Consider the following 72,089-nt stretch of genomic DNA (forward strand, 5'->3'; position numbering starts at 1 on the left):
ACCAAAATCGATTGAGGGCTGATTACCTTGATCACCTCACCCTTGCTGAACCTTGTGGTACATCGATTTTGCGGTCTTTTGACCCACACGCGATCTCCAACCTGGTAAAAGCTGTCCTTGGGATCTGCGGACGCAGTTGCGAGATTGGTCTCCTTTACTCGAACTTTGTATCGATAAATCCTGTTGGCAAGCGCAGTGAAGGGAGATGTGTCGTCTCTTGGTATGATGTTATACCAGTAGACAGCTTCCTTTATGGGACAGCGCATTCTAGCCACTATTCATTTCACTGTACAGTGACATCGCTCCGCTATGCCATTCCTGGCTGGAGCGTACGCACAACGGAATCGCAAGTGAACTCCCCATTTATGTGCAAATGCTTGGAATGCGTTGCTGCAGAAAGCCATGTCATTGTCTAAAAGGATTTCATGCGGCAAGCCACGCTCGAGGAACACTGTTTCCAACTGATGGATCACGCTTGCCGAGTCCTGCCTTGCCAATTTCCTCCAAATGGAGAAACGCGATGGACCACAGTGTGCTAGAGTTAAAAAATGGAAGGTGCCATAATGCGTGATATCCATTCCAATTCTCTGCCAATTCTCGTTAACTTCCAGCTTTCCGTTTTCCCACCTGACTGGCGCTGGGTCAATGGACTGACATTCCTCACATTTCCGTATGACCGTTTTAACGGTTGCTTTTGTTGTGGTTGGGCAACTTCTCCTGACAAAGTAGGTAGTGCGTCGCACCCCCGGATGTCCACTACCTTTGTGAATAGCCATGATTTGACTCTCATCCAGCTCGTCTGTGTGAACCGCGCCTATCACCGGGTCAAGCCCGTTTTTCTTTTTCATTGCCTCAAACCATGTATGTGGTACTCGTGTCAATCGGTCAGCAATGTTTCGTGCTGATGGAACCAGCGTCACGTCCACTGTCAGCCTGTACTCTTTCACGAGCTCCTTTAGAGTGCTTAGCCCCCTCCTAATAAGCATCTCACTTGCTGCTTTGGTGCGCACTCACGCCTTTCCAGTTAGCGTGTCCGAGACCCAATGGTATACGCAGACAGAATCTGTCTTTATGTGTAGCACTTTACTCTGCCACTGTAGAGCCAAATTGATACCTTTCAATACGGCATCCAGCTCGGCTAAGTTGATATGTTGAGAGTCACCTTCAGGTCGCAGCCAACATGCATCCTCCAACAGAGTTTCGTGCATCTCCAAGGCTGCACCAATTGCTAGGGAGCTAGCATCGACCCATACATTCAGCTCTTTGCCATCCACACACCAATTTCCCCGGACCGGATTGTTCCGCTGAACAGATTCCAAGGTTTTGAACATTATACGATGCAGTACGGCGTCCCTTGCTTCATCATCCCAGCCCTTTGTTACTAAACTTACTCTCTTTCTAAGTATTCCACAAGCCACACGAAGCCAACCACACACCGGAAAGTGCCCGACAAGTCGACCACACAGGGAAAAAAATGTTCATCGCGTAACAATGCTGGGAGCCTCTGGAATTGCATTTCCTTGCTTCCACCGTAGTTCACTGTGTTCCATCCAGACCGCCAATCCCAGCACCCGTGCACCGTCCTTCAACCGCTCTGGGTTCTTGCATTCCAACCCGAACTGCGCTAGGTGTTCTCTTACATGGGTCGCGGGCACCACGTCCTCGTTGACAAAAATGTCATCGATGTAAGCAGATGCTGCGCGGCTTACAACTTCTTCCTGAGACAATACTTTGCTGACAATTGCTCTCATGTTCAGGGGAGCCACATTCAAACCGAACTCCAGACGGGTCAGGCAATATTTCTTCCCATCGATTTCCACAGTCTGGTATGGCCACAGTGTCTCATGGACCCCGACTTGTAGGTATGCTCTCCTGAGGTCCAGTAGAGACACGTTAGCACCTTTTTGTCTCCATTCGCGGAGCTTAGCCGCACAAACATAAACGCGTCTACGTAATCATTTAGCTCCCGGTAGACCATTACTGGGCGCACTTTGGCTTTGTTCTGCTGCATCACAGCCATCAGGGGAATTAGGCCTTTGGGAGGTCCCAATTTATCCTCTGGGTACGGCACGAGCCAATCATTATCTATCCAGGTGTGGAGCTCCTGCGTGTATTCTTCACGGATTTCTGCCGGCACTGTGTATTCTGACACTCGATTGTGTAGTCTTCCAGGGGGGTGGTCCTCAGACCACTTCCACGATGCATGCGGTCCACGTTCGGTTTTGATGATCAAAGGTGGCAGTGAAATCTGGTTCATTAATAGAAATAGCTGTTCCTTTCTTTTATTTGAGTTGTTTTTGTGAATATATTCATTTTCGCAATTTTTTTTCTGTGACGATTGTTTGGATTATTCGGACTTTGGATGTCAACGGTAGTTCGACTAATTCAAATATTAATGAAATGTTCAATCTTAAAAAATAAACCTGATTTTTATATTTTTATATATTTTAGTTTTGAATGATAATACATGCAAAATATAAATTTAATAAAGAAATCCAAACAAGCCTTAAACATTCACAAAAATAAGTTGATAGGAAAACAATTCGATACAAATGAAATAATGAACGGACATTTTTACACGAGGAACGAAATAATGCTTACACCGGGTTACGATGACTTGCAATTGATTTTCTTTCTTAAATTATTTCACGTTTAAATCGTGTTTTTCATTTTTTAATTTTGATTGTTTTATATTTTCATATATTTTATTCCTTAATGAATTGGACACTCAAAAGAAAAGTTGTATCAATTTACTAAAGAAATTCTAACAAACAAAACAAATTTTCGGTTTTGAACACAAAAGAAAAATGAATTCATGCCGATTTTTTGTTAATGAAAGGTAAGACTTCTTTCTTTTTTTTACGTTAAAAATTTTAAAAAATCATTCGATCATTTTAGCATTTTAAAAATAAATTTATTTATTAACGTTTAAAAATAATTTTAAACATTAAAAAACATTTTTATTGCAATCCAATAAAATATTAATTCTGCAATGTTTTATAGCAGATTAACATATTCAAAAATTACGAAAACTCATTGAACTGAACAACTGCTATTGTATTTTAGTAAAAAAAAAAAAAAAAAAAAAAAGAAGTCGTTCACTATATTGGTTTAATCTAAAATTGGCGTTCCGACTGTGTTAAATCTTCATTGTTTACTCTATGACATCTAAGAAAAATGCAATTTTACCCAATTTTCTGAAGAAGTTACTGTTACCTATACATAACTTACTACCTGATGAATTTTCGTAATTTTTTAAAATATTAATATTTTCGAAATTAAACTTAAGTATATACTAATGTTTTTGCTTAAAACGACATGTTTAAAAACAAAAACAATAAACTATCGACTCTATTTTAAATATGAGAAAATAAAAAAATAAAAATAAAAAAAAGAATATTGCTTACGTGGTGGCGCTGGCCTCGAGGGTGGAATTCTAATCTGAGTGATTAAGAGGACGAGTCTCTTATAGACTTGGAGGAGTAGTGGGAGGCACAATTCTTCTGTTATAAAAGAATTGTGTCTCTGACTGGTACCAGTAGTGTTAATGACTTACTGGTGAACGGTTGGCACAACTTAGTTACTCACTGCTCGCCGTACTACAATACTTGTTACTCGACCCAGTAGGGGGGATCGCATAGGGCATCCTTTGCAACCCTTCGGAGCTTACGCTATCACTGGGTAATCTACTTTACCCTCTAAATAGTTTTTTTTTTCAACATCTTGCAAAGGTTTTGCTGCTTTAGTCTTTCGTTGGTTAACTACTGTCATGAACGTCACGAAAGAGCAGCTCCTACGCAGAAGGGTGACATTGACTCAGAAGATTCAGGGACGACTGAAGATGTGTCGTTATGGAGTTAGGCCATCGGCGTACTCATTCTTAAGGACGGAGATTCAACAATTCACACAGTTGGAGTTGGGCTCCTTTGATGAGAGTACACCTGCCAAGATTGAGGGTACTTGGCTGCCTGAACTAAAGGATTATTATGAAGACTTGGGCGATTTGGATCAAGCATACCGACAGCCAGAGCCCAGACCTTACTCGGAATCTGCCTTTGAGTTCTCAAGGGCTTCTGCAACTACCGGGAGAGGTTCTTCCTTCATTGTTAAACCCCCACGTATACAGATCACAGGGCCTACATTTAGCGGACAGGAAATGGAGTCCGACCGCATGAGTTTCAGAATTTTCTTGACTAGTTTTGAGGACTGCGTGATTGGCATGGCCAATGATACCGAGAGGTTGAACTTCTTGAAGTGTTCACTCTCAGACCGAGCCTTTAGGCTGATAAATCACCTGAGTTGCACTGACACCAATTACTAGCGAGCCATGGCTATATTGAAGAGGGAGTATCTGGACCTGGATGAAATCATTGACCAAATATTCCAGGATATTCTGGACTATGTTCCAAAGAAAGGTGAAGCCCGTTTTGAGCTGGGGGACTTCGTTTCCAGGACAGCATCGCTGTTGGAAGAGCTGGGGAATTCCTTTTCCTGTGACTTTTCTGTGACGATTCTGGCGGAGCCAGACTGATGGCTAAGATTCTCTTTAGGAAATTTCCTCTCGAATTGAAAGGGGAGATAATAGCACTAACAGATAGAGGGTGCCGCCTTTGTCCTCCATATTGAGACTAACTGGAGAAGCAATAAAGAGATTACAGATTAAGGGCAGTGCCTCCACTGCATTTCCATCGACAGTAAGACAGAATACGTCTCAAAAGTTTGGTAGGGGGAACGCTATTACTCCTTCTTTTCATGTGGATGTGAACAATGCAACTTCAACCGGGTATTCCCACACGTTGCACCCATTATCTCAGTTACATTCTCTTGTGGAACAAAGACAGTGTCAGTGAATTGCCTACTGGACACGGGTAGCGGGCGGACATATCTGGCGGCAGATGTACTGAGAACTTTGTGCCCAATCGAAACCCTTGGTGTCAATTGTCAGCTGAGATTGTCTACCTTTCTAAATGAGTGTCATCGTGGGTTCACAGAGGTAGTTCTGGGAGTTGGCTTGGGTTCTGGAAGGACTGTGACATCTCCTGTCTTGGTAGCCGATGGTATGGACTTGTCGGTTCGAGTGGCCAACTTGAATCTCTATTGCGTGTCATTCAGGATGCAAAATATGCTTTGGCCGGCCAGTTTGAGATCGGATTGAATTTAATACCGATCAAGGTAATAATTGGGTTAGACCGATTTCAGAATCCCCTATCAACACACTGGGATTGATTTTACTGGCCATCTTTGGGTGAGTGACGGGAAACGAGATAGGAAAATGTACTTGCTCCTATTCACTGGCTTGAATATCAGAGCAATACACATTGAAGTAGTTCCCGACATGAGCGTACTCTCTTTCTTCCAGGCCCTGGTTCGATTTACTAAGCGATATGGCGTTCCCGAAACCCTTTATAGTGACAACGCGAAAACGTTTATAGGAAGTGGAAAGATTTTCGACCGTCTCTCTCTTTTTATGGACTATCAAAGAAAATGCGGCCCTTGTAAGTTAAAACTTAAAACCATTCCCTTGTTCTCTCCTTGGTATGGGGGAACATGGGAGCGATGTATCAAAACCATGGAGAACTGCCTATTTAAGATTCTTGGCAGGGGTAGAATGGATTACTTTACCCTTCTGACAGTGTTATCTGATATTCAGAGGTCTGTTAATAACCGACCTCTTACTTACCAGGTGTCAGCTGACAAAAATGCTACTCTAATTACCCCTAATATGTTCTTTAAGCCCAATCAGAGCCCCGGGCTATTGATACAACTGAATAGAGAGGATAGAACTACCTTGTTGCCACCAAGCAGGGAGAGGCTAATTCAAACCTTGGAACTTTACCCTCTAAATAGTTTTTTTTTCCACATAAACAAGCACCAAAAATCTCTTACCATTATATTATTTAATCTGACATTTAGATTTTTGTCAAACATATTTTTTCTGTGCATATTACCTATCATGTCTCTGAAGAATTTCTTTTGATTTTTTTACGTTTTCTCCAATATTTAAATTTTAGAATGGAAACCTTTTTTCATTTACAAATTTACATAAAATGAACACATTTGTTTGTCGTCACCAATTAGCAAAAGCTTAATATAGAAAAAACTAGTTGTAAAACTTTATAATCTAACCAAATATAGTTTACTCTAAAAAAAAAATAAAAAAATAGAAATTGACTTTATTTTGACTAGTACGTTTCAACAACATTAAAATATCTGCATAAAGAAAAAACTATTTAAGTTTTTATGGTTGGTAATCACTTTCCTAAATAAATTTAATGTAAAAAAGCACACACTTAATGGCCAAGTAAGCAGTCAATAATGTCTGCAATCACAATTTTCATTTTTATTTGAGTTCATATTAGGTTTTCTTTTCTTACATTTTTCGAATGGGGATTAGATCCTATGTGCTGTTCACTATTTAATAATTCAAAGATACAGTAAAAAAATCGTTGGATATAGAAAAATTTTACAAGTGTTATTGTGACATTTATTTTGTGTTTTTTGTTTTCTACCAGTATTTTGTTTAATTATCGATGTTTTAATCAAATAATAAAAGTTGGGTGACTTTTATATAAGCCAATTTTTCTCTAATTCTAACCCAAGACTCAGTACAAACTTTTTAAAGTTAGTAAATGCTTCAAAATTGATTAAAACACAAAACAAACCTATCCAAGTCAAGAAAAGAGTTATGTTGCATTTGTTAACAATCATTGGTTCCTATTTACAATGCCTCCCCACAGGACAGAGTTAGACACCAGGGTTGTGTTTTTAACGTGGAGAAACGGAACAAAAATAAAAATTGTCTCAGTCGTGAAGGATTTCTCCTCCACTGACAGAGAACAATAAATTGAAGTGCAGCATCTATAGAACAGATACTACACTTTGATCTTGTCCCGAAGGCCAATCTAGGTAACAATCATTGTTTTTTTATTTGATTTTTGACTACTTTTTCGTTTTTTGTCTAAAATGGCCATTTAATTTATTAAATTGTTAGGTGAAAGTACATATTAGTTAGCAAGAATACCCCTTTCTCGCATTAAGAATAACTTTCAAAATAATACCATAATTATTAATGAGCGGAGATGTTCTAGTTTTTTTTATTTAAAACAGAAAAAAAACATAAAGTATGAGTAAAAAAAATGTTCCAAATTTAAAATTTAAATGTAATCTCTTCATTTTTATAGAATGTAAAACAAAAATAAATAGGATAGCACTTTTTTAAATATCAAACATGATTTTGAATATTAACATTTAAGAAAGCCAACAGTAATAATATTTTACAGTATCTTTTGTTTATTAAATAAGTTGCTGAAAATGTCGAATAGTTAACACCTGGGCTCTTAAGAACGTAATAAAGTCAAAATATATATTAGCCCTCTCCTCTTCCGTCTATTTATTGGATACTTCTACTAATTACATGGTTCTTTGACAACTAGCTAGCCATTAAATAGGTGCTCATTTTATGTTTAATTTATATAATAATTTATATATTATCTAAATATTTATTAGTTTTAATTACTTCAGTGCGTATATTTTCAGGGGTGCTGAAATAACCCACCCCTCACAAATTATACATTTTGAACATTTAGAGGGTAAACTATGTTGGGGCTAAACTATGATGGATCTCAAAATATAGGGATATCATATGATAATATGATCAGGTTAAAAATTAATTATCTGTTGACAATAATGTAAATATTTAGTCACTAATATTTAAAAATCAACATTCAACACGGGGATAAGTTACACACCTGTTATTAAAAATATTTTGATGTTCATATCAATTAGGATGAACAGATATTTAAAGATAAAACATTCAACATGGGGATAATTTACAAACCTGTTATTAAAAATATTTTGATGTTCATATCAATTAGGGATGAACAGATATTTAAAGATAAAACATTCAACACGGAGATTAGTTACAAACCTGTTATTAAAATATTTTGATGTTCATGTCAATTAGGAATGAACAGATATTTAAAGATAAAACATTCAACATGGGGATAAGGTACAAACCTGTTATTAAAAATATTTTGATGTTCATATCAATTAGGATGAACAGATATTTAAAGATAAAACATTCAAGACATTTTTGCTACTCTTTTTCATCCTAAATAATTTGTATTTCCACCTGGATGTAAAGGACAACTATTTGGGATTATTATTAAAAGCAGAGTAACTAGATGTCTGTTCGCATTACATTTAAACAACTGAATTTCAGTACATTCAAGAAATCAGAAAACAGAGAGGGAATTCTAGGGTTTAGCAGACCTAGAGAGAGAGAGCGAGAGAGAGAGAGCGAGAAAGTGAGAGAGAGCAGTAAGTAAAGGTTTTCAGTATATAGAGACATCAACAGGGCGGAACCTATTAGATTAAAAATTATTTTTTAACCCTTTATCTAAGAAGATTGTTATGGTATTTGAAGCCGTCTCTATGTTGCAACAATGCTCAATGCATATGAAAATGTAGGCGTCCAGGATAGTCCCAGTCCAAAGACATTTTCCAGCAGGGTTACAAAAACCCACATTCTTTTACTAATGCTTTCTAATGTTCTGAAGTTATTTGCTAATGTATTTGACAATTAGTAAACTTAAAATTTGTTCATACCAATATTTAAGGACAGATGAAACATAATCCACTTATAAGTTAAACGCTTATAGTTACAAATAATTTTATATTCAGATGAATTAGATGTGATTAGATATATTCCCTCAAACAAATGTAGATGGAATAATAGGATTGATAAATATGAGAAAAACATATGAATGAATAAAATAGAAATATAGAATATCACTGTAGCTTTTTCAAACAAATTATTGTCTTTTGGGTAAAAACAACCAAACATTAAGAAAATGTTTCAATATTTTTAATAGTTTTGCATATTTATATATCAGTTATACATACGTGCTTGAAGAAAGCAAAAACGTGTATGCAATGAATACTATTTTAATGGACATATGGTAATTTACTTTCATTGTTACATTAACATACATGAATATATATTGTAGTATTGTATATATAAATGTAAATATATCTCTTCTCACTATGAGGAAAACCATAAGAACTAACATAACACTAAATATTATTTCAACTAGATAATAACTTAAGCAACACTTGTATCAACTTACTCTGTGTCAAGTTAGAAAATATCCGATCATTTTTGTGATGTGTTTTATATGAATGTTTTAGATGAAATAAATCTAGATGTGGGTTCAATCTAATAATATTGACAACAATAAACAAACAGAATATTAATATGTGAGTGTAAATACTAAGAATATTAAACTTTTTTTTTTTTTACAGATGTTCGTGATTGAACCCTATTTCAATTTTAATGGAGGATCACGATCTTTACACATTGAGCTTAAACAGTTATTACTTTGTTTGGAACACTACTGCAACATCTGTGAGAAAATTTATCATACTGGAAATTTTAATGACTGGCTAAACAGTGGTGAAAACATAACACGAGTGAAGGTAATATGAATTTGTGTGAAAATCTGTGTAATATTCAAATATAAGGTATCAGAAAAGTATTTGACTTTAAAAAATCCATATTTTCTGTAATACCGGGAACTATAGCTCTAAATATGTTTTAGAAAAGTAGAAGCTTATAAATGCTAAATACTTTGAAATATCATTTAAAAAGATATCTCTTTTGAAATATATGAAGTAGTAGATATATGTTTGGCATCTCTATAGTGTCGCAACCACAGCTTGAACAAATAATAAGATAACTGAGATAAAAATAATGTGTGTGTGGATATAATACTTTTGCCAGATAAAAGATTGAGTAAAAGATATTGGAACTCACACTCGAAAAAAGACACATTGTTGTAAAGTTTGTTGATATTTTTGTTTTCATAAATTTTGTAACCAATATGAGAACTCATACTGGGGAAAAGCCACATTCTTGTGATGTATGCGGATATTCTTCTTCTGAAAAATCGAATATAGTGAAACATATAAGAACTCATACTGGAGAAAAGCCATATTCTTGTGAAGTGTGTGAATATTCTTGCTCTCAAAAATCGAGTTTAGTGAGCCATATGAAAACTCATTCTGGGGAAAAGCCACATTCTTGTGAAGTTTGTGGACATTCTTTTTCTCACAAATCAAACTTAGTGAAACATATGAGAACTCATACTGGAGAAAAGCCATATTCTTGTCAACGTTGTAAATATTCTTCCACTTCAAAATCAGACTTAGTGAGACATATCAGAACTCACACTGGGGAGAAGCCACATTCTTGCCAAGTATGTGGATATTCTTTTTCTCAGAAGTCAGGTTTAGTAAAACATAGGAAGACTCATACAGGGGAAAAACCATATTCCTGTCAAGTCTGTGAATATTCTTGCATTACAAAATCAAGTTTAGAGATCCATATGAGAACTCACACGGGGGAGAAGCCATATTCTTGTGAAGTGTGTGGATATTCTTGTTCTATGAAGTCACATTTAATGAGCCATATGAGAACTCACACTGGGGAGAAGCCACATTCCTGTCAAGTGTGTGGATATTCTTTTTCTCAAACATCAAATTTAGTGAAACATATGAGAACTCACACTGGGGAGAAGCCACATTCTTGCCAAGTGTGTGAATATTCTTTTTCTCAAAAATCAAATTTAGTGAAACATATGAAAACTCACACTGGGGAGAAGCCACATTCTTGTAAAGTGTGTGGATTTTCTTTTTCTCAAAAATCTGTTTTAGTTACGCATATGAGAACTCATACTGAGGAAAAGCCAAGTCAAAACAGGAAAACGGAGTGCAAAAGTGAAATATGAAAATGGTTTCTCAGTTGAAATGTATAAAATAGCACAGGAATGTTTGATATCTGGTAGGATTCCTCACCCTGACTTAAACAAAAGGATAAGAAAAAGAGAAAAAAAAAGCCCACATTCTTATCAATGTCTTTGGAGAGATTCAATTTGACAGCTCGTTGAACATCTGGGAACATGAACCACATTAACAGGAAAATGGCAAAAAAAAAAGTGTTCTATGACAAAAAATACATCTGTGCAGATACATAAAAGAAAGGGCCATCAAGTCATGTAATATGGAAGAAGCCTAAACAGGAAATGATAAAATATCAGGAGCTAAAAATGATCTAAAACAAAATATACCGATTGGAATAGGAGCAACTGGCCAAATAAAAAAGAATCAAAATACAGATAGCAGCCTGATTGTTGAAACTATTCTTAATTAATAATGTCATAATAGAGTGAAAAGGAAGAATATCATCCAATATTATAAAGTATAAAATCATTTAAAACTATGCTTAATGTTTTCTCAATCATTAAATCATTTCTCTCCGATAGGCTCATAAGAGTAGTGGTCAATGGACAAAAATCAGAGGCCTGCAGTATTAATGCTGGAGTCTCTCAAGGGTCAATCCTGGGCCCAACTCTCTTCCTGATCTACATCAATGACCTCCCTAAACACACTTAAATCATTCGTTGGCATCTATGCTGATGATATGACCATGTACGGCAACACATTAAAGGCTGTAAATGACAAAGTTCTCTCTGATTCTCTCTCCTCTCATCTCGAGCGCGTGGTTCAGTGGGGAAAGACTTGGCTGGTTACATTTAGTGCATCTAAAACCAAAGTCCTATCTTTACATCATCAACGCTCTGATCCCCATCTGGCATCACTTGAAATGGATGGCTCTCGTCTAGGAGAAGCCCCGTGTTTTGACAAGCTTCGGGGATGATCTTTACTCCTGATCTGAAATGGAACACGTACATCAAGTCTGTTGCTAAGGTCGCTGGAAAGATGGTGGGATCCTTCTACTGCTCCAGAAGATATCTCACTACTGATGCAATTCTCTATCTGAAATCAAGTGTAAGCTCCATAAGTAAACCCCTTAATCTTGTAAATTGAAGTAAATTTAAAAAAAAAACTATCTGGTAAATATATCCGATGATCAAGTTCCAGATATATTTAAACAATTGCGCCTAAAGGAAATGCTAGAATTTTTAAAATGCCTCATCATCACAGCTAGACGAATATGATTAGAAAAAAACAGAAAATAATCAAGAGACCAAGTAGATATGAAATATATCTCAATACAACAAAAACAAATCTAAATGCAAGCACCAGGAATCGCTGCATAGAATACCTACCAAGTTTCTGGTTGAAGAACCTATCATCATTTCATAGAAACTATTACGTTTACATCATCGATTCGCTGATTGATAAGTAGGTTACACAAGCATGTCTTATTGCAGTCCATTCAAACTCTTCCCCAGAACAGTGAGAGGACTATCTAAGAAATAGCGACAAATATTCTTTCTTACTACAATATAAAAGTTCTTTACTACAACTGGTTGCATACAACGTATGTGCAATATTATTGTCTGAAGTATAGATTAAAAAGAACTAGCAAGGTGGAGAATTTTTGCAAGGACAACCAATTGTTGATTAATAAGGTAATCAATTAGGACTAGAAAGTGGCAGATAATTCTAATCTTTGGATTGATTACCAATGATAATTTACACAAGAAAAAATCATTCAACAAACAAGAGATAAAGTAGATATCAAATATATCACAATATACACAAAAACATTCAACAAACAAGAGATAAAGTAGATGTTAAATATATCACAATGTAATGCAAACAAGGTTGAAATGCTAGAGCCAAGAATAATGCCTGGGATGTTAACGTTGGATTGATTTCCAGTATTAAATTAATGGATAGACACCCTACCAAATTTCTGGTTGAAGAAGCTAGCATCACTCCATAGCAACTACTGTTGTTGTTTCACTAATCCTTTGATTTGTAAGGAGGCTTCAAAAATATGGCTAATAAAAGGCGATACAACCCTCATATTTCCATAACAGTCAAGCACTGTGTCTCAGCAAATACAAACGAATATAGAAGCTCTTCAGTCATTACATACAACATTTATGAACAATTATTGTCTCAAATGTAACTTAAAAAAATAAGTCTAAGTTATGAACACAAGGCTGAAATACCAGAGCCAAGAATCACGTCCTGAATGTAAAGGTTGGATCGAGTCTAGTATCGCAAAATTTCGACATAGACTACCTATCAGTCTTCTGACTGAAGTAACTCATATTATTCTATAGCAAAAACGAGTAAGGCACTACACTATTGAACAATACAGATGAATATATTATCTCACTATCAAACATTGTTTCATTTTGTGACTCCTGGGCAGCAGCGATGGAGAAGAATGTTACAAAATAAAATATAACAGTTGAAATATAATTCATAAAAATAAACAAAGGACATGTGAATGCAAGTTCATTAACATAAAATTTTTACAAATATTTATTAAAGCTGGGAATAAAATACAGTTTAATATAAACAATAAGATAACATGACTGGTTGTGTAAGAGAATAAACAAAGAAACGAGTTATGATATATTCACTTAATAGCCAGAGTAAATCAGAGTTGACAGAACCAGAGTGTGGATTAACCAGCAGATACAGATTTTGGCTTTGCGAATCCTTAAAACAGATGGGCCAACTAGAAACAATGTTTAACATAAAGAATTACGTACATCTTCGAAGGAAGTGACAGGCATGAAATAAAGTTATATGAAGATATAACTTGGTGTGATGTTTTTTGGAGGAAGAGTTATCCATTGCAGCAAGAACGAAGTTAAAAAAATGAAATAAAGTTATATGAAAGTAAAATTTGGTGTTTTCTTTTTGAGGAAGATGTATCCCTTGCAGCAGGCAAGCATCGAGACAGTGAGGAACAAAGAGAAAGGTATGTTTCTTTTTTGTTTAATGTGCCACAAAAAATGTCAATTCGTCATATTAAAAGAACTGTCTCATATATGCTATTTGTTGCAGTTGTGAACAGTATTAATATTGAGAAAACGTTACACATACTGTTGCAATATTTATTTTATTATTAATGGGGGTATACTCCCCCACAGTTGGGAGATTCTATTTATAAATGCTGTTGCTATGAACTGACGAATCAAATTAATTCACGTTTTGCTACCAATGAATCAGAAACCAAAATTGCTCCATAAAAATTAAGTTTTTTAGCAGTCTTGAATGTATTTTTTTCATGTCAACTCGGGAAGAATCTTTTGCTCTGTGGCTAAAATTTATAAAGTTAGGAACCTGTACAGAACAACTGTCTATTGAGAACCAGTCATCTCCAGGAGTTGTATAGAACAACTATCAGAAACTGTTCTGAAACAAAACATGGCTTACAACTCAATACATATTTCAGGAGACACATTTACATGAACATGGTTACATAGACGTTACACAACCTAACACACACATATATGCACGTTACATATGTGTATACAGACCAATATACTACAACACATGCTCTTCCCTGTCCTGCTGTAATAAACCATTGTCAGTCCTGTTAAAAGTTTCCATTATTTCGTAAATCTTGTTTTCTTAACTTTTTCAATTAAGTTTTCAGTTGAATAAAGTTAACAGATGAATAATAAAATTATTTTATCTTATTGTGTCTATTTATTCGTTTTAATTTAATAGCTATTAATAATTAATTATTTCTATGTTAGTTTATTAAGCGTTTATATAAAGCAATGCTATAATTTGATGTTCATTTATTAATTTTAATTTAATAGTTATTTGTGACCTATCCTGATCGCAGGTCAGCAAAGTGTGACCCTATGATCGTCCAAGTCACTCAGCCGACAGCAAGTAAATGTAACTTCTTCACGTGGCAGAACCTTATAATCGTTTTCATTGTCCTCAATGATATGTCGTCGCCTCGCCAGTCTGTTGTAGTAGGCAGTAGCATAGCAAGGAGGGCGGTCTGCCCTGGGCGGCACATGCCAGGGGAACAGAATTTTGAGAATGAAAGCTAAGAAAAAAATCTGAAATTTTATGCCAAAAAGGTGGTAAAGCATCGGGACTTTTAGAGATATCGGAATCAGAAAAATGTGTCCCTATTTTATGAGCGGTACACGTCATTGGCGGCTTTTAAGAGGTTAAATACAAAAAATAGAAAAATAAATAAAATCGACATTTTTTTTACCGAAAATGTAAAAAAAAAGTCAGAACTTTTGCAAGTATCGGAATCAGAAAAATGTGCCCCTATTTTACGAACAGCCCATGTCAGAAGCCGGCATTTTGAGAGAGTAAAAATAGAAAAAATAAATAAAAGCTAGCAAAATATCTTAAATTTTATACCGAAATATTGTTTTTAAAGGAACTTTTGGACGTATTGGATTCGAAAAAACTGTGTGCCTAATTTATGAGCAGCATATACCAGGCGGTGGCATTTTGAGAGGGTAAAAATAGAAAAAATAAATGAAAGCTAATCAAAAATTTGGAAATTTTACCCAAAATATAAAAAAAATTGGAACTTTTGGAGGTATAGGAATCGGAAAAATGTGTCCCTATTTTACCAGTGGCCCATGCCAGAGGCCGGTATTTTGAGACAGTAAATATAGAAAATAGAAAAAATAAATAAAATTTAACAAAAGATTTTAAATTTACATTTCCAAACATGTGCATAAAAATTCCGATTTTATTTATTTATCTATTTTTTGTATTTAACCTCTCAAAAGTCGCCCATGACGTGTACCGCTCATAAAATAGGGACACATTTTTCTGATTCCGATATCTCTAAAAGACCCGATGTTTTACCACCTTTTTGGCATACAAAAACGCGAAAAGTATGTTTGCAAATTTTCAACCAACTTGATATTTTGCAATAGTTCTCTGAAAAAAAATAAATTGATAGCCTAATTAAAATACATTTATTTAAAAAAATTAAAACTATTTTAAAAAGATCGAAACATTATTAACAACAAAAGATTTCTTAAATGTTGCGCTTAAACCAAGCGATTATAAACACAGATTTCAAAAAGCACGGATAAAAGATGTTTTACTCTTCAGGAAGCTCAACCTCTTAATAATAACATTATGAAGAATAAGGAAAGGAAACTGCACCTGACTATACTCTCTTTGATACAGCCATGTTTTTTGTGAAAACTCGGAAATAATAACAATAAAAAAGTAAATAAAAATGATATTATCATTTCTTAACCTTTTCATGTTTTCAAATGTTCTCATTTAAATTTATAGAAAATGTTTACTAAAATGTGTGACTTTTTATTTCTTAAATTTCGCGCTTAAACTGAGCAATTACACACAAAGATTTCGAAAACGGCGACACAATGTGTATAATAAAACAAACCCGTCAGGTAAATTATTTACAGTTAAAATCTTATAAAAAGCACAAACCTGAAGTTTTGAATATATTTCTTTGAAATTATCAGGGATAAGAACTACTGGGGTACTATGTAAGGATTTGGACAGCAATATGTCGGTTCAGGTTACACTTGAACTTCTGCATGTCAGTACAGTTGGGGAAGCAGGGACCTGGAATGGAATTCCAGAGTCTAGCGGTTCTGGAGAAGAAACTACTGGAGTAAAAAGATCTTTTACATCTAGGGATCTCTACTGTGTGGGGGTACGTCGTGGGGGCACAAGTGTCTGCAGTTTGCTAGAATATTCCTCACTAAAATACTTGTAGAACAGGCAGAGGGATGCAACATTTCGTCGATGGGACAGGCTGAAACTTAGATGCGAGTTCAGGGCCTATCAGATTGGCGACTCTCTTTTGAATCTTGTCTAGAAGCGACGGACTAGTAGCAGATGCACCAGCCCAAATGTGACAGCAATACTCCATACATGGGAGAATGGTGGCCTTATAGAGGTACAGGATACTTTCGAGTGGTAGTAGTTTTCTAGCACGGTAGAGAGAGCCTACCTTTTTCGCAGTGGCCCTGACAATGCTTTCAATGTAATTGTTCCAACTCATGTTTCCTGTGAACGTTAGGTAAAGCAGTTTGAAAGATGTATTCTCAGATAAAGAGTCACTGGCCATTGCCATTGCTATTTGGTGGCAGAGAAGGTTTCTTGTAATTATTGAAGGAAACCAGTTTAGTCTTGGCAGCATTGAATGTGACCATCCATTTTTGTCCCAATTCCACTACGGACTGGAAGTCATTCTCTAGCGTATTTGCCATCTCTTTAGATGTGTTCATTTGTTTTCCTGTTGTGCCTGTTATAGAGTGTGGTGTCATCAGCATATATACCCATCTCACAGACAATTTTGTCAGTGAGGTCATTTATGAATATTAGGAACAATAGAGGTCCAAAGATAGACTCTTTAGGCACTCCCGCATTTATATCATATTGTTTAGATGTACGACCGTCGAGGACAACCTGGAGTTTTCTGTTATCTAAGAAGGATTTAATTATGTTAAGTATTCTACCAGTGATACCATATGATCTAATTTTCCTGAGGGGACCCTCATGCTATACCCTGTCAAAATCCTTAGATATATCTAGAGCAACCGCTCTGCCCTCCCCCGCTTTGTCCAGTGAATGGTATATACGTTCAGAGATTACAGGGAGGATTCTGCTGTGGAACGGGCTTGCCTAAATCCATATTGTTTGTCAGTCAGAAGTTTAGCATCTGTAAGGTGACGGACTAGAGCATGGTTAATTATGGTCACAAATATGTTGGCGAAAAGTGGGAAGAGGCTAATGGGGCAATAATTTGATGGGTCAGTTCTTTCGCCAGAATTCTTAAATACTGGTACCACAGAAGCAGTTTTCCTACAGTCCGGAAAGCAAAATTCATTTAGGCATTTGTTGTAGAGTTTGGAGAGAACTGGAGCTACTTTGGCTGAGCACATTTTAATAGCACAGCTAGGATGAGATCGGGTTCACATGCATTTGAAGTGTCAAGGTTTTTTCTGATAGTATGCACCTAAGCAGGGGTGATTTTTAGATCGTCTAGCGTGGCGTCTGTCCGCAAAGGGAAGTCAGGTAGGGGGTGGTTGGAAGGGTCCAGTGTGGAGTTTGAGGCAAACCGACTGGCAAACATGTTAGCCTTTTCGGTTGCTGAGCAAACAACCTCGTGATTGTTGGTTAGTGGGGGAATTGTTGATTGCCCATTATTTACTACACTGTTGTAGATTTTCCAGACGTCTACAGTTCCTAATTTTTGTGCTTTGGTTCGTTTTTTGGTGGCTTCAGTAAATTTTTTCTTAGCTGTAACTATTTCTTTCTTAACGTTACTTCTAGCTTCTATATACTTCTGTCTGTTTAAACTGGACTTATGTCGGTTAAATCCGTGGTATGCCTACTGCCTTTGAGCAATGGCAGTTGCGCAAGTAGAAGTAAACCATTGGGGAGAGTGGGGCTTGCTATAAAATTTCTGCATGGGAACATGTGCTTCAATTGCCGTTTTGAACCATTCAGTAGTCTCATTTGCGCACTGTTTTGGCTGTAGAGTTTAGGACGATTTCGACCATTATCACTGGATAATCAGCGTTCCCAAGTGGGCTGTCAGTGGAAAAAGCCACTTCGTGGTTTGTCATCTTGTCGATACAAGAAAGAAAAATGTTCTCACGAGCTCAACAAAGCACACATGCGAGAGCACTACACCATACAACGTCTCGATAATGCAAAAATATTCAGAAAAGTGGACCTCTCATCGGGATATTGACATGTTGAGCCCAATGATGTGTTAAGTGACCTGTTCACTTTTCAGACATACTGTTGGTGTAGGTTACTGTTTGGCCTGAACTCCTAAACAGATATATTCCCTTTCTCGCAAGATAATCTGGTCATATGTTGGAAAGACCAAGAAGAACATGAAGAACTACAGACCAATACAAGCCAGAATTTGTTCTTTTATTGGCATAAATTACCATATGTCACGAGCACCAATGGGTGTGTCAAAAACTGACCTCACGTATGTGTGAAATATATTGAATAATCAGACCCCCTGTCTTTCAAAACTTATAACTACTCGAAAAATGTCATTTAAACCCTAATTTTTTTCAATTAAAGGAGCAAGGACCAAGGTTTCATTTAAAAAACAAAAAAACAACGTGGTTTAAAAAACAGGTTTTAAACTTTTGACATTACAGGAAATTTTCTAAAAAATACTTTTTTGTTTTAAATTTGAATATATTATTTATTGATCTTTTATCTTCAATTTCTGATATATAACACTTTGGTGAGTAAATTAACTTTTTACTTTTTAATAGACATTTCAAAATCGGGGGGGGGGTGCTTGAATTTTAAAAAAACAGTTTGTCTAAAATACTTTATTCGGTTTATTGGAAAGAACATAAAATTTCACATTGACCCTGAAAATATCGTAAAAATTGAATCAATAGAAAAATTTTGATAGATTTTTAAAGTTTAAAAATTGAAAAATACTTAATTGGTAAAATTCAATTCATTTCATTACTGTTTTTTAAAAAAATAAAAAAAAAATATTTCTATTACTTTTTATACAACTTTAATAGTTTATTTTGGAAGTATAATCCATAAAGAAAATAACCAACCCACTTTTAAAAGTGAAATTGCCAATTTTTTATATTTTATTCGCAGTTTCGTGTTAGGGGTGTCAAAAATTTCCCCAAAAGTCTGATACACCTAGAGCACCAACAAACAAGCCAGAGTTTGAAAAAGTAACGTTAGTTAATAATTTGACAAAGAACTGATAAAAGACCACAGGCTCGCAAGGAGGTGTGTCAGAAATTTCGTGACAAATAGTGAATAATTCTACCCCGTCTTTCCAAGCTTATAACTCCTCGAAAAATGTAATTCAAGCCCTAATTTTTTTCAATTAAAGGAGCAAGGACCAAGGTTTCATTAAAAACAAATATCAAACAACCTGTTTTTTTTGTTTTTTTTAAAAAAAGGTTTTAAACTTCGGACGTTACAGCTAAATTTCTAAAAAATGTTCACTTTTTTGTTTTAAATTTGAATATATTTTTTATTGGCCTTTTCTCTTCAATTTGTGATCTATAACACTTTGGTGAGTAAATTAATTATTTACTTTTTAATAGACATTTCAAAATGGGAGGCGTGAATTATTCGACCCCCTGTCTTACCCAGTTTATAACTACTCAAAAAATGTAATTCAAGTCCTAATTTTTTTCAATTAAAGGAGCAAGGACCAAGGTTTCATTTAAAAAAACAAAAGAAAAAAAAACAACGTGGTTAAAAAAAAAAAAAAAGGTTTTAAACTTCGAACATTACAGGTAAATTTCTAAAAAAAAAAAACACTACTTCTTTTGTTTTAAATTTGAATATATTATTTATTGAGCTTTTCTCTTCAATTTGTGATATATAAAACTTTGGTGAGTAAATTAATTATTTACTTTTTAATAGACACTTGAAAATAGGGGGTGGGGCGTGAATAAAAAAACGTTTGTCTAAAATATTATATTCGGTTTATTGGAAAGAGCATAAAATTTCACATTGACTCTGAAAATATCGTAAAAATAGAATCAATAGAAAAATTTTGATAGATTTTTAAAGTTTAAAAATTGAAAAATATTGAGTTCGTAAAATTAATTACTGTTTTTTTTTTTTTTTAAATATGTCTATTACTTTTAAAACAACTTTAACAGTTTGTTTTGGAAGTATAATCAATAAAGAAAATAAACAACCCACTTTTAAAAGAGAAATTACGAGTTTTTTTTATATTTTATTTGCAGGGACCTACAGGGACTGGCCACATGACAGATAAAGACTCCAAGATGACATCACTGGCTGAAGTAATCACTAAAAAAAAAGAAAAAAGAAAAGCTTACTCAATTCTATCAACCTGTTCTTTGATTACAGAAATAAACTCACTGTACAAGATGGACTAATATTGTGAGGACAGAGAATAGTCATACCTCATGCTATTCGGACCAAGATGAATGCTGACTGTGATGTCTATAAGTAAAGGGGCATAACTCTAAGAGTTATCTATCCTAGATGCGCGTTGTCCAATAAAGTAAGCTCGGGCGGCAGTTCTCTATCGACCGATCTGTTGCTAACACTTTATGTCTGTGTTGTCGTTCTTTAATGCTGTTTGATTCCCGCCAGACGGGATCCCACAACATTATACTGACCACATAAGATTAAATACATGCCTATGAAGAGCGAGGGACCTCATATTTTAGTCAAGAATATTGTTGTAAGTAAAACAAATACTGTATACCGTTTAAATAAGGTTTTTATTCGCACAATAGAACGATACGTCGGGTCCGACGTAAACACTATAAAGTAAAATGGCGGACACTACTGGAGTAGTATACAGACCTAGCGCTTCGTCAAGGAGAGTACTATTGGGAAATTTCGTAAGGATATGAAACACAATACAACATTCTCCCCTCCATTAAATTAGAAAGTTCCTGACATGGGTGGAAAGTTCATTCAAGTATTAGTGGATGAAGGTGGGTTGATCACAACCAATGCAAGGAATGTAGTTTAATAGTTCAGGTTCTCAATGTTAAAACTCACTAATTCAGCACAAGGAGTGCAATTTAATAGTTCTGATGCAAAAAATAAATATAATCAAGATTCACTAAACTCTAGAATCACAAATTCAACTTATCTGGTGGTTTTCTACTACGTTCTGACCGTCGCAAAACAGGTGGTTCTACTGGTGGGGGTGAATTTTCCTCTTGCTGATCTGCTGGTGTATCATTCCAGTTTTCCGAGTCATGTGGGTGATCGGTGAATTGGAAGTCTTTCAACGGGGCCAAGTCACGTGTAGGTACAGCCATCTGCCTACCCTCGTTAGATCGAACAAAGGCATAATGAGGGTTAGCATCTAGAAGTTCAACCTTATCACCTAGAGGTTCATATTTAGTTAACGGGTTGTGTCTCCGCATTAAAACAAAACCAGATTCGATCATCCGAGACGGTACCGCTGTCCTCGACACTGACCTTCATGGGTGTTTAAACAGGCGCTCATGAGGTGTCTCATTTGTGGCTGTGGATATTAAAGACCGAGTGGAATGGAGGGAGTCTGTTACAACCTCTTCCCAGTGTTCAGTCGCCAAATCTTTGTCTTCCAATGCTAATGAAATAGTTTTCCACACTGTTCCATTCATTCGCTCTACTTGACCATTCCCCTGTGGGTGATATGGAGTGCTGTAAGTGGTGGAGATCCCTTTGCCGTGCATACAATTCTTGTAGTCAGCACTCTTGAAACAACTCCCGTTATCTGAATGAACTTGGCTGCGCATGCCAAATATAGAAAACAGATAGGAGCAAGATTGCAGTACACTCTGGGTACTTGTGTCTTTACAAGGGTATACAAATGGGAAGCGACTGTATTCATCAACTAATACAACATATACTTATTTGGAGTAGATGAAGGTAGAGGTCCTTTGAAATTGAGGTTCAACTTCTCGAAAGGTTGAGTTGATTTGATTAAATGCCCATCAACAGGGCAGAAAAATCTTGGTTTTCACTTGTTGCAAACAATACAGTCCTTTGTCATCTGCCAAATATCCTCAAGAGAGTAAGGGGTGTTTCTACTCCTTATGAAGGGAGGTTTCTACTCCTTATGAGTATTTTATTTACTGCGGGGCAGCATGTTTTTTTTTTCCCCAAGATGGTGTGGGGGAAACCAGCTCCCCATAAAAAGGGGATTGTCCAAATTGAATAGCAATTGTCTGATATAAGGAGAAACTCCACATTCATCAAAGTTGATTGCTTTTGTACGTTTCTGGCAAAATGCCGCAAGAATTAGTCTCAGTTTTATTATATGAAAAAGCTTAATGCACATGCGGCAATCAAAAAATGTTGAATATATATCTTTTCAAAGTCGAGCAAATTAAATAGACAGGCGACCCCCATTGTTAACTCATAGATATTATCATTTAGACGTGATATAAAAAGTTTTAAGAAGGAATGAGCCGACCGAGAAGTCCAGCGAAAAAAGCCTTTTACAGACATACATACATTTTCACTTTTATATTTATAGACTAGCAGGGGGTACCTGGCATTGCCCAGGTATTTGTAGGTACGTGTGTTGGGGGAGGGGGGTAAATCAGAACAAAAAGGAAACTTAACGATAGCGATTTAAAAAAAAAAAAGATGGGGGGTTGATGGCATGTGAGCTCGAACCCAGAGCCTTGAGGCCTATGGACTGAGCCTTAACACGTGCACTACGGTGACAATGTTAATGTAAGAGCAATTAAAGTGAGTCAAGTCAAGGAGGTTTGATTGACAGGTGCCAGCTTACTGAGGTCATTGCGGAAGGGTTACGATGATGGGGCAGTTTTTTTTGCGTTTGTTTACTTTGTTTCACTGCGGGACCGTTTTTTTCATTTACTGCGGGGTAGTTTGGGCTTCCCCAATATGATGTGGAGGGTGGGTGAAACCAGCTCCCCATTGAAAGGAAACTGTCCAAATTGAATAGCAATTGTCTGATATAAGGAAAAACCCGCATTGATCAAAGCTGATTGCTTTTGCACGTTCCTGGCGATCGCTGCAAAAGAAATGTTGAATATTTAGATTTTGAAAGTCGGGCAAATTAAATACACACGCGACCCCCGTTCGTAACTCGTAGATATTATGATTTCGACGTGACATAAAAAGTTTTTAAAATGAGCAACGGCCTCAAGAAGCTGCCGAAAAAATCCTTTTGCGGAATACACAAAAAGCGAACATACATACATACACACTTTTTTGCTTTAATATATATAGATGGCATGTATTTTTTGTATGAATACGTCTATTTACTTTTATAAATGTATGGCATGTATTTTTTAATAATAATAATAATAATAATAATAATAATAATAATAATAAAATTAATAAAAATAATGACACAGAAAGATCCCTTATTGAGTAACAGTGCTTTATTTATTGACTATTAATTACCCCATTCTGAAAGGAGGTGTTAATTCCTGGGATGATGAAACTCATAAAATTGAGTTGAAGTTATTTCATTTTAACAAGACTTACCTCTGACTCGTAAGAATAAGGATACGGCAAAACATAGCTGGTATGAGAAAAGCTGAGTTTATGTTTAACAGGGTCATTAGCAGGTTTCGGTCTGAAATCATAAGGGAAGTTTTACAAGTTTGTTGTTGTTTTTTTTTAATTATTATAGAATCGAATATTGTAATAATTACAAAGAATAAAATAATATTTCTTTTTTTTAATTGCTACAATCTACGATGCTTTATTTTTTATATAAAAAGCAAAAATAAATTCATGCATTTTCTTACTACTGAAAAACATAACTTTAGTAAATATATTTTTGTTTAAACAAAATAACACATTTCCACTACGATTTAAATAGAAATAATTTGTTCATTATAATCCGTGGTAATTATTTTATAAATACTGAAAATTTCATTAAAATTGGCTAATTTCCTGATTTTTGGTGAATTTTTAAGTAAAGGGAGGGGTCAAAATGTTTACACATTTGAAGCATCGGCATTTATTTTGCACGTACCTAGTAATCATAGTTTATTTCCTTCGTTCAAATCTAATTTTGTCATTTGACTGATTTTGCTGTATGTGCGATTCCTTTCTTTTATTTGAGTTGTTTTTGTGAATATATTCATTTTCGCAATTTTTTTGTGTGACGATTGTTTGGATTATTCGGACTTTGGATGTCAACAGTAGTTCGACTAATTCAAATATTAATGAAATGTTCAATCTTAAAAAATATACCTGATTTTTATATTTTTATATATTTTTAGTTTTGAATGATAATACATGCAAAATATAAATTTAATAAAGAAATCCAAACAAGCCTTAAACATTCACAAAAATAAGCTAAAGTTGATAGGAAAACAATTCGACACTAATGAACTAATAAACGGACATTTTTACACGAGGAACGAAATAATGCTTACACCGGTTTACGATGACTTGCATTTGATTTTCTTAAATTATTTCACGTTTAAATCGTGTTTTTCATTTTTTAATTTTGATTGTTTTATATTTTCATATATTTTATTCCTTAATGAATTGGACACTCAAAAGAAAAGTTGTATTAATTTACTAAAGAAATCCTTACAAACAAAACAAATTTTCGGTTTTGAACACAAAAGAAAAAATGAATTCATGCCGATTTTTTTGTTAATGAAAGGTAAGACTTCTTTCTTTTTTTTTTACGTTACAAATTTAAAAACATCATTCGATCATTTTAGCATTTTAAAAATAAATTTATTTATTAACGTTTAAAAATAATTTTAAACATTAAAAAGCATTTTTATTTTTTATTGCAATCCAATAAAATATTAATTCTGCAATGTTTTATAGCAGATTAACATATTCAAAAATTACGAAAACTCATTGAACTGAACAACTGCTATTGTATTTTAGCAAAAAAAAAAAAAAAAAAAAGAAGTCGTTCACTATATTGGTTTAATCTAAAATTGGCGTTCCGATTGTGTTAAAACTTCATTGTTTACTCTATGACATCTAAGAAAAATGCAATTTTACCCAATTTTCCGAAGAAGTTACTGTTACCTATACATAACTTACTACCTGATGAATTTTCGCAATTTTTAAAAATATTAATATTTTCGAAATTACACTTAAGTATATAATAATGTTTTTGCTTAAAACGACATATTTAAAAACAAAAACATAATAAACTATCGACTCTATTTTAAATATGAGAAAATAAAAAAAAAATAAAAAAAGAAGATTGCTTACATGGTGGCGCCGGCCTCGAGGGCAGAATTCTAATCTGAGTGGTTGAGAGGACAAGTCTCTTATAGACTTGGAGGAGTAGTGGGAGGCACAATTCTTCTGTTATAAAAGAATTGTGTCTCTTACTGGTACCAGTAGTGTTAATGACTTACTGGTGAACGGTTGGCACAACTTAGTTACTCACTGCTCGCCGTACTACAATACTTGTTACTCGACCCAGTAGGGGGGATCGCATAGGGCATCCTTTGCAACCCTTCGGAGCTTACGCTATCACTGGGTAATCTACTTTACCCGCTAAATAGTTTGTTTTTTTCCACATCTTGGAAAGGTTTTGCTGCTGTACTCTTTCGTTGGTTAACTACTGTCATGAACGTCACGAAAGAGCAGCTCCTACGCAGAAGGGGGTCATTGACTCAGAAGATTCAGGGACGACTGAAGATGTGTCGTGATGGAGTTAGGCCATCAGCGTACTTATTCTTAAGGACGGAGATTCAACAATTCATTGTCGAGTTAGAGACTTGTATCACACAGCTGGAGTTAGGCTCCTTTGATGAGAGTACACTGCCAAGATTGAGGGTGCTTGGCTGCCTCAAAAAGGATTATTATGAAGACTTGGGCGATTTGGATCAAGCATACCGACAGCCAGAGCCCAGCCCTTACTCGGAATCTACCTTTGAGTTCTCAAGGGCTTTTGCAACTAATGGGAGAGGTTCTTCCTTCATTGTTAAACCCCCACGTATACAGATCACAGGGCCTACATTTAGCGGACAGGAAATGGAGTCCGACCACATGAGTTTCAGAAACTTCTTGACTACTTTTGAGAACTGCGTGATCGGCATGGCCAATGATACCGAGAGGTTGAACTTCTTGAAGTGTTCACTCTCAGACCGAGCCTTTAGGCTGATAAATCACCTGAGTTGCACTGACACCAATTACCAGCGAGCCATGGCTATATTGAAGAGGGAGTATCTGGACCTGGATGAAATCATTGACCAAATATTCCAGGATATTCTGGACTATGTTCCAAAGAAAGGTGGAGCCCGTTTTGAGCTGGTGGACTTCGTTTCCAGGACAGCATCGGTGTTGGAAGAGCTGGGGAATTCCTTTTCCTGTGACTTTTCTGTGGACGATTCTGGCGGAGCCAGACTGATGGCTAAGATTCTCTTTAGGAAATTTCCTCTCGAATTGAAAGGGGAGATAATAGCGCTTTGTCCTCCATATTGAGACTAACTGGAGAAGCAATAAAGATATTGCAGATTAAGGGCGGTGCCCCCACTGCATTTACATCAACAGTAAGACAGAATACATCTCAAAAGTTTGGTAGGGGGAACGCTATTACTCCTTCTTTTCATGTGGATGTGAACAATGCAACTTCAACCGGGTATTCCCACACGTTGCCACCCATTATCTCAGTTACATTCTCTTGTGGAACAAAGACAGTGTCAGTGAATTGCCTACTGGACACAGGTAGCAGGCGGACATATCTGGCGACAGATGTACTGAGAACTTTGTGCCCAATCGAAACCCTTGGTGTCAATTGTCAGCTGAGATTGTCTACCTTTCTAGGTGAGTGTCAGCGTGGGTTCACAGAGGTAGTTCTGGGAGTTGGCTTGGGTTCTGGAAGGACTGTGATATCTCCTGTCTTGGTAGCCGATGGTATGGATTTGTCGGATCGAGTGGCCAACTTGGAATCTCTATTGCGTGTCTTTCAGGATGCAAAATATGCTTTTGCCGGCCAGTTTGAGATCGGAGTAGATTTAATACCGATCAAGGGAATAATTGGGTTAGACCTGATTGAACACCTGGACTCATTGAAGCTGATCCCGTGTTTGAATGGATGGGCCTTTGCAACCCCGCCTGGATTGGTCCCGTTCGAAGCAGCGGACTCTTTTTTTTGGAGGATAAGCCCCTCTCTGAGGTTATTCACCTCTCGTTTAATTCGGTGATGGAACATACTCCCCAGGTCGATGCATCACATTTATGTTTTGTCTTTGAAACACAATCAACATACCTGGATCCCATGGCGGAGTGCTTTCCTGACAGTATGGTGCAAAGACGACTAGAACAAATGTTTATGTTGGAATCTCTGAGGCTTCCCAGTCAGGAGGACTTCTCTGATTACGATAAAGTGCAGATGAAGCGGTTTGAGGAAACTGTAGAGCTACAGGAGTGAAGCTATTATGTGGAGCTCCCCTGGCATCACGATAGATTAGCCAGAGTCCCCTCTAATCATGCAACTTCCTTGCATGTTTTAGACCGGATGGCAGCAAACTTGACTAAAAGAAAAATATATGATGAATATTTGGAGGTGTTTCGTCAGCAACAGGAGGACGGTATAATTGAAGAGATTTTTGTCTCCCCTCAGGAGTTCGACAAATATGTGTGGATACCACATAGATCAATTTTCAAGTCGGACACTACGTCAACAACCAGGATCAGACCAGTGTTCAACTATAGTTTGAAGACAGGAGATGAATTATCACTGAATGAAGCAGCATATTCTGGCGTTAACTTTACAGGGAACATCTTAAAGTTGTTCTTGGCTCTAAAGGCCAACAACTATGTGCTACTAGCAGACATTCGCCAAGCATTCCTAATGATTCGGCTTAAGCTGGAGGCAAATAGGAACTGGTTTTTCTTTTTTCTTAAGCAAGGAGATTGGTTGCGCTGCTTCTGCTATACCACCTTGATATTCGGATTTACCTCAAGCCCATTTGTGTTGGGGTGCATCTTAAAATTGTATGCAGCAAAATACCCACAGGATGCTTGCCGCAGAATGATGGAGGACCGGTTTTATGTGGATAACCTTGTGGCATCCGTGGCAGATGCAAGTGAGCTTACTACATTGTATTCCCTTGTTAGAGAGCGTTTGCTGGAAGGGGGCTTTGTTATCCAGTCATGCAACTCAAACAGTTAGGCGCTCTGCACTAGGATGAAGGAGGATGGTACTCTAAGTATCCATGAAGAGGAGTGGGAGAGAGTACTGGGCTACCGATACTCCCCACATTCGGAGGAGTTGTATGTCGCTCCAGTAAAATGCAATCCTGACGTGACAACAAAGAGAGGTGTTCTTTGCAAGTCAGCTAAGATCTTCAGTCCATTGTCCCTATGTCTCCCGGTTACTATCCACAGTAGAGTGCTAATCAGATCCATGTGGAAGAATGGTGCAGGTTGGGATGATCCACTCCAGCTGGCAATCTTGAGCGATTGGAGAGAGCTGGCCAGGGACCTTTCAGGAGTGAGTCACTTCCGTTTTTTGCGCAAGGCGCTTATGGCAGGGCTGCCTGGAGATATGTACCTGTTTTGCAGCGCGTCCAAGGAAGCATATGGGTTTGCTGTGTATATCGTGCAAAATGGTCGGTCATCCTTATTATTTGCGAAAGCTAAGGTGGCACCTATGAAGGACAAGACTTTGCCTGTGTTGGAACTAATGGCCGTTTTCCTTGCCTTCAAGTGTCTCCCCACAATCCTGGACAATTGTGAAGGATTTGTCCCTGTGAATTTGTGTATAGCCACGGATGCACAGGTGGTCTTGTGCTGGATTTTATCTCAAAACATGTCTAGCAAAAATGTTTATTGCAAAAAATAGACTTAAAGACATTCTGCAGATGAATGTGGAGTTGGAGTCTCGCTATGGCTTGAAGACTCTCTTCAGATATGTTGATAGTACACCCAACCCAGCGGATTTGTTAACAAGAGGATTAACATTGAGAAAGTTCCAATATAAAATGGAATTTTGGTGTTCAGGCCCTTCCTGGCTATGCAAAAGAATATCTGAATGGCCAGGACAGGATATGCCCTGTTTGAGTGAGATATGCCAGCGAATGACCCGCAGTTCAGCGAATTGTTCTTTAATCCATGATCAGGAGTATGCTTCCGCCATACCTTTTCCTCATTCTCTGGTTTACTGACTGTTACTGCCTTGGTGTTTAAGTTCCTAGCCATCCGATTTGATCGACAATGGGACTACAACTCTAAGGCAGCGATCTATCTTATGAAGACAGTGCAATGGCAAGAATTTCTTGTGGAAGTGGAGTACCTAAAGGAGCCGAGTAGTAAACCCATGCCAGTTAGGGTTCGTGCTCTGGATCTTTTTCTGGACCCTGACGGTTTGATTCGATCTCGGGAAGAATCAACCAATATTCCTACTTTGGTTATGAAGTTAAAAACCCCATTCTGATAGGGAAACATCATCCTGTTACCAGACTCATCATTTTGGATTGTCACGAAAGGTGTTGACACCTTGGAACTGGGTCAACCCTAGCGGAGTTGAGGCGAAGCGGTTATTGGGTCCCGCAGGGTCGGCAAGCTGTGAATAAGGTACTGGCTGTTTGTGCCAGATGTAAACGTTATAATTCAACGCCAGTGACGCTGAATGCTGCTGCTGCCCTGCCATTGCACCGTACCAATTTCAGAATCCCCTATCAACACACTGGGATTGATTTTACTGGCCATCTTTGGGTGAGTGACGGGAAACAAGATACGAAAATGTACTTGCTCCTATTCACTGGCTTGAATATCAGAGCAATACACATTGAAGTAGTTCCCGACATGAGCGTACCCTCTTTCTTCCAGGCACTAGTTCGATTTACTAACCGATATGACGTTCCCGAAACCCTTTATAGTGACAACGCGAAAACGTTTATAGGAAGTGGAAAGATTTTCGACCATCTCTCTCTTTTTACGGACTATCAAAGAAAATACGGTCCTTGTAAGTTAAAACTTAAAACCATTCCCTTGTTCTCTCCTTGGTATGGAGGAACATGGGAGTGATGTATCAAAACCATGGAGAACTGCCTATTTAAGATTCTTTACAGGGGTAGATTGAAATTCTTTACCCTTCTGACAGTGTTATCTGATATTCAGAGGTCTGTTAATAACCGGCCTCTTACTTACCAGGTGTCAGCCGACAAAAATGCTACTCCAATTACCCCCAATATGTTCTTTAAGCCCAATCAGAGCCCCATGCTATTGATACCACTGAATAGAGAGGATAGAACTACCTTGTTGCCACCCAGCAAGGAGAGGCTAATTCAAACCTTGGAACTTAGGGACCAATGTCTGACAAATTTCCACAAACTATGTTATGAGGAGTACCTGCTAGAGCTGGGAAGGAAGATTCCTGGTCGATCCGGACTCAGTACAAGAAACCGCCTCCAGAAGGATGATGTTGTTCTGATTAAGAGTCCTTTGAAACCCAGACCGTTTTGGGTCTTAGGAACTATTACTGAACTGATTCCAGGCCATGATGGTGTCGTTAGAGCAGCACGTGTTCAAAAAGGGGAGGGCTTGGAGGAAGTACATTTCCTGAAACACCTTAGAGCTTTCTAGGACTCCTGATTGACCTCCTGTTGTGGAGGGAGGCGAGACGTTGGGTTCACCCCCTAGTGTTGAGGAGCAGGTCTGGTTGTGTCCCCTGTGCAGCTCTCCGCAGCAGAATCAGAATATGATTGGGTGTGACTCGTACGACGATTGGTACCATTTCCGATGTGTCAGTATCGACTCAGAACCTCCCAACAGGCAAAAGTGGTATTGCCCAGAATGTGCGCCCCTGAAAAAACGACAGGGTAGACCTAGCCTGCTGCCTGCTTAATTGATATCTGGACTGGTTGACTACTGCTAACATGATATATTGTACTAACAGTTGTTTTTTAATTAAATATTTTGGTGGTCTGTCATTTTGATGTAACTTTTTTCTTTTTCTTTTCTCTCTTCTACCGTTTGTTTTTTTTTCTCGTTTTTATTGAGAGTGTGTGAGAAAATAAAAAAAAGAAAAAAAGAAGATTGCTTACATGGTGGCGCCGGCCTCGAGGGCAGAATTCTAATCTGAGTGTTTGAGAGGACGAGCCTCTTATAGACTTGGAGGAGTAGTGGGAGGCACAATTCTTCTGTTATAAAAGAATTGTGTCTCTGACTGGTACCAGTAGTGTTAATGACTTACTGGTGAACGGTTGGCACAACTTAGTTATTCACTGCTCGCCGTACTACAATACTTGTTACTCGACCCAGTAGGGGGGATCGCATAGGGCATCCTTTGCAACCCTTCAGAGCTTACGCTATCACTGGGTAATCTACTTTACCCTCTAAATAGTTTTTTTCCACATAAACAAGCACCAAAAATCTCTTAAAATTATATTATTTAATCTGACATTTAGATTTTTGTCAAACATATTTTTTCTGTGCATATTACCTATCATGTCTCTGAAGAATTTCTTTTGATTTTTTTACGTTTTCTCCAATATTTAAATTTTAGAATGGAAACCTTTTTTCATTTACAAATTTGCATAAAATGAACACATTTGTTTGTCGTCACCAATTAGCAAAAGCTTAATATTGAAAAACTAGTTGTAAAACTTTATAATCTAAACAAATATAGTTTACTCTAAAAAAAATATAAAAAAATAGAAATTGACTTTATTTTGACTAGTACGTTTCAACAACATTTAAATATCTGCATAAAGAAAAAACTATTTAAGTTTTTATGGTTGGTAATCACTTTCCTAAATAAATTTAATGTAAAAAAGCACACACTTAATGGCCAAGTAAGCAGTCAATAATGTCTGCAATCACAATTTTCATTTTTATTTGGAGTTCATATTAGGTTTTCTTTTCTTACGTTTTTTGGATTGGGATTAGATCCTATGTGCTGTTCACTATTTAATAATTAAAAGATACAGTAAAAAAATCGTTGGATATAGAAAAATTTTACAAGTGTTATTGTGACATTTATTTTGTGTTTTTTGTTTTCTACCAGTATTTTGTTTAATTATGGATGTTTTAATCAAATAATAAAAGTTGGGTGACTTTTATATAAGCCAATTTTTTTCTAATTCTAACCCAAGACTCAGTACAAACTTTTTAAAGTTAGTAAATGCTTCAAAATTGATTAAAACACAAAACAAACCTATCCAAGTAAAGAAAAGAGTTATGTTGCCTTTGTTCACAATCATTGGTTCCTATTTACAATGCCTTCCCACGGGACAGAGTTAGACACCAGGGTCGTTTTTTTAACGTGGAGAAACGGAACAAAAATAAAAATTGTCTCAGTCGTGAAGGATTTCTCCTCCACTGACAGAGAACAAGAAATTGAAGTGCAGCATCTGAAGAACAGATACTACACTTTGATCTTGTCCCGAAGGCCAATCTAGGTAACAATCATTGGTTATTTATTTGATTTTTGACTACTTTTTCGTTTTTTGTCTAAAATGCCCATTTAATTTATTAAATTGTTAGGTGAAAGTACATATTAGTTAGCAAGAATACCCCTTTCTCGCATTAAGAAAACTTTCAAAATAATACAATGATTATTAATGAGCGGAGATGTTCTAGTTTTTTATTTAAAACAGAAAAAAAAACATAAAGTATGAGTAAAAAAAAATGTTCCAAATTTAAAATTTAAATGTAATCTCTTCATTTTTATAGAATGTAAAACAAAAATAAATAGGATAGCACTTTTTTAAATATCAAACATGATTTTGAATATTAACATTTAAGAAAGCCAACAGTAATAATATTTTACAGTGTCTTTTGTTTGTTAAATTAGTTGCTGAAAATGTCGAATAGTTAACACCTGGGCTCTTAAGAACGTAATAAAGTCAAAATATATATTAGACCTCTCCTCTTCCGTCTATTTATTGGATACTTCTACTAATTACATGGTTCTTTGACAACTAGCTAGCCATTAAATAGGTGCTCATTTTATGTTTAATTTATATAATAATTTATATATTATCTAAATATTTATTAGTTTTAATTACTTCAGTGCGTATATTTTCAGGGGTGCTGAAACAACCCACCCCTCACAAATTATACATTTTGAACATTTAGAGGGTAAACCATGTTGGGGCTAAACTATGATGGATCTCAAAATATAGGGATATCATATGATAATATGATCAGGTTAAAAATTAATTATCTGTTGACAATAATGTAAATATTTAGTCACTAATATTTAAAAATCAACATTCAACACGGGGATAAGTTACAAACCTGTTATTAAAAATATTTTGATGTTCATATCAATTAGGATGAACAGATATGTAAAGATAAAACATTCAACATGGGGATAAGTTACAAACCTGTTATTAAAAATATTTTGATGTTCATATCAATTAGGATGAACAGATATTTAAAGATAAAACATTCAAGACATTTTTGCCACTCTTTTTCATCCTAAATAATTTATATTTCCACCTGGATGTAAAGGACAACTATTTGGGATTATTATTAACAGCAGAGTAACTAGATGTCTGTTCGCATTACATTTAAACAACTGAATTTCAGTACATTCAAGAAATCAGAAAACAGAGAGGGAATTCTAGAGTTTAGCAGACCTAGAGAGAGAGAGAGAGAGAGCGAGAAAGAGAGAGAGAGAGAGAGAGCAGTAAGTAAAGGTTTTTCAGTATATAGAGACATCAACGGGGCGGAACCTATTAGATTAAAAATTATTTTTTAACCCTTTATCTAAGAAGATTGTTATGGTATTTGAAGCCGTCTCTATGTTGCAACAATGCTCAATGCATATGCAAATGTATGCGTCCAGCATAGTCCCAGTCCAAAGACATTTTCCAGCAGGGTTACAAAAACCCACATTCTTTCACTAATGCTTTCTAATGTTCTGAAGTTATTTGCTAATGTATTTGACAATTAGTAAACTAAAAATTTGTTCATACCAATATTTAAGGACAGATGAAACATAATCCACTTATAAGTTAAACGCTTATAGTTACAAATAATTTTATATTCAGATGAATTAGATGTGATTAGATATATTCCCTCAAACAAATGCAGATGGAATAATAGGATTGATAAATATGAGAAAAACATATGAATGAATAAAATAGAAATATAGAATATCACTGTAGCTTTAATAATTTTGCATATTTATATATCAGTTATACATACGTGCTTGAAGAAAGCAAAAACGTGTATGCAATGAATACTATTTTAATGGACATATGGTAATTTACTTTCATCGTTACATTAACATACATGAATATATATTGTAGTATTGTATATATAAATGTAAATATATCTCTTCTCACTATGAGGAAAACCATAAGAACTAACATAACGCTAAATATTATTTCAACTAGATAATAACTTAAGCAACACTTGTATCAACTTACTCTGTGTCAAGTTAGAAAATATCCGATCATTTTTGTGATGTGTTTTATATGAATTTTTTAGATGAAATAAATCTAGATGTGGGTTCAATCTAATAATATTGACAACAATAAACAAACAGAATATTAATATGTGAGTGTAAATACTAAGAATATTAAACTTCATTATTTTTTACAGATGTTCCTGATTGAACCCTATTTCAATTTTAATGGAAAATCACGATCTTTACACATTAAGCTGTAAACAGTTATTATTTTGTTTGGAACACTACTGCAACATCTGTGAGAAAATTTATCATATTGGAAAATTTAATGTCTTGCTAAACAGTGGTGAAAACATAACACGAGTGAAGGTAATATGAATTTTTGTGAAAATCTGTGTAATGTTCAAATATAAGGTATCAGAAAAGTATTTGACTTTAAAAAATCTATATTTTCTGTAATACCAGGAACTATAGCTCTAAATATGTTTTAGAAAAGTAAAAGCTTATAAATGCTAAATACTTTGAAATATCATTTAAAAAGATATCTCTTTTGAAATATATGAAGTAGTAGATATATGTTTGACATTTCTATAGTGTCGCATCCACAGCTTGAACAAATAATAAGATAACTGAAATAAAAATAATGTGTGTGTGGATATAATACTTTTGCCAGATAAAAGATTGAGTAAAAGATATAGGAACTCACACTCGAAAAAAGACACATTTTTGTAAAGTTTGTTGATATTTTTGTTTTCATAAATTTTGTAATCAATATGAGAACTCATACTGGGGAAAAGCCACATTCTTGTGATGTATGCGGATATTCTTCTTCTGAAAAATCGGATATAGTGAAACATATAAGAACTCATACTGGAGAAAAGCCATATTCTTGTCAAGTGTGTGAATATTCTTGCTCTCAAAAATCGAGTTTAGTGAGCCATATGAACACTCATTCTGGGGAAAAGCCACATTCTTGTGAAGTTTGTGGACATTCTTTTTCTCACAAATCAAACTTAGTGAAACATATGAGAACTCATACTGGAGAAAAGCCACATTCTTGTCAACTTTGTAAATATTCTTCCACTTCAAAATCAGACTTAGTGAGACATATCAGAACTCACACTGGGGAGAAGCCACATTCTTGCCAAGTATGTGGATATTCTTTTTCTCAGAAGTCAGGTTTAGTAAAACATAGGAAGACTCATACAGGGGAAAAACCATATTCCTGTCAAGTCTGTGAATATTCTTGCATTACAAAATCAAGTTTAGAGATCCATATGAGAACTCACACGGGGGAGAAGCCATATTCTTGTGAAGTGTGTGGATATTCTTGTTCTATGAAGTCACATTTAATGAGCCATATGAGAACTCACACTGGGGAGAAGCCACATTCCTGTCAAGTGTGTGGATATTCTTTTTCTCAAACATCACATTTAGTGAAACATATGAGAACTCACACTGGGGAGAAGCCACATTCTTGCCAAGTGTGTGAATATTCTTTTTCTCAAAAATCAAATTTAGTGAAACATATGAAAACTCACACTGGGGAGAAGCCACATTCTTGTAAAGTGTGTGGATTTTCTTTTTCTCAAAAATCTGTTTTAGTTACGCATATGAGAACTCATACTGAGGAAAAGCCAAGTCAAAACAGGGAAACGGAATGCAAAAGTGAAATATGAAAATGGTTTCTCAGTTGAAATGTATAAAATAGCACAGGAATGTTTGATATCTGGTAGGATTCCTCACCCTGACTTAAACAAAAGGATAAGAAAAAGAGAAAAAAAAGACCACAATCTTGTCAATGTCTTTGGAGAGATTCAATTTGACAGCTCGTTGAACATCTGGGAACATGAACCACATTAACAGAAAAATGGCAAAAAAAGTGTTCTATGACAAAAAATACATCTGTGCAGATACATAAAAGAAAGGGCCATCAAGTCATGTAATATGGAAGAAGCCTAAACAGGAAATGATAAAATATCAGGAGCTAAAAATGATCTAAAAACAAAATATACCGATTGGAATAGGAGCAACTGGCCAAATAAAAAAGAATCAAAATACAAATAGCAGCCTGATTGTTGAAACTATTCTTAATGAATATTGTCATAATAGAGTGAAAAGGAAGAATATCATCCAATATTATAAAGTATAAAATCATTTAAAACTATGCTTAATGTTTTCTCAATCATTAAATCATTTCTCTCCGATAGGCTCATAAGAGTAGTGGTCAATGGACAAAAATCAGAGGCCTGCAGTATTAATGCTGGAGTCCCTCAAGGGTCAATCCTGGGCCCAACTCTCTTCCTGATCTACATCAATGACATCCCTGAACACATACTTAAATCATTCGTTGGCATCTATGCTGATGATATGACCATGTACGGCAACACATCAAAGGCTGTAAATGACAAAGTTCTCTCTGATTCTCTCTCCTCTGATCTTGAGCGCGTGGTTCAGTGGGGAAAGACGTGGCTGGTTACATTTAGTGCATCTAAAACCAAAGTCCTATCTTTACATCATCAACGCTCTGATCCTCATCTGGAATCAATTGAAATGGATGGCTCTTGTCTAGGAGAAGCCCCGTGTTTTGACAAGCTTCTGGGATTGATCTTTACTCCTGATCTGAAATGGAACACGTACATCAAGTCTTTTGCTAAGGTCGCTGGAAAGATGGTGGGATCCTTCTACCGCTCCAGAAGATATCTCACTACTGATGCAATTCTCTATCTAAAATTAAGTGTAAGCTCCATAAGTAAACCCCTTAATCTTGTAAATTGAAGTAAATTTTAAAAAAAAACTATCTGGTAAATATATCCGATGATCAAGTTCCAGATATATTTAAACAATTGCGCCTAAAGGAAATGCTAGAATTTTTAAAATGCCTCATCATCACAGCTAGACGAAAATGATTAGAAAAAAAAAACAGAAAATAATCAAGAGACCAAGTAGATATGAAATATATCTCAATACAACAAAAACAAATCTAAATGCAAGCACCAGGAATCGCTGCATAGAATACCTACCAAGTTTCTGGTTGAAGAACCTATCATCATTTCATAGAAACTATTACGTTTACATCATCGATTCGCTGATTGATAAGTGGGTTACACAAGCATGTCTTATTGCAGTCCATTCAAACTCTTTCCCAGAACAGTGAGAGGACTATCTAAGAAATAGCGACAAATATTCTGTCTTACTACAATATAAAAGTTCTTTACTACAACTGGTTGCATACAACGTATGTGCAATATTATTGTCTGAAGTATAGATTAAAAAGAACTAGCAAGGTGGAGAATTTTTGCAAGGACAACCAATTGTTGATTAATAAGGTAATCAATTAGGACTGTAGAAAGTGGCAGATAATTCTAATCTTTGGATTGATTACCAATGATAATTTACACAAGACAAAAACATTCAACAAACAAGAGATAAAGTAGATATCAAATATATCACAATATACACAAAAACATTTAACAAACAAGAGATAAAGTAGATATTAAATATATCACAATGTAATGCAAACAAGGTTGAAATGCTAGAGCCAAGAATAATGCCTGGGATGTTAACGTTGGATTGATTTCCAGTATTAAATTAATGGATAGACACCCTACCAAATTTCTGGTTGAAGAAGCTAGCATCACTCCATAGCAACTACTGTTGTTGTTTCACTAATCGTTTGATTTGTAAGGAGGCTTCAAAAATATGGCTAATAAAAGGCGATACAACCCTCATATCTCCATAACAGTCAAGCACTGTGTCTCAGCAAATACAAACGAATATAGAAGCTCTTCACTCATTACATACAACATCTATGAACAATTATTGCCTCAAATGTAACTTAAAAAAAGAACAATCAGGATGAAGGAAGAAGTGTTTTCCCACCAGTTGATTAACAAGATAATCACTGAAGTTTGTACAAAACAGCAGAGGATTCTATTCTTGGCTTGGATTGATTACCAATGAGAAATCACACTTAGCAAAATAATCAAGAGTATTAGTGGACCTTAGACATAAGTCTAAGTTATGAACACAAGGCTGAAATACCTGAGCCAAGAATCACGTCCTGAATGCAAAGGTTGGATCGAGTTTAGTATCGCAAAATTTCGACATAGACTACCTATCAGTCTTCTGACTGAAGTAACTCATGTCATTCTATAGCAAAAACAAGTAAGGCACTACATTATTGAACAATACAGATGAATATACTATCTCACTATCAAACATTGTTTCATTTTGTGACTCCTGGGCAGCAGCGATGGAGAAGAATGTTACAAAATAAAATATAACAGTTGAAATTTAGTTCATAAAAATAAACAAAGGACATGTGAATGCAAGTTCATTAACATAAAATTTTTACAAATATTTATTAAAGCTGGGAATAAAATACAGTTTAATATAAACAATAAGATAACATGACTGGTTGTGTAAGAGAATAAACAAAGAAACGAGTTATGATATATTCACTTAATAGCCAGAGTAAATCAGAGTTGACAGAACCAGAGTGTGGATTAACCAGCAGATACAGATTTTGTCTTTGCGAATCCTTAAAACAGATGGGCCAACTAGAAACGATGTTTAACATAAAGAATTACGTACATCTTCGAAGGAAGTGACAGGCATGAAATAAAGTTATATGAAGATATAACTTGGTGTGATGTTATTTGGAGGAAGAGTATCCGTTGCAGCAAGAACGAAGTTACAAAAATGAAATAAAGTTATATGAAAATAAAATTTGGTGTTTTCTTTTTGAGGAAGATGTATCCCTTGCAGCAGGCAAGCATCGAGAGGGTGAGGAACAAAGAGAAAGGTATGTTTCTCTTTTGTTTAATGTGCCACAAAAAATGTCAATTCGTCATATTAAAAGAACTGTCTCATGTATGCTATTTGTTGCAGTTGTGAACAGTATTAATATTAAGAAAACGTTACAGATACTGTTGCAATATTTATTTTATTATTAATGGGGGTATACTCCCCCACAGTTGGGAGATTCTATTTATAAATGCTGTTGCTATGAACTGACGAATCAAATTAATGCTTGTTATAAATGCTGTTGCTATTAATTCACGTTTTGCTACCAATCAATCAGAAACCAGAATTGCTCCATAAAAATTAAAAGTCTTGTATTAGCAGTCTTGAATGTATTTTTTTCATGTCAACTCGGGAAGAATCTTTTGCTCTGTGGCTAAAAAATTATAAAGTTAGGAACCTGTACAGAACAACTGTCTATTGAGAACCAGTCATCTCCAGGAGTTGTATAGAACAACTATCAGAAACTGTTCTGAAACAAAACATTGCTTACAACTCAATATATATTTCAGGAGACACATTTACATGAACACGGTTACATAGACGCTACACAACCTTACACACACATATATGCGCGTTACATATGTGTATACAGACCAATATACTACAACACATGCTCTTCCCTGTCCTGCTATAATAAACCATTGTCAGTCCTGTTAAAAGTTTCAATTATTTCGTAAATCTTGTTTTCTTAATTTTTTCAATTAAGTTTTCAGTTGAATAAAGTTAACAGATGAGTAATAAAATTATTTTATCTTATTGTGTCTATTTATTCGTTTTAATTTAATAGCTATTAATAATTAATTATTTCTATGTTAGTTTATTAAGTGTTTATATAAAGCAATGCTATAATTTTATGTTCATTTATTAATTTTAATTTAATAGTTATTTGTGACCTATCCTGATCGCAGGTCAGCAATGTGTGACCCTATGATCGTCCAAGTCACTCAGCCGACAGCAAGTAAATGTAACTTCTTCATGTGGCAGAACCTTATAATCGTTTTCATTGTCCTCAATGATATGTCGTCGCCTCGCCAGTCTGTTGTAGTAGGCAGTAGCATAGCAAGGAGAGCGGTCTGCCCTGGACGGCACATGCCAGGGGAACAGAATTTTGAGAATGAAAGCTAAGAAAAAAATCTGAAATTTTATGCCAAAAAGGTGGTAAGACATCGAAAATGTAAAAAAAAGTCGGAACTTTTGCAAGTATCGGAATCAGAAAAATGTGCCCCTATTTTACGAACAGCCCATGTCAGAAGCCGGCATTTTGAGAAAGTAAAAATAGAAAAGATAAATAAAAGCTAGCAAAATATCTTAAATTTTATACCGAAATATTTTTTTTAAAGGAACTTTTGGACGTATTGGATTCGAAAAAACTGTGTCCCTAATTTAAGTGCGGCATATACCAGGCGGTGGCATTTTGAGAGGGTAAAAATAGAAAAAATAAATGAAAGCTAATCAAAAATTTGGAAATTTTATCCAAAATATTTTTAAAAATTGGAACTTTTGGAAGTATCGGAATCAGAAAAATGTGTCCCTATTTTACCAGTGGCCCATGCCAGAGGCCGGTATTTTGAGACAGTAAATATAGAAAATAGAAAAAATAAATAAAATTTAACAAAACATTTTAAATTTACATTTTCAAACATGTGCATAAAAATTCCGATTTTATTTATTTATCTATTTTTTGTATTTAACCTCTCAAAAGTCGCCCATGACGTGTACCGCTCATAAAATAGGGACACATTTTTCTGATTCCGATATCTCTAAAAGACCCGATGTTTTACCACCTTTTTGGCATACAAAAACGCGAAAAGTATGTTTGCAAATTTTCAACCAACTTGATATTTTGCAATAGTTCTCTGAAAAAAAATAAATTGATAGCCTAATTAAAATACATTTATTTAAAAAAATTAAAACTTATTTAAAAAGATCGAAACATTATTAACAAAAAAAGATTTCTTAAATGTTGCGCTTAAACCAAGCGATTATAAACACAGATTTCAAAAAGCACGGATAAAAGATGTTTTACTCTTCAGGAAGCTCAACCTCTTAATAATAACATTATGAAGAATGAGGAAAGAAAACTGCATCTGACTATACTCTCTTTGATACAGCCATGTTTTTTTGTGAAAATTCGGAAATAATAACAATAAAAAAAGTAAATAAAAATGATTTTATCATTTCTTAACCTTTTCATGTTTTCAAATGTTCTCATTTAAATTTATAGAAAATGTTTACTAAAATGTGTGACTTTTTATTTCTTAAATTTCGCGCTTAAACTGAGCAATTACACACAAAGATTTCGAAAACGGCGACACAATGTGTATAATAAAACAAACCCGTCAGGTAAATTATTTACAGTTAAAATCTTATAAAAAGCAAAAACCTGAAGTTTTGAATATATTTCTTTGAAATTATCAAGGATAAGAACTACTGGGGTACTATGTAAGGATTTGGGCAGCAATATGTCGGTTCAGGTTACACTTGAACTTCTGCATGTCAGTACAGTTGGGGAAGCAGGGACCTGGAATGGAATTCCAGAGTCTAGCGGTTCTGGAGAAGAAACTACTTGAGTAAAAAGATCTTTTACATCTAGGGATCTCTACTGTGTGGGGGTACATCGTGGGGGCACAAGTGTCTGCAGTTTGCCAGAGTATTCCTCACTAAAATACTTGTAGAACAGGCAGAGGGATGCAACATTTCGTCGATGGGACAGGCTGAAACTTAGATGCCAGTTCAGGGCCTATCAGATTGGCGACTCTCTTTTGAATCTTGTCTAGAAGCGACGGACTAGTAGCAGATGCACCAGCCCAAATGTGACAGCAATACTCCATACATGGGAGAATGGTGGCCTTATAGAGGTACAGGATACTTTCGAGTGGTAGTAGTTTTCTAGCACGGTAGAGAGAGCCTACCTTTTTCGCAGTGGCCCTGACAATGCTTTCAATGTAATTGTTCCAACTCATGTTTCCTGTGAACGTTAGGTAAAGCAGTTTGAAAGATGTATTCTCAGATAAAGAGTCACTGGCCATTGCCATTGCTATTTGGTAGCAGAGAAGGTTTCTTGTAATTATTGAAGGAAACCAGTTTAGTCTTGGCAGCATTGAATGTGACCATCCATTTTTGTCCCAATTCCACTACGGATTGGAAGTCATTCTCTAGCGTTTTTGCCATCTCTTTAGATGTGTTCATTTGTTTTCCTGTTTTGCCTGTTATAGAGTGTGGTGTCATCAGCATATATACCCATCTCACAGACAATTTTGTCAGTGAGGTCATTTATGAATATTAGGAACAATAGAGGTCCAAAGATAGACTCTTTAGGCACTCCCGCATTTATATCATATTGTTTAGATGTACGACCGTCGAGGACAACCTGGATTTTTCTGTTATCTAAGAAGGATTTAATTATGTTAAGTATTCTACCAGTGATACCATATGATCTAATTTTCCTGAGGGGACCCTCATGCTATACCCTGTCAAAAGCCTTAGATATATCTAGAGCAACCGCTCTGCTCTCCCCCGCTTTGTCCAGTGAATGGTATATACGTTCAGAGATTACAGGGAGGATTCTGCTGTGGAACGGGCTTGCCTAAATCCATATTGTTTGTCAGTCAGAAGTTTAGCATCTGTAAGGTGATGGACTAGAGCATGGTTAATTATGGTCACAAATATGTTGGCGAAAAGTGGGAAGAGGCTAATGGGGCGATAATTTACTGGGTCAGTTCTTTAGCCAGAATTCTTGAATACTGGTACCACAGAAGCAGTTTTCCAACAGTCCGGAAAGCAAAATTCATTAAGGCATTTGTTGTAGAGTTTGGAGAGAACTGGAGCTACTTTGGCTGAACACATTTTAATAGCACAGCTAGGATGAGATCGGGTTCACATGCATTTGAAGTGTCAAGGTTTTTTCTGATAGTATGCACCTAAGCAGGGGTGATTTTTAGATCGTCTAGCGTGGCGTCTGTCCACAAAGGGAAGTCAGGTAGGGGGTGGTTGGAAGGGTCCAGTGTGGAGTTTGAGGCAAACCGACTGGCAAACATGTTAGCCTTTTCGGTTGCTGAGTAAACAACCTCGTGATTGTTGGTTAGTGGGGGAATTGTTGATTGCCCATTATTTACTACACTGTTGTAGATTTTCCAGACGTCTAGAGTTCCTAATCTTTGTGCTTTGGTTCGTTTTTTGGTGGCTTCAGTAAATTTTTTCTTAGCTGTAACTATTTCTTTCTTAACGTTACTTCTAGCTTCTATATACTTATGTCTGTTTAAACTGGACTTATGTCGGTTAAATCCGTGGTATGCCTGCTGCCTTTGAGCAATGGCAGTTGCGCAAGTAGAAGTAAACCATTGGGGAGAGTGGGGCTTGCTATAAAATTTCTGCATGGGAACATGTGATTCAATTGCCGTTTTGAACCATTCAGTAGTCTCATTTGCGCACTGTTTTGGCTGTAGAGTTTAGGACGATTTCGACCATTATCACTGCATGATCAGCGTTCCCGAGTGGGCTGTCAGTGGAAAAAGCCACTTCGTGGTTTGTCATCTTGTCGATACAAGAAAGAAAAATGTTCTCACGAGCTCAACAAAGCACACATGCGAGAGCACTACACCATACAACGTCTCGATAATGCAAAAATATTCAGAAAAGTGGACCTCTCATCGGGATATTGACATGTTGAGCCCAATGATGTGTTAAGTGACCTGTTCACTTTTCAGACATACTGTTGGTGTAGGTTACTGTTTGGCCTGAACTCCTAAACAGATATATTCCCTTTCTTGCAAGATAATCTGGTCATATGTTGGAAAGACCAAGAAGAACATGAAGAACTACAGACCAATACAAGCCAGAATTTGTTCTTTTATTGGCATAAATTACCATATGTCACGAGCACCAATGGGTGTGTCAAAAACTGACCTCACGTATGTGTGAAATATATTGAATAATCAGACCCCCTGTCTTTCAAAACTTATAACTACTCGAAAAATGTCATTTAAACCCTAATTTTTTTTCAATTAAAGGAGCAAGGACCAAGGTTTCATTTAAAAAAACAAAAAAACAACGTGGTTTAAAAAACAGGTTTTAAACTTTTGACATTACAGGAAATTTTCTAAAAAATACTTTTTTTGTTTTAAATTTGAATATATTATTTATTGATCTTTTATCTTCAATTTCTGATATATAACACTTTGGTGAGTAAATTAACTTTTTACTTTTTAATAGACATTTCAAAATCGGGGGGGGGGGTGCTTGAATTTAAAAAAAACAGTTTGTCTAAAATACTATATTAAGTTTATTGGAAAGAACATAAAATTTCACATTGACCCTGAAAATATCGTAAAAATTGAATCAATAGAAAGATTTTGATAGATTTTTAAAGTTTAAAAATTGAAAAATACTTAATTCGTAAAATTCAATTCATTTCATTACTGTTTTTTTAAAAAATAAAAAAATAATATTTCTATTACTTTTTATACAACTTTAATAGTTTATTTTGGAAGTATAATCCATAAAGAAAATAACCAACCCACTTTTAAAAGTGAAATTGCCAATTTTTTATATTTTATTCGCAGTTTCGTGTTAGGGGTGTCAAAAATTTCCCCAAAAGTCTGATACACCTAGAGCACCAACAAACAAGCCAGAGTTTGAAAAAGTAACGTTAGTTAATAATTTGACAAAGAACTGATAAAAGACCACAGGCTCGCAAGGAGGTGTGTCAGAAATTTCGTGACAAATAGTGAATAATTCTACCCCGTCTTTCCAAGCTTATAACTCCTCGAAAAATGTAATTCAAGCCCTAATTTTTTTTTCAATTAAAGGAGCAAGGACCAAGGTTTCATTAAAAACAAATATCAAACAACCTGTTTTTTTTTCGGACGTTACAGCTAAATTTCTAAAAAATGTTCACTTTTTTGTTTTAAATTTGAATATATTATTTATTGGCCTTTTCTCTTCAATTTGTGAGCTATAACACTTTGGTGAGTAAATTAATTATTTACTTTTTAATAGACATTTCAAAATGGGAGGCGTGAATTATTCGACCCCCTGTCTTTCCCAGTTTATAACTACTCAAAAAATGTAAGTCAAGTCCTAATTTTTTTTCAATTAAAGGAGCAAGGACCAAGGTTTCATTTAAAAAAACAAAAGAAAAAAAACAATGTGGTTAAAAAAAAAAGGTTTTAAACTTCGAACATTACAGGTAAATTTCTAAAAAAAAAAACACTACTTCTTTTGTTTTAAATTTGAATATATTATTTATTGAGCTTTTCTCTTCAATTTGTGATATATAAAACTTTGGTGGGTAAATTAATTATTTACTTTTTAATAGACATTTCAAAATGGGAGGCGTGAATTATTCGACCCCCTGTCTTTCCCAGTTTATAACCACTCAAAAGATGTAAGTCAAGTCCTAATTTTTTTTCAATTAAAGGAGCAAGGACCAAGGTTTCATTTAAAAAAACAAAAGAAAAAAAAAACAATGTGGTTAAAAAAAAAAAAAAGGTTTTAAACTTCGAACATTACAGGTAAATTTCTAAAAAAAAAAACACTACTTCTTTTGTTTTAAATTTGAATAGATTATTTATTGAGCTTTTCTCTTCAATTTGTGATATATAAAACTTTGGTGGGTAAATTAATTATTTACTTTTTAATAGACACTTGAAAATAGGGGGTGGGGCGTGAATAAAAAAACGTTTGTCTAAAATATTATATTCGGTTTATTGGAAAGAGCATAAAATTTCACATTGACTCTGAAAATATCGTGAAAATAGAATCAATAGAAAAATTTTGATAGATTTTTAAAGTTTAAAAATTGAAAAATATTGAGTTCGTAAAATTAATTACTGTTTTTTTTTTTTTAAAAATATGTCTATTACTTTTAAAACAACTTTAACAGTTTGTTTTGGAATATAATCAATAAAGAAAATAAACAACCCACTTTTAAAAGAGAAATTACGAGTTTTTTTATATTTTATTTGCAGGGACCTACAGGGACTGGCCACATGACAGATAAAGACTCCAAGATGACATCACTGGCTGAAGTAATCGCTAAAAAAAAAGAAAAAAGAAAAGCTTACTCAATTCTATCAACCTGTTCTTTGATTACAGAAATAAACTCACTGTACAAGATGGACTAATATTGTGAGGACAGAGAATAGTCATACCTCATGCTATTCGGACCAAGATGAATGCTGACTGTGATGTCTATAAGTAAAGGGGCATAACTCTAAGAGTTATCTATCCTAGATGCGCGTTGTCCAATAAAGTAAGCTCGGGCGGCAGTTCTCTATCGACCGATCTGTTGCTAACACTTTATGTCTGTGTTGTCGTTCTTTAATGCTGTTTGATTCCCGCCAGACGGGATCCCACAACATTATACTGACCACATAAGATTAAATACATGCCTACGAAGAGCGAGGGACCTCATGTTTTAGTCAAGAATATTGTTGTAAGTAAAACAAATACTGTATACCATTTAAATAAGGTTTTTATTAGCACAATAGAACGATACGTCGGGTCCGACGTAAACACTATAAAGTAAAATGGCGGACACTACTGGAGTAGTATACAGACCTAGCGCTTCGTCAAGGAGAGTGCTATTGGGAAATTTCGTATGGATACGAAACACAATACAACATTCTCCCCTCCATTAAATTAGAAAGTTCCTGCCATGGGTGGAAAGTTCATTCAAGTATTAGTGTATGAAGGTGGGTTGATCACAACCAATGCAAGGAATGTAGTTTAATAGTTCAGGTTCTCAATGTTAAAACTCACTAATTCAGCACAAGGAGTGCAATTTAATAGTTCTGATGCACAAAATAAATTTAATCAAGATTCACTAAACTCTAGAATCACAAATTAAACTTATCTGGTGGTCTTCTACTACGTTCTGACCGTCGCAAAACAGGTGGTTCTACTGGTGGGGGTGAATTTTCCTCTTGCTGATCTGCTGGTGTATCATTCCAGTTTTCCGAGTCATGTGGGTGATCGGTGAATTGGAAGTCTTTCAACGGGGCCAAGTCACGTGTAGGTACAGCCATCTGCCTACCCTCGTTAGATCGAACAAAGGCATAATGAGGGTTAGCATCTAAAAGTTCAACCTTATCACCTAGAGGTTCATATTTAGTTAACGGGTTGTGTCTCCGCATTAAAACAAAACCAGATTCGATCATCCGAGATGGTACCACTGTCCTGAACGCTGACCTTCTTGGGTGTTTAAACAGGCGCTCATGAGGTGTCTCATTTGTGGCTGTGGATATTAAAGACCGAATGGAATGGAGGGAGTCTGTTACAACCTCTTCCCAGTGTTCAGTCGCAAAACCTTTGTCTTCCTATGCTAATGAAATAGTTTTCCACACTGTTCCATTCATTCGCTCTACTTGACCATTCCCCTGTGGGTGATATGGAGTGCTGTAAGTGGTGGAGATCCCTTTGCCGTGCATACAATTCTTGTATTCAGCATTCTTGAAACAATTCCTGTTATCTGAATGAACTTGGCTGCGTATGCCAAATATAGAAAACAGGTGGGAGCAAGATTGCAGTACACTCTTGGTACTTGTGTCTTTACAAGGGTATAAAAATGGAAAGCGGCTGTATTCATCAACTAATACAACATATACTTATTTGGAGTAGATGAAGGTAGAGGTGCTTTGAAATCGAGGTTCAACTTCTCGAAAGGTTGAGTTGATTTGATTAAATGCCCATCAACAGGGCGGAAAAATCTTGGTTTTCACTTGTTGCAAACAATACAGTCCTTTGTCATCTGCCGAATATCCTCAAGAGAGTAAGGGAGGTTTCTACTCCTTATGAAGGGAGGTTTCTACTCCTTATGAGTATTTTATTTACTGCGGGGCAGCATTTTTCTTTGTTTCCCCAAGATGGTGTGGGGGAAACCAGCTCCCCATAAAAAGGGGATTGTCCAAATTGAATAGCAATTGTCTGATATAAGGAGAAAATCCACATTGATCAAAGCCGATTGCTTTTGTACGTTTCTGGCAAAAATTAGTTTCAGTTTTATTATATGAAAAAGCTTAATGCACATGCGGCAATCAAAAAATGTTGAATATATATCTTTTCAAAGTCGAGCAAATTAAATAGACAGGCGACCCCCATTGTTAACTCATAGATATTATCATTTAGACGTGATATAAAAAGTTTTAAGAAGGAATGAGCCGACCGAGAAATCCAGCGAAAAAAGCCTTTTACAGACATACATACATTTTCACTTTTATATTTATAGACTAGCAGGGGGTACCTGGCATTGCCCAGGTATTTGTAGGTGTGTGTGTTGGGGGAGGGGGGTAAATCAGAACAAAAAGGAAACTTAACGATAGCGATGTAAAAAAAAAAGATGGGGGGTTGATGGCATGTGAGCTCGAACCCAGAGCCTTGAGGCCTATGGACTGAGCCTTAACACCTGCACTACGGTGACAATGTTAATGTAAGAGCAATTAAAGTGAGTCAAGTCAAGGAGGTTTGATTGACAGGTGGCAGCTTACTGAGGTCATTGCGGAAGCGTTACGATGATGGGGCAGTTTTTTTTGCGTTTGTTTACTTTGTTTCACTGCAGGATCGTTTTTTCCATTTACTGCGGGGTAGTTTGGGCTTCCCCAATATGATGTGGAGGGAGGGTGAAACCAGCTCCCCATTGAAAGGAAACTGTCCAAATTGAATAGCAATTGTCTGATATAAGGAAAAACCCGCATTGATCAAAGCTGATTGCTTTTGGACATTCCTGGCGACCGCTGCAACAAAAGAAATGTTGAATATTTAGCTTTTGAAAGTCGGGCAAATTAAATAAACATGCAACCCCCGTTCGTAACTCGTAGATACTATGATTTCGACGTGACATAAAAAGTTTTAAAAATGAGCAACGGCCTCAAGAAGCTGCCGAAAAAATCCTTTTGCGGAATACACAAAAAGCGAACATACATACATACACACTTTTTTGCTTTAATATATATAGATGGCATGTATTTTTTGTATGAATATGTCTATTTACTTTTATAAATGTATGGCATGTATTTTTTAATAATAATAATAATAATAATAATAATAATAATAATAATAATAAAATTAATAAAAATAATGACACAGAAAGATCCCTTATTGAGTAGTGCTTTATTTATTGACTATTAGTTACCCCATTCTGAAAGGAGGTGTTAATTCCTGGGATGATGAAACTCATAAAATTGAGTTGAAGTTATTTCATTTTAACAAGACTTACCTCTGACTCGTAAGAATAAGGATACGGCAAAACATAGCTGGTATGAGAAAAGCTGAGTTTATGTTTAACAGGCTCATTAGCAGGTTTCGGTCTGAAATCATAAGGGAAGTTTTACAAGTTTGTTGTTGTTTTTTTTTTAATTATTATAGAATCGAATATTGTAATAATTACAAAGAATAAAATAATATTTCTTTTTTTTAATTGCTACAATCTACGATGCTTTATTTTTTATATAAAAAGCAAAAATAAATTCATGCATTTTCTTACTACTGAAAAACATAACTTTAGTAAATATATTTTTGTTTAAACAAAATAACACATTTCCACTACGATTTAAATAGAAATAATTAGTTCATTATAATCCGTGGTAATTATTTTATAAATACTGAAAATTTCATTAAAATTGGCTAATTTGCTGAGTTTTGGTGAATTTTTAAGTAAAGTGAGGGGTCAAAATGTTTATACATTTGAAGCATCGGCATTTATTTTGCACGTACCTAGTAATCATAGTTTATTTCCTTCGTTCAAATCTAATTTTGTCATTTGACTGATTTTGCTGTATGTGCAATTCCTTTCTTTTATTTGAGTTGTTTTTGTGAATATATTCATTTTCGCAATTTTTTTGTGTGACGATTGTTTGGATTATTCGGACTTTGGATGTCAACAGTAGTTCGACTAATTCAAATATAAATGAAATGTTCAATCTTAAAAAATAAACCTGATTTTTATATCTTTATATATTTTAGTTTTGAATGATAATACATGCAAAATATAAATTTAATAAAGAAATCCAAACAAGCCTTAAACATTCACAAAAATAAGTTGATAGGAAAACAATTCGACACTAATAAACTAATGAACGGACATTTTTACACGAGGAACGAAATAATGCTTACACCGGTTTACGATGACTTGCAATTGATTTTCTTTCTTTACTTATTTCACGTTTAAATCGTGTTTTTCATTTTTTAATTTTGATTGTTTTATATTTTCATATATTTTATTCCTTAATGAATTGGACACTCAAAAGAAAAGTTGTATCAATTTACTAAAGAAATCCTAACAAACAAAACAAATTTTCTGTTTTGAACACAAAAGAAAAAATGAATTCATGCCGATTTTTGTTAATGAAAGGTAAGACTTCTTTCTTTTATTTTACGTTAAAAATTTTAAAAAATCATTCGATCATTTTAGTATTTTAAAAATAAATTTATTTATTAACGTTTAAAAATAATTTTAAACATTAAAAAACATTTTTATTGCAATCCAATAAAATATTAATTCTGCAATGTTTTATAGCAGATTAACAATATTCAAAAATTACGAAAACTCATTGAACTGAACAACTGCTATTGTATTTTAGTAAAAAAAAAAAAAAAAAAAAAAAAAGAAGTCGTTCACTCGTTCACTATATTGGTTTAATCTAAAATTGGCGTTCCGACTGTGTTAAATCTTCATTGTTTACTCTATGACATCTAAGAAAAATGCAATTTTACCCAATTTTCCGAAGAAGTTACTGTTACCTATACATAACTTACTACCTGATGAATTTTCGTAATTTTTAAAAATATTAATATTTTCGAAATTACACTGAAGTATATAATAATGTTTTTGCTTAAAACGACATATTTAAAAACAAAAACATAATAAACTATCGACTCTATTTTAAATATGAGAAAATAAAAAAAATAAAAAAGAAGATTGCTTACGTGGTGGCGCTGGCCTCGAGTGTGGAATTCTAATCTGAGTGATTAAGAGGACGAGTCTCTTATAGACTTGGAGGAGTAGTGGAAGGCACAATTCTTCTGTTATAAAAGAATTGTGTCTCTGACTGGTACCAGTAGTGTTAATGACTTACTGGTGAGCGGTTGGCACAACTTAGTTACTCACTGCTCGCCGTACTACAATACTTGTTACTCGACCCAGTAGGGGGGATCGCATAGGGCATCCTTTGCAACCCTTCGGAGCTTACGCTATCACTGGCTAATCTACTTTACCCTCTAAATAGTTTTTTTTTCAACATCTTGCAAAGGTTTTGCTGCTTTAGTCTTTCGTTGGTTAACTACTGTCATGAACGTCACGAAAGAGTAGCTCCTACGCAGAAGGGGGTCATTGACTCAGAAGATTCAGGGACGACTGAAGATGTGTCGTGATGGAGTTAGGCCATCGGCGTACTCATTCTTAAGGACGGAGATTCAACAATTCATTGTCGAGTTAGAGACTTGTATCACACAGCTGGAGTTAGGCTCCTTTGATGAGAGTACACCTGCCAAGATTGAGGGTGCTTGGCTGCCTCAACTAAAGGATTATTATGAAGACTTGGGCGATTTGGATCAAGCATACCGACAGCCAGAGCCCAGCCTTTACTCGGAATCTGCCTTTGAGTTCTCAAGGGCTTCTGCAACTACCGGGAGAGGTTCTTCCTTCATTGTTAAACCCCCACGTATACAGATCACAGGGCCTACATTTAGCAGACAGGAAATGGAGTCCGACCGCATGAGTTTCAGAAACTTCTTGACTAGTTTTGAGAACTGCGTGATCGGCATGGCCAATGATACCGAGAGGTTGAACTTCTTGAAGTGTTCACTCTCAGACAGAGCCTTGAGGCTGGTAAATCACCTGAGTTGCACTGACACCAATTACCAGCGAGCCATGGCTATATTGAAGAGGGAGTATCTGGACCTGGATGAAATCATTGACCAAATATTCCAGGATATTCTGGACTATGTTCCAAAGAAAGGTGGAGCCCGTTTTGAGCTGGGGGACTTTGTTTCCAGGACAGCATCACTGTTGGAAGAGCTGGGGAATTCCTTTTTCTGTGGACGATTCTGGCGGAGCCAGACTGATGGCTAAGATTCTCTTTAGGAAATTTCCTCTCGAATTGAAAGGGGAGATAATAGTGCTAACAGATAGAGGGTTCCGCCTTTGTCCTCCATATTGAGACTAACTGGAGAAGCAATAAAGAGATTACAGATTAAGGGCGGTGCCTCCACTTGGTGTCAATTGTCAGCTGAGATTGTCTACCTTTCTAGGTGAGTGTCAGCGTGGGTTCACAGAGGTAGTTCTGGGAGTTGGCTTGGGTTCTGGAAGGACTGTGACATCTCCTGTCTTGGTAGCCGATGGTATGGACTTGTCGGTTCGAGTGGCCAACTTGGAATCTCTATTGCGTGTCTTTCAGGATGCAAAATATGCTTTGGCCGGCCATTTTGAGATCGGAGTGGATTTAATACCGATCAAGGGAATAATTGGGTTAGACCTGATTGAACACCTGGACTCATTGAAGCTGATCCCGTGTTTGAATAGATGGGCCTTTGCAACCCCGCCTGGATTGGTCCCGTTCGAAGCAGTGGACTCTTTTTTTTGGAGGATAAGCCCCCCTCTGAGGTTATTCACCTCTCGTTTAATTCGGTGATGGAACATACTCCCCAGGTCGATGCATCACATTTATGTTTTGTCTTTGAAACACAATCAACATACCTGGATCCCATGGCGGAGTGCTTTCCTGTAGAGCTACGGGATGGAAGCTTTGACTGTGTTGGAACTAATGGCCGTTTTCCTCGCCTTCAAGTGTCTCCCCACAATCCTGGACAATTGTGAAGGATTTGTCCCTATGAATTTGTGTATAGCCACGGATGCACAGGTGGTCTTGTGCTGGATTTTATCTCAAAACATGGCTAGCAAAAATGTTTTTTCAAAAAATAGACTTAAAGACATTCTGCAGATGAATGTGGAGTTGGAGTCTCGCTATGGCTTGAAGACTCTCTTCAGATATGTTGATAGTACACTCAACCCAGCGGATTTGTTAACAAGAGGATTAACATTGAGAAAGTTCCAATCTAAAATGGAATTTTTGTGTTCAGGCCCTTCCTGGCTATGCAAAGGAATATCTGAATGGCCAGGACAGGATATGCCCTGTTTGAGTGAGATATGCCAGCGAATGACCTGCAATTCAGCGAATTGTTCTTTAATCCATGATCAGGAGTATACTTCCGCCATATCTCTGGTTTACTGACTGTTACTGCCTTGGTGTTTAAGTTCCTAGCCATCCGATTTGATCGACAATGGGACTACAACTCTAAGGCAGCGATCTACCTTATGAAGACAGTGCAACGGCAAGAATTTCCTGTGGAAGTGGAGTACCTAAAGGAGCCGAGTAGTAAACCTATGCCAGTTAGGGTTCGTGCTCTAGATCTTTTTCTGGACCCTGACGGTATGATTCGATCTCAGGGAAGAATCAACCAATATTCCCACTTTAGTTATGAAGTTAAAAACCCCATTCTGATAGGGAAACATCATCCTGTTACCAGACTCATCATTTTGGATTGTCACGAAAGGTGTTGCCACCTTGGACCTGGGTCAACCCTAGCGGAGTTGAAGCAAAGCGGTTATTGGGTCCCGCAGGGTCGACAAGCTGTGAATAAGGTACTGGCTGTTTGTGCCAGATGTAAACGTTATAATTCAATGCCAGTGACACTGAATGCTGCTGCTGCCCTGCCGTTGCACCGTACCAATTTCAGAATCCCCTATCAACACACTGGGATTGATTTTACTGGCCATCTTTGGGTGAGTGACGGGAAACGAGATACGAAAATGTACTTGCTCCTATTCACTGGCTTGAATATCAGAGCAATACACATTGAAGTAGTTCCCGACATGAGCGTACCCTCTTTCTTCCAGGCCCTGGTTCGATTTACTAACCGATATGGCGTTCCCAAAACCCTTTATAGTGACAACGCGAAAACGTTTATAGGAAGTGGAAAGATTTTCGACCGTCTCTCTCTTTTTACGGACTATCAAAGTAAATACGGTCCTTGTAAGTTAAAACTTAAAACCATTCCCTTGTTCTCTCCTTGGTATGGAGGAACATAGGAGCGATGTATCAAAACCATGGAGAACTGCCTATTTAAGATTCTTGGCAGGGGTAGATTGGATGACTTTACCCTTCTGACAGTGTTATCTGATATTCAGAGGTCTGTTAATAACCGGCCTCTTACTTACCAGGTGTCAGCCGACAAAAATGCTACTCCAATTACCCCCAATATGTTCTTTAAGCCCATTCAGAGCCCCGGGCTATTGATACGACTGAATAGAGAGGATAGAACTACCTTGTTGCCACCCAGCAGGGAGAGGCGAATTCAAACCTTGGAACTTAGGGACCAATGTCTGACAGATTTCCACAAACTATGGTATGAGGAGTACCTGCTAGAGCTGGGAAGGAAGATTCCTGGTCGATCCCGACTCAGTGCAAGAAACCGCCTCCAGAAGGATGATGTTGTTCTGATTAAGAGTCCTTTGAAACCCAGACCGTTTTGGGTCTTAGGAACTATTACTGAACTGATTCCAGACCATGATGGTGTCGTTAGAGCAGCACATGTTCAAAAAGGGGACGGCTTGGAGGAAGTACATTCCCTGAAACACCTTAGAGCTTTCTAGGACTCCTGATGGACCTCCTGTTGCGGAGGGAGGCGAGACGTAGGGTTCACCCCCTAGTGTTGAGGAGCAGGTCTGGTTGTGTCCCCTGTGCAGCTCTCCGCAGCAAAATCAGAATATGATCGGGTGTGACTCGTGCGACGATTGGTACCATTTCCGATGTGTCGGTATCGACTCAGAACCTCCCAACAGGCAAAAGTGGTATTGCCCAGAATGCGTGCTCCTGAAAAAACGACAGGGTAGACCTAGCCTGCTGCCTTCTTAATTGATATCTGGACTGGTTGACTACTACTAACATGATATATTGTACTAACAGTTGTTTTTTAATTAAATATTTTGGTGGTCTGTCATTTTGATGTAACTTTTTTCTTTTTCTTTTCTCTCTTCTACCTTTTGTTTTTTTTCTCGTTTTTATTGAGAGTGTGTGAGAAAATAAAAAAAAATAAAAAAAGAAGATTGCTTACATGGTGGCGCCGGCCTCGAGGGCAGAATTCTAATCTGAGTGGTTGAGAGGACGAGCCTCTTATAGACTTGGAGGAGTAGTGGGAGGCACAATTCTTCTGTTATAAAAGAATTGTGTCTCTGACTGGTACCAGTAGTGTTAATGACTTACTGGTGAACGGTTGGCACAACTTAGTTACTCACTGCTCGCTGTACTACAATACTTGTTACTCGACCCAGTAGGGGGGATCACATAGGGCATCCTTTGCAACCCCTTGGAGCTTACGCTATCACTGGGTAATCTACTTTACCCTCTTAATAGTTTTTTTCCACATAAACAAGCACCAAAAATCTGTTAAAATTATATTATTTAATCTGACATTTAGATTTTTGTCAAACATATTTTTTCTGTGCATATTACCTATCATGTCTCTGAAGAATTTCTTTTGATTTTTTTACGTTTTCTCCAATATTTAAATTTTAGAATGGAAACCTTTTTTCATTTACAAATTTGCATAAAATGAACACATTTGTTTGTCGTCACCAATTAGCAAAAGCTTAATATAGAAAAACTAGTTGTAAAACTTTATAATCTAACCAAATATAGTTTACTCTAAAAAAAAAAATGAAAAAATAGAAATTAAGTTTATTTTGACTTTTGTACATTTCAACAACATTAAATTATCTGCATAAAGAAAAAAACTATTTAAGTTTTTATGGTTGGTAATCACTTTCCTAAATAAATTTAATGTAAAAAAGCACACACTTAATGGCCAAGTAAGCAGTCAATAATGTCTGCAATCACAATTTTCATTTTTATTTGGAGTTCATATTAGGTTTTCTTTTCTTACGTTTTTTGGATGGGGATTAGATCCTATGTGCTGTTCACTATTTAATAATTAAAAGATACAGTAAAAAAATCGTTGGATATAGAAAAATTTTACAAGTGTTATTGTGACATTTATTTTGTGTTTTTTGTTTTCTACCAGTATTTTGTTTAATTATCGATGTTTTAATCAAATAATAAAAGTTGGGTGACTTTTATATAAGCCAATTTTTTTCTAATTCTAACCCAAGACTCAGTACAAACTTTTTAAAGTTAGTAAATGCTTCAAAATTGATTAAAACACAAAAAAAACCTATCCAAGTAAAGAAAAGAGTTATGTTGCCTTTGTTCACAATCATTGGTTCCTATTTACAATGCCTTCCCACGGGACAGAGTTAGACACCAGGGTCGTTTTTTAACGTGGAGAAACGGAACAAAAATAAAAATTGTCTCAGTCGTGAAGGATTTCTCCTCCACTGACAGAGAACAAGAAATTGAAGTGCAGCATCTGAAGAACAGATACTACACTTTGATCTTGTCCCGAAGGCCAATCTAGGTAACAATCATTGGTTATTTATTTGATTTTTGACTACTTTTTCGTTTTTTGTCTAAAATGCCCATTTAATTTATTAAATTGTTAGGTGAAAGTACATATTAGTTAGCAAGAATACCCCTTTCTCGCATTAAGAAAACTTTCAAAATAATACAATGATTATTAATGAGCGGAGATGTTCTAGTTTTTTATTTAAAACAGAAAAAAAAAACATAAAGTATGAGTAAAAAAAAATGTTCCAAATTTAAAATTTAAATGTAATCTCTTCATTTTTATAGAATGTAAAACAAAAATAAATAGGATAGCACTTTTTTAAATATCAAACATGATTTTGAATATTAACATTTAAGAAAGCCAACAGTAATAATATTTTACAGTGTCTTTTGTTTGTTAAATTAATTGCTGAAAATGTCGAATAGTTAACACCTGGGCTCTTAAGAACGTAATAAAGTCAAAATATATATTAGACCTCTCCTCTTCCGTCTATTTATTGGATACTTCTACTAATTACATGGTTCTTTGACAACTAGCTAGCCATTAAATAGGTGCTCATTTTATGTTTAATTTATATAATAATTTATATATTATCTAAATATTTATTAGTTTTAATTACTTCAGTGCGTATATTTTCAGGGGTGCTGAAACAACCCACCCCTCACAAATTATACATTTTGAACATTTAGAGGGTAAACCATGTTGGGGCTAAACTATGATGGATCTCAAAATATAGGGATATCATATGATAATATGATCAGGTTAAAAATTAATTATCTGTTGACAATAATGTAAATATTTAGTCACTAATATTTAAAAATCAACATTCAACACGGGGATAAGTTACAAACCTGTTATTAAAAATATTTTGATGTTCATATCAATTAGGATGAACAGATATGTAAAGATAAAACATTCAACATGGGGATAAGTTACAAACCTGTTATTAAAAATATTTTGATGTTCATATCAATTAGGATGAACAGATATTTAAAGATAAAACATTCAAGACATTTTTGCTACTCTTTTTCATCCTAAATAATTTATATTTCCACCTGGATGTAAAGGACAACTATTTGGGATTATTATTAACAGCAGAGTAACTAGATGTCTGTTCGCATTACATTTAAACAACTGAATTTCAGTACATTCAAGAAATCAGAAAACAGAGAGGGAATTCTAGAGTTTAGCAGACCTAGAGAGAGAGAGAGAGAGAGAGCGAGAAAGAGAGAGAGAGAGAGCAGTAAGTAAAGGTTTTTCAGTATATAGAGACATCAACGGGGCGGAACCTATTAGATTAAAAATTATTTTTTAACCCTTTATCTAAGAAGATTGTTATGGTATTTGAAGCCGTCTCTATGTTGCAACAATGCTCAATGCATATGCAAATGTATGCGTCCAGCATAGTCCCAGTCCAAAGACATTTTCCAGCAGGGTTACAAAAACCCACATTCTTTCACTAATGCTTTCTAATGTTCTGAAGTTATTTGCTAATGTATTTGACAATTAGTAAACTAAAAATTTGTTCATACCAATATTTAAGGACAGATGAAACATAATCCACTTATAAGTTAAACGCTTATAGTTACAAATAATTTTATATTCAGATGAATTAGATGTGATTAGATATATTCCCTCAAACAAATGCAGATGGAATAATAGGATTGATAAATATGAGAAAAACATATGAATGAATAAAATAGAAATATAGAATATCACTGTAGCTGTAATAATTTTGCATATTTATATATCAGTTATACATACGTGCTTGAAGAAAGCAAAAACGTGTATGCAATGAATACTATTTTAATGGACATATGGTAATTTACTTTCATCGTTACATTAACATACATGAATATATATTGTAGTATTGTATATATAAATGTAAATATATCTCTTCTCACTATGAGGAAAACCATAAGAACTAACATAACGCTAAATATTATTTCAACTAGATAATAACTTAAGCAACACTTGTATCAACTTACTCTGTGTCAAGTTAGAAAATATCCGATCATTTTTGTGATGTGTTTTATATGAATTTTTTAGATGAAATAAATCTAGATGTGGGTTCAATCTAATAATATTGACAACAATAAACAAACAGAATATTAATATGTGAGTGTAAATACTAAGAATATTAAACTTCATTATTTTTTACAGATGTTCCTGATTGAACCCTATTTCAATTTTAATGGAAGATCACGATCTTTACACATTAAGCTGTAAACAGTTATTATTTTGTTTGGAACACTACTGCAACATCTGTGAGAAAATTTATCATACTGGAAAGTTTAATGACTTGCTAAACAGTGGTGAAAACATAACACGAGTGAAGGTAATATGAATTTTTGTGAAAATCTGTGTAATGTTCAAATATAAGGTATCAGAAAAGTATTTGACTTTAAAAAATCCATATTTTCTGTAATACCGGGAACTATAGCTCTAAATATGTTTTAGAAAAGTAAAAGCTTATAAATGCTAAATACTTTGAAATATCATTTAAAAAGATATCTCTTTTGAAATATATGAAGTAGTAGATATATGTTTGACATTTCTATAGTGTCGCATCCACAGCTTGAACAAATAATAAGATAACTGAGATAAAAATAATGTGTGTGTGGATATAATACTTTTGCCAGATAAAAGATTGAGTAAAAGATATAGGAACTCACACTCGAAAAAAAGACACATTTTTGTAAAGTTTGTTGATATTTTTGTTTTCATAAATTTTGTAACCAATATGAGAACTCATACTGGGGAAAAGCCACATTCTTGTGATGTATGCGGATATTCTTCTTCTGAAAAATCGGATATAGTGAAACATATAAGAACTCATACTGGAGAAAAGCCATATTCTTGTCAAGTGTGTGAATATTCTTGCTCTCAAAAATCGAGTTTAGTGAGCCATATGAACACTCATTCTGGGGAAAAGCCACATTCTTGTGAAGTTTGTGGACATTCTTTTTCTCACAAATCAAACTTAGTGAAACATATGAGAACTCATACTGGAGAAAAGCCACATTCTTGTCAATTTTGTAAATATTCTTCCACTTCAAAATCAGACTTAGTGAGACATATCAGAACTCACACTGGGGAGAAGCCACATTCTTGCCAAGTATGTGGATATTCTTTTTCTCAGAAGTCAGGTTTAGTAAAACATAGGAAGACTCATACAGGGGAAAACCATATTCCTGTCAAGTCTGTGAATATTCTTGCATTACAAAATCAAGTTTAGAGATCCATATGAGAACTCACACGGGGGAGAAGCCATATTCTTGTGAAGTGTGTGGATATTCTTGTTCTACGAAGTCACATTTAATAAGCCATATGAGAACTCACACTGGGGAGAAGCCACATTCCTGTCAAGTGTGTGGATATTCTTTTTCTCAAACATCACATTTAGGGAAACATATGAGAACTCACACTGGGGAGAAGCCACATTCTTGCCAAGTGTGTGAATATTCTTTTTCTCAAAAATCAAATTTAGTGAAACATATGAAAACTCACACTGGGGAGAAGCCACATTCTTGTAAAGTGTGTGGATTTTCTTTTTCTCAAAAATCTGTTTTAGTTACGCATATGAGAACTCATACTGAGGAAAAGCCAAGTCAAAACAGGAAAACGGAGTGCAAAAGTGAAATATGAAAATGGTTTCTCAGTTGAAATGTATAAAATAGCACAGGAATGTTTGATATCTGGTAGGATTCCTCACCCTGACTTAAACAAAAGGATAAGAAAAAGAGAAAAAAAAAGCCCACATTCTTGTCAATGTCTTTGGAGAGATTCAATTTGACAGCTCGTTGAACATCTGGGAACATGAACCACATTAACAGAAAAATGGCAAAAAAGTGTTCTATGACAAAAAATACAGCTGTGCAGATACATAAAAGAAAGGGCCATCAAGTCATGTAATATGGAAGAAGCCTAAACAGGAAATGATAAAATATCAGGAGCTTAAAATGATCTAAAAACAAAATATACCGATTGGAATAGGAGCAACTGGCCAAATAAAAAAGAATCAAAATACAGATAGCAGCCTGATTGTTGAAACTATTCTTAATGAATATTGTCATAATAGAGTGAAAAGGAAGAATATCATCCAATATTATAAAGTATAAAATCATTTAAAACTATGCTTAATGTTTTCTCAATCATTAAATCATTTCTCTCCGATAGGCTCATAAGAGTAGTGGTCAATGGACAAAAATCAGAGGCCTGCAGTATTAATGCTGGAGTCTCTCAAGGGTCAATCCTGGGCCCAACTCTCTTCCTGATCTACATCAATGACCTCCCTAAACACATACTTAAATCATTCGTTGGCATCTATGCTGATGATATGACCATGTACGGCAACACATCAAAGGCTGTAAATGACAAAGTTCTCTCTGATTCTCTCTCCTCTGATCTCGAGCGCGTGGTTCAGTGGGGAAAGACTTGGCTGGTTACATTTAGTGCATCTAAAACCAAAGTCCTATCTTTACATCATCAACGCTCTGATCCCCATCTGGCATCAATTGAAATGGATGGCTCTCGTCTAGGAGAAGCCCCGTGTTTTGACAAGCTTCGGGGATGATCTTTACTCCTGATCTGAAATGGAACACGTACATCAAGTCTGTTGCTAAGGTCGCTGGAAAGATGGTGGGATCCTTCTACCGCTCCAGAAGATATCTCACTACTGATGCAATTCTCTATCTGAAATCAAGTGTAAGCTCCATAAGTAAACCCCTTAATCTTGTAAATTGAAGTAAATTTAAAAAAAAAAACTATCTGGTAAATATATCCGATGATCAAGTTCCAGATATATTTAAACAATTGCGCCTAAAGGAAATGCTAGAATTTTTAAAATGCCTCATCATCACAGCTAGACGAATATGATTAGAAAAAAACAGAAAATAATCAAGAGACCAAGTAGATATGAAATATATCTCAATACAACAAAAACAAATCTAAATGCAAGCACCAGGAATCGCTGCATAGAATACCTACCAAGTTTCTGGTTGAAGAACCTATCATCATTTCATAGAAACTATTACGTTTACATCATCGATTCGCTGATTGATAAGTAGGTTACACAAGCATGTCTTATTGCAGTTCATTCAAACTCTTCCCCAGAACAGTGAGAGGACTATCTAAGAAATAGCGACAAATATTCTTTCTTACTACAATATAAAAGTTCTTTACTACAACTGGTTGCATACAACGTATGTGCAATATTATTGTCTGAAGTATAGATTAAAAAGAACTAGCAAGGTGGAGAATTTTTGCAAGGACAACCAATTGTTGATTAATAAGGTAATCAATTAGGACTAGAAAGTGGCAGATAATTCTAATCTTTGGATTGATTACCAATGATAATTTACACAAGACAAAATCATTCAACAAACAAGAGATAAAGTAGATATCAAATATATCACAATATACACAAAAACATTCAACAAACAAGAGATAAAGTAGATGTTAAATATATCACAGTGTAATGCAAACAAGGTTGAAATGCTAGAGCCAAGAATAATGCCTGGGATGTTAACGTTGGATTGATTTCCAGTATTAAATTAATGGATAGACACCCTACCAAATTTCTGGTTGAAGAAGCTAGCATCACTCCATAGCAACTACTGTTGTTGTTTCACTAATCCTTTGATTTGTAAGGAGGCTTCAAAAATATGGCTAATAAAAGGCGATACAACCCTCATATTTCCATAACAGTCAAGCACTGTGTCTCAGCAAATACAAACGAATATAGAAGCTCTTCAGTCATTACATACAACATTTATGAACAATTATTGTCTCAAATGTAACTTAAAAAAATAAGTCTAAGTTATGAACACAAGGCTGAAATACCAGAGCCAAGAATCACGTCCTGAATGTAAAGGTTGGATCGAGTCTAGTATCGCAAAATTTTGACATAGACTACCTATCAGTCTTCTGACTGAAGTAACTCATATCATTCTATAGCAAAAACGAGTAAGGCACTACACTATTGAACAATACAGATGAATATATTATCTTACTATCAAACATTGTTTCATTTTGTGACTCCTGGGCAGCAGCGATGGAGAAGAATGTTACAAAATAAAATATAACAGTTGAAATTTAATTCATAAAAATAAACAAAGGACGTGTGAATGCAAGTTCATTAACATAAAATTTTTACAAATATTTATTAAAGCTGGGAATAAAATACAGTTTAATATAAACAATAAGATAACATGACTGGTTGTGTAAGAGAATAAACAAAGAAACGAGTTATGATATATTCACTTAATAGCCAGAGTAAATCAGAGTTGACAGAACCAGAGTGTGGATTAACCAGCAGATACAGATTTTGTCTTTGCGAATCCTTAAAACAGATGGGCCAACTAGAAACGATGTTTAACATAAAGAATTACATACATCTTCGAAGGAATGACAGGCATGAAATAAAGTTATATGAAGATATAACTTTGTGTGATGTTTTTTGGAGGAAGAGTTATCCGTTGCAGCAAGAACGAAGTTACAAAAATGAAATAAAGTTATATGAAAATAAAACTTGGTGTTATAGTGTTTTCTTTTTGAGGAAGATGTATCGCCTGCGGCAGGCAAGCATCGAGAGGGTGAGGAACAAAGAGAAAGGTATGTTTCTCTTTTGTTTAATGTGCCACAAAAAAATGTCAATTCGTCATATTAAAAGAACTGTCTCATATACGCTATTTGTTGCAGTTGTGAACAGTATTAATATTGAGAAAACGTTGCACATACTGTTGCAACATTTTTTTTTATTATTAATGGGGGTGTAGGGAAACGTGCGACTTACCTAATTAGCACGTGTGCATAATTCAACAGGTCGGTCATGGAATGAAATGAATGAAAAAGAAAGAAACAAATATGACTGCCTTCAATGTGACCACCCAATATGCAAATGATATGCTCCTGGTTGGAGATAAAAGAGGATTGATTTTTTAGAGGGATGTTCATTTTGAAGTTGGATTTCGAAGAAATAAGTTGAATTAGCAGAAGTATGTTGGGAGTTGAGAGAAGGTGCATTACGTGTACAGAAGTTTGGCCAAAAGTGTTAACCTTACCCAGAAAATTATTGGTGTGACGGGCGGAAGAAATAACACTCAAGTTATTGAATTATAGGGGGTATACTCCCTCACACAAGGGAGATTCTATTTATAAATGCTGTTGCTAGGAACTGACGAATCAAATTAATTCACGTCCTGTTACCAATCAGAAACCAGAATTGCTCCATAAAAGTTAAAACTTTTTTTAGCAATCTTGAATGTATTTTTTTCATATCAACTCGGGAAGAATCCTTTGCTCTGTGGCTAAAAAATTATAAAGTTAGGAACCTGTACAGAACAACTGTCTATTGAGAACCAGTCATCTCCAGGAGTTGTATAGAACAACTATCAGAAACTGTTCTGAAACAAAACATGGCTTACAACTCAATACATATTTCAAGAGACGCATTTACATGAACACGGTTACATAGACGCTACACAACCTAACACACACATATATGCACGTTACATATGTGTATATAGACCAATATACTACAACACATGCTCTTCCCTGTCCTGCTATAATAAACCATTGTCAGTCCTGTTAAAAGTTTCAATTATTTCGTAAATCTTGTTTTCTTAACTTTTTCAATTAAGTTTTCTGTTGAATAAAGTTAGCAGATGAATAATAAAATTATTTTATCTTATTGTGTTCATTTATTCGTTTTAATTTAATAGCTATTAATAATTAATTATTTCTATGTTAGTTTATTAAGTGTTTTTATAAAGCAATGCTATAATTTTATGTTCATTTATTAATTTCTAGTCTGTTGTAGAAGGCAGTAGCGTAGCAAGGAGGGCGGTCTACCCCGGGCGGCACGTGCCAGGGGAACAGAATTTTGAGAATGAAAGCTCAGAAAAAATCTGAAATTTTATGCCAAAAAGGTGGTAAGACATCGGGACTTTTAGAGATATCGGAATCAGAAAAATGTGTCCCTATTTTATGAGCGGTACACGTCATGGGCGGCTTTTGAGAGGTTAAATACAAAAAATAGAAAAATAAATAAAATCGAAATTTTTTTTACCGAAAATGTAAAAAAAAGTCGGAACTTTTGCAAGTATCGGAATCAGAAAAATGTGTCCCTATTTTACAAACAGCCCATGTCAGAAGCCGGCATTTTGAGAGAGTAAAAATAGAAAAAATAAATAAAAGCTAGCAAAATATCTTAAATTTTATACCGAAATATTTTTTTAAAGGAACTTTTGGAGGTATTGGATTCGAAAAAACTGTGTCCCTAATTTATGAGCGGCATATACCAGGGGGTGTCATTTGGAGAGGGTAAAAATAGAAAAAATAAATGAAAGCTAACAAAAAATTTGGAAATTTTACCCAAAATATTAAAAAAATTGGAACTTTTGGAAGTATCGGAATCAGAAAAATGTGTCCCTATTTTACCAGTGGCCCATGTCAGAGGCCAGTATTTTGAGACAGTAAATATAGAAAATAGAAAAAATTAATAAAATTTAACAAAAAATTTTAAATTTCAATTTTCAAACATGTGCATAAAAATTCCGATTTTATTTATTTTTCTATTTTTTGTATTTTACCTCTCAAAAGCCGCCCATGACGTGTACTGCTCATAAAATAGGGACACATTTTTCTGATTCCGATATCTCTAAAAGTCCTGATGTTTTACCACCTTTTTGGCATAAAAAAACGCGAAAAGTATGTTTGCAAATTTTCAACCAACTTGATATTTTGCGATAGTTCTCTGAAAAAAATAAATTGATAGCCTAATTAAAATACATTTATTTAAAAAAATTAAAACTATTTTAAAAAGATCGAAACATTATTAACAACAAAAAATTTCTTAAATGTTGCGCTTAAACCAAGCGATTATAAACACAGATTTCAAAAAGCACGGATAAAAGATGTTTTTCTCTTCAGGAAGCTCAAGCTCTTAATAATAACATTATGAAGAATAAGGAATAACTGCATCTGACTATACTCTCTTTGATACAACCATGTGTTTTTGTGAAAATTCGGAAATAATAACAATAAAAAAAGTAAATAAAAATGATTTTATCATTTCTTAACCTTTTCATGTTTTAAAATGTTCTCATTTAAATTTATAAAAAGTGTTTACTAAAATGTGTGACTTTTTATTTCTTAAATTTTGCGCTTAAACTGAGCGATTACACACAAAGATTTCCAAAACAGCGACACAAGATGCTTTTTCTTCGAGAGGCTCGACCTCTTAATAATAACATTATGAAGAAAAAGAAAAGAAAACTACATAGGACTATTTTCTTTGGTACAGCCATGTTATTTGGCGAAAATTCAGACTTTAAAAACAACAAAAACGTAAATAAAAATGATTTTATCATTTCATAACCTTTTCAGGTGTCCAAATGTTCTCATTTAAATTTATTATTGTATTTGTTTGTGTGTCCAATTAATGTCATTTAACATTTTTTTTAATTATTTGAATAATACGTTTTTGTTTTGAAAAAAATTGGTTTCTTTTCTTTCATATTAACGTGTACGTAATTCCCTTCAGATTAATGTTTATATTCTTTTTTTTCAAACTATTGAAAAGAATTTGTTAAATTAAAATTAAAGAAAGGGGAACTGTGTAAACATTAATCTGAAGGGAATTGTGTAAACATTAGTGCAATGAAAATAAATATCTTGAGAGCTTTTTTGAAGGTTTTAACAGGTTGTCAAATGTAAGCACTAAGAGGGGGGCGGTAAAACATGTAAGCATATGCATGCAGGGGAGGGGCAAAACATGTAATTATATGCCAGCGGGGGAGGGGGGAGAAATTTTACGACCGCCCCAGACGGCAAAATGTGATGCTATGCCACTGGCTATATGTTTTCCGTTTTGGACCTGCTTCCCGGTTTTGGTAGAAGACTTGCCACATTTGTTCAAACCAAATTTCATTCCAATATCTCTGGAGAAATTTTGTATGAACTGTAGAATTTGACTTAACTCAGCACTTGGTATAAAGCTTTAAGTCGTCCATGAAAAAGAGGTGGGTAACTCTTGTTTGGCTTTTGTTGCCTTGCAATATGTCACAGGGATATTGTTTATCCCATGTATGTGTTCGCATAAGTTGCAACAAATTTGTCTTCCTTGTAGAAGAACAATAACATACTTCAAAAAAGGTGGTTTATTCCCGTGTTTAATATCGGTACTTTTGCAAAATTTGATCTGGATTCTCTGGAGTTCACATCAAGCATGGATCGGGCGAGACCGGCAATCATTTTCAGCTGAGCATTGTTATTTTATTTATTTGTTGTTTTTTATGTAATGTTTTTAGTATTTTTCAGTGATGTGATGATGTGTGGGGGTTCTGATTATATTTTGTAATTCATTGGCTGTGCGATTGATTTACCAATAAAAAAGTGATATTGAAGTGAACACAGTCGACTTTTTACTTGGAAAAAAATGTACAAACAAATATATTTTCAAACTCGCCAAACAGAAAATCACATGTTCGGAAACAAATCTATGCATGTTAGAAAAAGAAATGAAAGCACTGATTGATTCAAAAATCTCATATTGTCAGGAGAAAAACTGATGTCCAAAAAATAAGGTGCAAGAATTGTAAACACAAATGCTTAAAAAATAAACTAAATAAACGTTGCCGTCAATCACCGTTCAACAATGGATCGAAGTAAAGATTCCTTAGAAAATATCCTCATCTCAAGAAAGTTCTCCCGCAGGAAATGAACAGCCATAAAAAAATAAAATATTCCGTTTTCTTGAAAAAACAAAACAAAATTTTTCCTGTACTTTAATCTAAGTTTACGATTTTCATAAAAACATATTTTTACGTATTTTCTTTAAAAAACATATTAAAAAATTTCTGACCCCCCCTTCCGAAAAACTTGACCGATCCAATGCTGGATATAATCTCAGCATGGGCACAAGAAACCAGGAAAATAAAAGAGCACGCCATTTACACTTTATGGACGATCTGAAACTTTATGGCTCTATTGAAGACCTAAATAAAACAAAAACTTGACAGAACAAAAAGTCTTGGGGAAAAACTTGTACTTACACCTAACAATTTACGGTTAAAAAAGTAAGACATTCATCTTTTCTTGTCGAAAAAAGAAAAAAATGTTGCTTATAAATATTTTGAAAAAAAAAACATAAATAAGAGAAATAAATGCTCAGTTCTTTTAAGGTTTTTCTTATTGTAGATCATTTGTTTTTGTATTTTGCCCCGGTTTGTTTGCTTTGAAATTACGTCATTTACAACGCTCGGTTGAAACCGATGATTCTGGTCTCACCCGATCCATGCTTGACGGGAAATCCCGAGAATTCAGGTCAAATTATGCAAGAGTACTTTCATATCGTTTTGTTTTTATGGAGATGGTGCATTGTAGTATATGACATAAAATTACCCACTATTTCAGTCACTCATATTGAGAGATCCTTTATGTGCTTAAAAGAAGAAGCATATACTTGACAAAAATAACTAATAAATTCAAATCTTGGATCAACTCAAGTGGAGAAAAGTAATCATAGAAAAACTCAGATAATTTGGAAAAAATCGTGTTAAAAGTAAAATATATCCGCAGTTACTACCGTCGTTCAACAAAAATTGAAATGTACAATATATGGCAGGTTTCTTCTGTTTAAAGCTGGTTTCTTCATGAAATGTTGAAATCATACAATCTTAGACAAGCCCAACAATTTTCTAAGAATGTGCTGCCACACTCACAACCAATGTTTGTTGTAATATCCATGGGTTGATCTTTAAATCTACAAGTGGTTTGACAAGACACTCAACGGTGCATAATAAAGTACCTCTACAAGCACCACTAAATACTAGCGAGTTAACCTGCTATATTTATGAACGATTATGCAAGGGTAAAGATGGGCATCTACATGCACATTGACTGCAGAATCGAGAGCTGTCAAAAAGTGGCATTTTACACGCATATATGTATATATGTATGTATGTATGTACGTGTGTATGTTACATAAGTCAATATTGGATCTTTGATGTTCGGCTGTTATGGTGGTTTCTCGGATGTTCTTGTCAGGCAGAGTTCAACCTAAACCTTAGACGGAGAAAAGTAAATACTAGCACCAAAAAAGCCCAGTTTCGAAATAAAATTTAGATTCCAAATCGTCATGACGACAGGTAATACTGGATAATTGATTCATCGTTCAATCCGATGTCTTGACATAATAATACAATTTCTCTGATTTCTTATAGTTTTGTCTTTAGAGGTCATGTTGTTGAATAGTGGCGTCGAACATGTTATAAAACAGAAATACAAATCTCAGACGATTTATGCGCAATTCCGCAGACATCGGCAAAATAACATTTATATTTTCGGCCAATAACAATGCCTCCCCCCTAAATTAAACACAGGCTTTCTGGAGCCACTTTTTCATCGCGCTTCGATATAAAAAAGGGGCAGCATGTTCAAATCGACAGTTTTAGACAGACCGACCAGTCAAACAGCAAACACACCACGCTCCGCCGTCTTACTCGTCGCCTCCGTCGTCTCCACCGTCGCCACGACTGCTATTTTCATCGACGCACGAGTCAACATTCAACCACCTCTCTTCTCACCACGACGTCACAGCCGATACCTTATCGTCGTCCCAGAACTTTGAGTAAATACGAAAGATCCTTTCTTTTTCTTTTTTTTTTCTTTTTTCTTCTAACATCTCGTTTGTCGAGAATAAATATATGCATATATATGTATATACACAATCTCCGTGTTCACGTTTTTCTTGCTACCATACGCTTGTCGTAATTATAACATTGGTGTCAGAGCGTGCAGCAAGGAAAATATGAACAAATATTCAGACTTCACACGAGCTGAACTTTTTACCCTTATCCGAGAACAGAAAGCACTGATGTTCAACATAAAAACCAGAGACACACAACCTTCGGAACATACCCTCCGCGAGTTACAGGAGGACATCGACGAAATGTTGTCGACTATGAGGCTATCAACCTCAACAACACCCCACACAAACCGATCGGAAGGCGACTACAGTCTGGTTATATGGCAACAGACGCTACGGGACATTATGAGGCAGCAAAAGTCCTTCCGACCGGGTAACGATGTCAACCAGTTTATCACAGCGCTGTCCAAGACTTACGCCATCCACGTTGCACCGGAATTAGACAACTACCCCAGTCTAGAGGGCGAGTTTGTCAAATCTGCAAAGGATCTCCTCGACCAGGGAATCTTTCAACAAATGGTCGATTCGAAGGCTGACACATCCACGTTCAACGCATTGAAAGACTACCTACAGGCAGCACACGGCAGCCAGATGACGAATTTTCAACACCTTAGCCGTGCCTGGGACCTGGAGCGACTGGATGGCAAGAGACTACATCTCGCCTAGAAAGCACCCTCAGAGATGTGGCCGTCCACATTAAAAACAAGTTTAAAAAAGATAAAAACACCGAACTAACAGTGGACGGCCTTGTTTCCATCATGATGAGCAAGAAGGTGAAGGCTTGGAATCCAAGTCTTTACCCCCACTTGGTCAAAACTATGGACTCCCACTACAACGCAATTGGTATAGCTTGCGAGGCCCAAAGGTACCTCGATCGCGGTATAAAATCTGATCTCACACACGCGACTGCCCAGGAATCATTTTACACTCAAAGACCATGGCAGTCAAATCGGGAGAATGCACCACCCAAGTCGAATCTATCACCCCGATCTAGTAGGCAGCCACACCCTCAACAAACCGGCCCAACCAACCAACAACAAAGACAGGACCACCCTCAATACCACAAGAAGCGCCAGCATAGACCGCCACTGTGTCAGAATTACCTCGGAGGTCGACCCTGCTTCCGTGGATGTAACTGCCCATTTCGTCACCCACCTCATACCCAAGCTCAAGCCCACATCGCCACGACAGATGACGACCCATCAGCCGATAGACCTACATCGCCGCAACAATCCACAAACCTCCAGGATTTTCACTTCGGGCAGGACGCGATGTGATGGCTCGTTCACCCTACCCCCACATCAACCATCACATGTTCAATCATCAAGGACCTGACCACCAGTCACCACTCATCCAGTCTGTTTTCAGAATCGAAGATATTTATTTCTCTGCCATCGCGATGCTAGACTCGGGATGCTCTACATACATCATCCCTTTATGTCAGCTTCAGAAAGAAGCTAAGAAACACATTGCCCACACTGACGTTCGAGTGAAAGGCATCAACAGCAGCATCACCGCCTTCGGCGAATTAACCAGTGACGTCACTATTGGCAGTTTTGACTCCCCCACTTTTAGAGGGGTGAACGTACTCGTAACAACCCAAAACACTCCAATTCTGATCGGCCAAAATATCCTGCGCCATAACACGCTCAACTCATACGTAATTGACAACCAGAACTCTACCATAGAATTCAGACGTATACTTCCCTCGGGACACCTAACACACTCAGCGGCCATCACACCGCCGGCTTCGTCAACCCACATTTCGGCATTTGAACCCCAAACCGCTGTCTTCCGAAGTCACTTAACTACGAAACTCCAGCCCAACAACCGGACACTAGAGGAAAAACTTACCTGGCTGAAGCAAAACACTGGACTGTCATTACCAAGCCACCCTCGTCGTGACGAATTGGGGGCTACAGCTGACCTATTCATTAGGTATGCAGACATCATTGGTACAAATAACAGCGAAAAGGGGACATTCATCCGACCCGTCCACATACCAACCAACGGTCAGTCCCGCAGTCAAAAGCAACACCCGATCGCCCAGGCCTTAGAAGCAGATGTCGACGCAGAAATCAATCGCATGGCAAATGAAGGCGTCATTGAAAAATGCACCGACCCCAAAGGCTTCAATAGCCCAGTGTTCGCCGTGCGCAAGAAAAATGGTTCAGTCCGCGTAGTAGCCAATTTCAAAAGGACACTGAACAAAGTCTTGGTCGATCTAGACCCTTACCCAATACCGAGAATTGACCAGTTATTCAACAAGATCGGCAAAGGCAACACATACTTTGCTTCCCTAGATCTACGCAGCGGATATTGACAAATCGAAATCGATCAGCAAGACCGATACAAAACCGCATTCACGTGAAAAGACCAGTGCTACCAATACACTCGTTTGGCTTTCGGTCTTACTTCGGCCGGGCAGATCTTTTCCCGCTCTGTAGCAGAAGCTCTGGCTACAGTCACGTCGCATGATAACATCTCGTCCTACATCGACGACAATTTGGTTCACGCAAGAACTTTTGA

At 35.7% G+C, this 72,089-nt stretch overlaps 1 protein-coding gene and 1 long non-coding RNA gene across 3 annotated transcripts; both read left to right on the forward strand.

Annotated features, from left to right (window-relative positions):
* The first annotated feature begins 2,616 nt into the window (after window positions 1-2,616).
* LOC145240186 (uncharacterized) lies at window positions 2,617-20,947 on the forward strand. 2 transcript variants are annotated; one of them, XR_013862507.1, is made up of 3 exons: window positions 2,617-2,839; window positions 9,304-9,477; window positions 20,514-20,947. XR_013862507.1 is itself a non-coding variant. In XM_080103772.1 (2 exons), exon 2 carries the CDS (start codon window positions 9,882-9,884, stop codon window positions 10,785-10,787), a length of 906 nt encoding a protein of 301 aa, XP_079959898.1. In that variant the 5' UTR covers window positions 2,617-2,839; window positions 9,304-9,881; the 3' UTR covers window positions 10,788-11,555. The 2 variants fall into 2 exon arrangements, 1 of the variants encoding a protein (XP_079959898.1); XM_080103772.1 differs by lacking the exon at window positions 20,514-20,947 and having other exon boundaries at window positions 9,304-11,555.
* A 3,736-nt stretch (window positions 20,948-24,683) lies between these two features.
* LOC145240020 (uncharacterized) lies at window positions 24,684-47,795 on the forward strand. Its single transcript, XR_013862465.1, has 3 exons — window positions 24,684-24,904; window positions 34,777-34,951; window positions 46,360-47,795. It is a non-coding gene; the product is annotated as an uncharacterized LOC145240020 (long non-coding RNA).
* Window positions 47,796-72,089: the final 24,294 nt, after the last annotated feature.

Source organism: Euprymna scolopes, chromosome 19 (assembly GCF_053919585.1).
Source record: "Euprymna scolopes isolate OS-2025 chromosome 19, ASM5391958v1, whole genome shotgun sequence".
NCBI lineage: Eukaryota > Metazoa > Mollusca > Cephalopoda > Sepiida > Sepiolidae > Euprymna > Euprymna scolopes.

Bases quoted from the DNA above. Each gene is read 5' to 3' on its own strand.
- LOC145240186 (XM_080103772.1), top strand. From the start codon at position 9,882: ATGAGAACTCATACTGGGGAAAAGCCACATTCTTGTGATGTATGCGGA.